This window comes from Punica granatum, chromosome 3 (genome assembly GCF_007655135.1).
Source record: "Punica granatum isolate Tunisia-2019 chromosome 3, ASM765513v2, whole genome shotgun sequence".
Taxonomy (NCBI): Eukaryota; Viridiplantae; Streptophyta; class Magnoliopsida; order Myrtales; family Lythraceae; genus Punica; species Punica granatum.
In genome coordinates this window covers 32,200,169-32,270,426 of record NC_045129.1, presented here as the reverse complement: position 1 = coordinate 32,270,426, position 70,258 = coordinate 32,200,169, and the positions used below count along the sequence as shown (strand labels likewise).

General features: G+C 37.8%; 7 protein-coding genes and 1 long non-coding RNA gene across 12 annotated transcripts; 6 read left to right on the top strand and 2 right to left on the bottom strand.

Moving 5' to 3' along the window:
• The first annotated feature begins 4,976 nt into the window (after positions 1-4,976).
• On the top strand, positions 4,977-6,083 carry LOC116200538 (F-box/LRR-repeat protein At1g67190-like). Its single transcript, XM_031531381.1, has one exon. The coding sequence runs from the start codon at positions 4,977-4,979 to the stop codon at positions 6,081-6,083; it is 1,107 nt and encodes a 368-aa protein (XP_031387241.1).
• Positions 6,084-9,625: 3,542 nt separating this feature from the next.
• LOC116198648 (F-box/LRR-repeat protein At1g67190-like) lies at positions 9,626-12,960 on the top strand. Its single transcript, XM_031528846.1, has 3 exons — positions 9,626-9,753; positions 9,846-11,052; positions 11,210-12,960. The coding sequence occupies exon 3, from the start codon at positions 11,679-11,681 to the stop codon at positions 12,324-12,326; it is 648 nt and encodes a 215-aa protein (XP_031384706.1). The 5' UTR covers positions 9,626-9,753; positions 9,846-11,052; positions 11,210-11,678; the 3' UTR covers positions 12,327-12,960.
• Positions 12,961-17,407: 4,447 nt separating this feature from the next.
• On the top strand, positions 17,408-19,537 carry LOC116198564. The gene is made up of 2 exons (XR_004155344.1): positions 17,408-17,786; positions 17,923-19,537. It is a non-coding gene; the product is annotated as an uncharacterized LOC116198564 (long non-coding RNA).
• Positions 19,538-21,687: 2,150 nt separating this feature from the next.
• Positions 21,688-22,950, top strand: LOC116200537 (F-box/LRR-repeat protein At1g67190-like). Its single transcript, XM_031531380.1, has one exon. It carries the CDS (start codon positions 21,688-21,690, stop codon positions 22,948-22,950), a length of 1,263 nt encoding a protein of 420 aa, XP_031387240.1.
• A 345-nt stretch (positions 22,951-23,295) lies between these two features.
• Positions 23,296-25,718, bottom strand: LOC116200708 (ABSCISIC ACID-INSENSITIVE 5-like protein 1). 3 transcript variants are annotated; one of them, XM_031531563.1, is made up of 5 exons: positions 25,369-25,718; positions 24,234-25,220; positions 24,038-24,109; positions 23,835-23,864; positions 23,296-23,677 (listed from the first exon to the last, which is right to left on the bottom strand). In XM_031531563.1, the coding sequence occupies exons 2-5, from the start codon at positions 25,173-25,175 to the stop codon at positions 23,591-23,593; spliced, it is 1,131 nt and encodes a 376-aa protein (XP_031387423.1). In that variant the 5' UTR covers positions 25,176-25,220; positions 25,369-25,718; the 3' UTR covers positions 23,296-23,590. The 3 variants fall into 3 exon arrangements, with proteins under 3 accessions (XP_031387423.1, XP_031387424.1, XP_031387422.1); XM_031531564.1 differs by having other exon boundaries at positions 25,508-25,718; XM_031531562.1 differs by having other exon boundaries at positions 25,310-25,717.
• Positions 25,719-42,542: 16,824 nt separating this feature from the next.
• On the top strand, positions 42,543-45,298 carry LOC116201570. 3 transcript variants are annotated; one of them, XM_031532844.1, is made up of 5 exons: positions 42,543-42,709; positions 43,735-43,994; positions 44,100-44,311; positions 44,401-44,668; positions 44,795-45,298. In XM_031532844.1, the coding sequence occupies exons 2-5, from the start codon at positions 43,743-43,745 to the stop codon at positions 44,801-44,803; spliced, it is 741 nt and encodes a 246-aa protein (XP_031388704.1). In that variant the 5' UTR covers positions 42,543-42,709; positions 43,735-43,742; the 3' UTR covers positions 44,804-45,298. The 3 variants fall into 3 exon arrangements, with proteins under 3 accessions (XP_031388704.1, XP_031388703.1, XP_031388702.1); XM_031532843.1 differs by having other exon boundaries at positions 42,544-42,709; positions 44,828-45,298; XM_031532842.1 differs by having other exon boundaries at positions 42,590-42,788; positions 44,828-45,259.
• A 1,416-nt stretch (positions 45,299-46,714) lies between these two features.
• LOC116199210 (CEN-like protein 2) lies at positions 46,715-48,386 on the top strand. The gene is made up of 4 exons (XM_031529495.1): positions 46,715-47,304; positions 47,418-47,479; positions 47,756-47,796; positions 47,871-48,386. The coding sequence occupies exons 1-4, from the start codon at positions 47,110-47,112 to the stop codon at positions 48,089-48,091; spliced, it is 519 nt and encodes a 172-aa protein (XP_031385355.1). The 5' UTR covers positions 46,715-47,109; the 3' UTR covers positions 48,092-48,386.
• Positions 48,387-49,909: 1,523 nt separating this feature from the next.
• Positions 49,910-53,309, bottom strand: LOC116202089 (probable sodium/metabolite cotransporter BASS4, chloroplastic). Its single transcript, XM_031533611.1, has 14 exons — positions 53,013-53,309; positions 52,750-52,855; positions 52,520-52,627; positions 52,355-52,422; positions 52,070-52,148; positions 51,903-51,961; positions 51,749-51,817; positions 51,528-51,641; positions 51,307-51,328; positions 51,102-51,169; positions 50,929-51,014; positions 50,670-50,799; positions 50,420-50,521; positions 49,910-50,322 (listed from the first exon to the last, which is right to left on the bottom strand). The coding sequence occupies exons 1-14, from the start codon at positions 53,193-53,195 to the stop codon at positions 50,236-50,238; spliced, it is 1,281 nt and encodes a 426-aa protein (XP_031389471.1). The 5' UTR covers positions 53,196-53,309; the 3' UTR covers positions 49,910-50,235.
• Positions 53,310-70,258: the final 16,949 nt, after the last annotated feature.

Genomic DNA, 70,258 nt, shown 5'->3' with positions numbered 1-70,258 from the left:
ACACCCTTATTTATTTATTTATTTATTTATTTTCAGTATTTCTCCTAAAAGTACACTAATAAGTGGACCAAATCGAACGAGAAATGTTTTGGACCATCTAAGCGAATTCTGTAAATAATTACTTCCTTCTTATTTAATATTCAGGCTTATCGATTGAAATTTGAATCGAGCAAAACATATCATTTTGATAAAAAAAAATTGTCGTCAATTTTAATGAATTTACTGAATAGCAATTATCATGATTTTATTTTTTCAATATTTAGGTAAGTTTCTTTGGAGCTTGAGTTTTTCGAGCTAGACAGATTTTATGGTATTTAGCTGTGTTTTTACCATATGAACCCAATTGATGGGAATTTGCAAATGTAATGAGTATCATATGCCATGTTATGAGGGTCAATTTTGTAACAGTCGGTCTTCAGTGGTCAATGAAGGAAAGAAAAAGGTATTAAGCATTTAAAGAATGATTTCGATTTTAATTTGATGCAGATAATCTGATTAAGCGACAATGTAGACGAAGTCTGACGCTCACAATTCTAATATTTCATAACAAATTTCTGAAAAGAATAACATATTAGCACCCTCTGCAACTTTGAAGTTTCTTAAGGGGGACATTTGTTTTGATTTATAATTTGGATTTTGTATGGGATGAGCTTTGCGTCATATTTTACTACGTTTGATAGCAAATTAACAACGGTAATAACTTTCTCAAGTTAAAATTTGATCCTTCAGGGGCATTTGGTTCTAGTGTTGTTAGATTGCATGAAAAGTGAAGATTGAAGAGAAAATTTAATTATAAAATATTTTTCCTGGATTGTTGGCCGAAATATGTGATTATTGTGTTTGTTAAATTATATTGAATTACGAGAAATATGAGCTAGTGATAATATATGATTTATTTTTACAGAGGTAAATGCGGGCTTTACGATTGTAATCTTTGTTGTAATATAACAATTTCACATGTTTCGAATGCAGAACCTTTACCAACCATGGTAGTAAATTTCTAACTCGTGAAAGTAATTATAATGATTAACTTTTGTAATTTTTATAACAAAATGTTATAAAATACGATGTAAATTCGAACATTATACTCAACCAAATGCCCTCTCAATAGTGATCGGTAAAGATTTTGCATCCGAAAACACGTGCAATTTTTAGACTATAATGAGATTACAATTGTAAGCCTACCTCTATAAAAATAAATCATAATATATTATCACCTACATTTAAGTAATCAAATATATTTGACAAACACAAAATTCTTAAATTTCGGTCTACAATCAAGGAAAAATAATTCCATGGTGAATTTTTTCTGTAATCTTTATATTTCCTGTACTGTAACAATAATCGAACCAAATGTCTCCTAAGTACAATCTAAGTACAATCTGGAGTCATTTGAGCTAAAAAAATTTAAAACTATCATTTCATTTCATGGAAGAAAAATTTTAAATATCTAACGATATAGTATTTATTTTAAAATAGCTGGCTGAAATTTTTTTAACATCGATTATGATATATAAAAGCAGGGTAATGTAAGGAGGATGCGCAATGGAACACAAATTACGAAAATCTCAACTCCAGGTCGAGATCATGTTTGAAATCATATATTTGACCAGTTAAATTGTGAGTGGATATTATGTAGGAGTTACAGCATTGGAAAAACAAAGACGATATATTAAAAGAAATTTTATTTTATTTTATACTTATAGGGGTTATTGAACCTGCACAAATTTTATAAAAAAAAATTTATTGAAAGAGTCTAAATATGAAGACACTGATTACTCTCATTCTATAATTTATATTAGTGTATAGGAATTTTGTTCTTTATACTATATAAAATTCAATAGGATAAATTTCAAATTCACTCAAAATAATATTAATGGAAGAGTTTGAGCAAATAATTCATGTAAAGTACTTCATGTAGAAATAATTTTAAAATCTAAAAATTTAAAATTCTTAGCTTTAATTAATGAAAGAATAATAATCATAAAATCTATAAAATTTTAAAGTTAGTATTGAGCTGATTTTGAATCAAATCACATTTCATGCATTAAGTTTCATGAGTTTTAATAATTTTTCATAAAATGGGTTCGATGGGAGATTTCTTAATTGAACTTTCATAAAACTAAAAATGATTTTTAATTTTAATTATTTCTCAATCTCCTTAGAATTGTGAATAATTATTTACTAATGAAATCCTTAAAATTATGAGTATTTATTTACTTAAGAAATAACAATATGTTTATCTACTAATGAAATCCTTAAAATTATGAATATTCATTTTACCCTTATTTATTGGGGTGGATACAATTATATAATATATTGAGAGAGACTAGCCTTCTACCCGTGCGATGCATGTGATTTTCACATATTAATTATATTCATATATGTGCTAATATATTTTTTAGAGACGAGTATTACAATTGAGGCGTTTGATTTTGATAAGTTTGTAGTCTAGTATCTTTAACAAAAAATAAACATATATATATATATATATATATGCATAAGTTGAGGTTATAAAAATTAACATATGAAAACACTATTATGATTAAATTACGTTTAGTCCTTTTACCAAGTAATGCATCCAATGAATAGGCAGTATTTTCAAATTATAATCAAACATTTTTGTTCTTTTTTTAAATAAATCACAATAAATAAATAGATACACGAAATAAACTCTTCTAAAATGAACCTCTTTAAATCAATGTTAAAAGACAATAATATTTATTACAAAATTAGATATACCTACCAAATATTATAATAAAAAATTACAGTTTCATATTGCAATAACATCTTATATGTAAATATTAAAAAAATAATAATATTGTAATTTTTATATAATAACAATTACAAAATAAAACAAATTACAATGACTATGAATTTCTTAATAATTAAAACATAGATGAAAATATTACATATGTATACATGTATATCATAAATGTTATATATAATTATTATTTTATAGTTGCTAAGATATAAAGAGCAGAAAACCCAAATGCTTTTTCAACTACTTTTGAAATTATTCTAGAGTGTAACTTCTATTACAAAAATTTATGTTTATACAGTGGAGAAAATTATCAAATTTTTTAATACGAATCATTTTATAAGATAATAAATTAGAATTGATTAACTTATATATATGAATATGCATTTAATTACTTGTTTATTGAAAATTGATTATTATCTAGAAAATGATCTATATTGAAATTAAATTATTTTATAGAAAACAGAATTAATAATTTATATTGATGAACTTAATGCACAGTTAATGTACAAATTCTCCTTTACATTATTTATTATAGATTTGGGACTTCGAACTTGAATTGTATCATATATTTTGAGGTGTTTTTTAACTATTGAAAAAGTTTTAAATTTTTGAAAAAGATTAAAGTTAGCGATATATTATTATTATAAACAAATAATATAGACAAATCATCCATCAGTAAATCTAACTAGCCTCCATTAGTAAATCTGACTAGCCTACCACCCCTGTTTGTGATGTAATCAATCTATTCAAATTTGTACTAAAATATTTTATAAGAAGAATACTATAATCGATGCATTGCTTTTTGATAGGGTTTTAGGGTTATAGTATCAGTAATTTCAATAAAATTAACGTATGGAAAACAAAATTTGAAAAAAATGACTTTTAATTTTTTTTACAAATTAATTTTTTAATAGAACACCTAATATTTTCAATGGGAAATAAAAAAATGTTGGCATAACTAAATCGATTATCATACAAAATATTTTAATTCAATTTTTTTAAATAAGTATCACAAATAAATAAATAAAATATACAAGATAAAATATTATGAAATTAACCTCTTTCGATCAATATTTACATTTTAATGATATTTATAGATAGGTAAGTCTTATAAATTCATACATACCTACAAGAAATTATAATATAAATTATTATTGATGCTCAAATAATCTTTCATACGTAAATTTTATGCTAAAATTATTAATTTTAAAATTTTCTATGACGAAAATAAAGCAAAATTAAATAAATCATAACAGAAATAAATTTCTTCATTTATTCATTAGTGATGTAAATACTATACATCTATATATATATATATATGTATGCACTAAAATTGATGTAATATTAATAAGAGCATAAAACTATATATACCGTCTCTCTAAAACACTTAGGATGTTAAACTCTATCGCAAAAATTTATACATATTCGGTGAATAAAAATTTAAAATTTTTTTATGACGAATCATTTTGTAAATGATAAAATTTAAATAAGCATTCTATAGAAAATAAATTTAATTATTTATATATTTTTTATTACATTTAATGCATAATTAATTAATGTGCCAATTCTATTTTAGATTAGGTATATTACAGATTTGCATTATTTACCCCCAAAAAATTTAATTTCCCAAAAAAATATATCATTTGCGTTAAATAATAATAGCGCCCTGGATCAGTTCCTCTGCTTCGATGGAATTGGAAACCTCACGACTATGCCATTCTTCCTCACTCCGTCGCTCGGCCGGTGCCTGAGTTCTTGCCAACGAGCAAGCTGGATCTTATCACAAGCCGCCCGCCCATTGCTTTGCCGTAGATGCCACTGGCACTCATCATTTCCGGTGTTTCACCGCAGAGCTGTCGGAGAAATTCCAGGTGACAAGTTACCTGCATTCATGAGCTGTAGTGTTGTTCAAGCTCTTTCATGTTCTTGATTTCGAGGTTGTTGGGTTTATGTTCGTCGCCTTGTCTGGGTCAGTGGAAGAAAAGGATAGAAATCTTTGGGTTTTTCTTAAGAGGGAGTGAAGGGTTTAGTTACGAATTGCTGCAAAATTTCGGGAGCTAAGCGGGTCAGATTTGGTGGTCTTCGATATTCTTGAGATATTTGGTTGCTTGTTGACGGTGGTTGGTTGATTATCATGGAGCACTTACCCGTGGAGGTTATCGGCCACATCTTGTCGCACATTTCGTCTGCGCGGGAAGTTGTTCTTGCTTCAATGACGTGCCGGAAATGGCGCGAGGCTTTCTGCAAGCATCTCCGCGTACTCTCATTTGATTCGCTTGACTGGGAAGGGTATGAGAACTTTACCACTAGTCAGATAGAGATTCTGATAAGTCGGATAATTTTCCAGACAACAGGACTGCAGTCTCTGCTTATTAGGTTGTATGATGACTATTGGTGCTCGGCCTCGGTGGTGGTGAGTTGGCTCCTTTATACAAGGACCAGCTTGAGGGAGCTGGACTATGATTGCTCCACGAACCCAGACTTGAACATTGTAGACTTTTGTAGGACCCAAAAGCTTGAGAAGCTGACTCTAGCTCATGCTCTCATTGAACACATCGATCCAAATCGCCATAGATTCACTACTTTGAGGTCGCTCTCCTTAGGTTACCTCCAAATCTCGGAGGTGGACTTGAGTCTTTTACTCACTGCATGCCCGGAGCTTGAGTCTTTGGAGCTTATTGGACTCGACTTTTCTGGTCCTCCAGTAGAAGTTAGTGCTCCTAATCTAAGTAGATTCTATATGGAATTCATAGTCTTGGACAAGCTTATCTTGAAGGCTAGCTTGGCGGAGATCACAATGCACAACGTTGGCATGCAACATCTTGAATTCTGCGGTTTGGCTGAGAATCTGGTGACTATCAACTTTAACAACTTCAGGATTCCGCAGGCAGAGTTCTACCGATTGATCTCGAAATCCTTGAAATTGAGGACGCTCAGGCTTTGGGATGTGGTGTTCGATGCGGGGACCAAGGCTGTTGACTTGGGCACGATTGCCATGTGCTGCCCGCAGCTCAGCCTTCTGTCTCTAAGCTGCGACGGATTAGATGGTCAGCTGCTTCCGTATTGTCTCCTAGCATCTGGTCGCTTTGACAATGTGGTTTGCTTGAAGGTTGGGTGGTCGAACACTCTGAAGGACGAATTCGTGGACTTGGTCGAGAGGTTGCTAGGACGCTGCCCGCGCATTATGAAGCTGACTGTGGATGGGAGAATTTCAGGTGTGGACTACAAGGATTGTCAGGTGCTCGCTCGTTTCAACAATGCCATATTCCGCACTGTGAAGAAGTATATTCATGTAGATGTGCAGTTTGAGTATCGTTAGTAATTCAAGATATGGCGTTTGCTTAGAAAGTTGAACCTCAAATCGTAGTGTCATCCATGCCGTGGAATGCGTATTTCTTATCCTCAAGCTATGGAAGCAGTTGATCTCATCTGAGGATAATTTTCCACATTTTGCTTTTCTTCCTGAATACTGCGAACAGGACCAATTTGTTGGATGTATGTATGCGTGTTGAAAACTTCTTTTATTGTACTAGACTCGAGCTCAAGATCGATTCTCAATGAATGATTCATATTTCCATTTAGTTTCATGATTTCGGTGTTGCTAAACAGTCCGTCCTTTTTTTTTTCATTTCGACAAACCCCTTATGTTTTTCAGTATTCCCAAATTTTCCTTGTATTGCGCGATATCCCTAATGGCTGAAAGATAACTGAGATGGACCCAACCATCACTTCATAAGACTTCGTTTTCGGCAGCTATAGATGCAAAAGAAGCTATTAAAGTTAGGCGCATAGGTTGGAGTATATTCTCTGTTACATTGTATAAAGGCCATTTATCAAAGAAAAAAAAAATAAAGTTGGTGTTTAAAGAATAATATGAGGTCAAAGCTAGGTGCAGGCGACCTCGTATAAGCCTAGCATGGCGGTGATCAGTAACCTCGCCTGAGCGGTGGTGGCCGAGATCGGGGCCACTGTCGTCAACCACAAAGGGTTGGACCCCCCTTAGAATCGAAGAGGGAGAGGGGGTCGAACCACGATTTTCAAGCGTTGGTCCGATCTCGGCCACCATTGCCTAGGCGAGGTCGTTGTCAATCCCTGATGTTACCGGCAACCTCGATTATGGTGGTAGTGGCCAGAATCAACAGCCACCACAGCCCCCTTCCACCTGCAGATCACGATAAGCTCTTTTTAAAAAAAAATTAATTAATTTTTTTTTAATTTTAAAAAATGATCAAAAAATATAATATTATAAGTTGGGTCAAAGTTAAAAGAAAGAAAATAATGGACTAGCATGCACGTATTACACCAATAACTGTAATTTTTCCACATTAACTTTTGGGTGATTATAGGATCGAACACTAATTTGTATTCCATGGAACACAAATCTCAACCATTAAATCTCATCAACTTTTAATCTCATCAATTCATTATTTTTATTTTGTCCCTAGTATTTGTAGTCTTTTATACTTTCTTTTACAATTTTTGCCCACAATACTATACCTATATTCTTGAATCTACCTTCCACTTGTACCAATCACAGTCCGCCACGTTCCTTTATCGCCACGTCACCAACTCGGTCACATCACATGAACCGCCACGTCAGCAACAACAATATGAAAATCTGTTCAAACCAGTTTACTAATATTATTCGCTTTAAAAACATATATGGTTTACAATTCTGATTAGTCTTAAAACCCAAATCAGTTTCTGATCAGTTAGAAGCAGCTGACGATGGCTTCCAATGATGAGGCTTTGAACGATGATATCTAACTTGGGGAACACGTCAATGTTTGATTGATGATTTTTTTTGACGATTTGGTTTTAAATAATCATGTCCAACTCAATTTTCTTTTCATTTTTCTGCAGGCCGTTTAAAAGTAGCCAACAATGGCTTCCGACGACGAGGCTTGGACGATGATATCCAACTCGAGCAACATGTCAATGTTTGATCGGGTCTTGTTTCTGACGATTAGGTTTTGAACAATCATGTCCATCTTGATAATTTTTTCTTTATCTTCTCCATTAATTTCCAAGGTGGCAGCCAAATACTGTCGACGGTGGTCGGCCGAGACCACTTACGGTCGCCGGAAGCCTTTTTTTTTAATTCCGATCACACTTCCATCGTTATTTTTCCTAGAATATGCTTTCCCGATTTTTCTCCCTACAATCAAGGAAACATGCAAATTACGCGGATTCCATAATTATCACACCGTTAATAAGTAAATAAACATAAATACTAATTTGTTTGAAAATTAGCTCCACTTTTGTAATTTCTCCAAGATTTATTTACCAACATTGTTATCTATAATAATGGCCATCTCGCAACAACTTCCCATGCCACGTTTGAAACTGGGCTGGATTTGATTTATAATTTGCTTCGACTAATTACCATACCGATATATATGTTTTCCTCGGAAATTCTCTACGATTTATTTACTAATATTTGTTTCTTAAAAGCATGGCCATTTCAAAACAACTTTCCCTCCCACGTTTCGAAACTATAAATTTTTATGATTTATATACTTTCCTGTTTTGAGATCCAAGCATACCGTCCGTTTCTAGTGTTTCAGGGTTTGGTTCTTTTGCAGGCGCTCTCGTTTTTTTGTTTCTGGAGGTTAAGGCCACTGTAGGTATGTTTTGGCTTCATTTATGGTTTATTATCTCCATTTCATAGTTGTTTTGAGTAGCCTTCACTCGATTCCTTCGTCAGACTTTGAACTGTTGTTAGTCTTTACAGTTTTAATGTTCATTTGTACTTGCAAACAGTATCGTTTCTTCGTTCACGGTTGACTGTTATACGCATATGATTAGGATCTTTTGGTGATGTGTGTAATTTTATTGATATTGCTTGCTTCTGGTGCATGGATTGGTTCGACGGGTCTTACTTGTTGAGTCGAACTGAAAACACTAGATCCATTTATTCCTTCTTGTGCATGTTTTGGTCTGGGCTATCTCGTTTGTTGGTTCGAGCATACATAAATAGATATCCATTGCTTGCTTCCTGTGCTTTGATTTGTCTATTGTAGAAAGAGATATCCATTGCTGGCCTTATATTTGTTTTACCTATTACTGTACCGACCTCACCTTTGCACTGTTTATCTCCAAGTCACAGCAGCAATGGCTAAAAAGAGATTGAGAAAGCCTAGCTCTCCTCATCCGACGGGAAATAGGGGTTTCATCATTCGACCTCCGCCGAGTACATCGGCTTCCTGGGTGAGAGGAAATTTATTTTCGGTCAATTGATCATTTGTTTTCCTTCCCTCCACTTTCTTGTTATGTAATAACGCAATCATTTATCTTGCAAACAAGTCTCTGAATTCTAATAACTTGGATGCAACCATCCTAAGCCGTTTGACGGCTCTGGAGATGTCATTGGCTTTGATGCTGACTTTGCTCAGTTAGTTGTTCACTTAAATGAGCCTGCTAGTGCCATCGATCACAAGTCTCCTGCTAGCATGGCTCATGGCAGGTCTTCCACTTTGTCTCTAGATGGCAACTCTGAAGAAATCATCGATTCAAATGATCATGCGGAGGGTTTGGTTCCAAAATTTGCCATAAGGGTAAAAGAATAGGCAGGAGAACAGACACCAGTAAGTCCAGCATTGCAGTTTCCAATGAATCTTAAAGATTACGCCTCGTTTGGATTCAAAGTGGGATTTTAAAATCTTACTTTAACTTAATTTTACCCACAACAAAATAAAATAACTTATACAAAGTCAAAGAGTGAGCCTCATTTATGTAACTCTTTTTCAAAATCAAAATCACATAACTCATACAAAGGATAAGCCCCATACATAACCATTTATACCACTCTTTTTCAAAATCTAATTTTAAAATGTTACTTACAAACCAAACGCATCATACAATTTCCAGATGTCTTAATCGGTGGTGGCCTTGAGACTTTGCAGGATAACCAATCTTCTGAGGAACCCCATTATGGGAAGGCGAGTGGCGGGATGTCGAGGAAAGCTGCCGATATTATGACGAGCAAGGTAGAAGATAGTCCATTTACAATCGAGATTTTATTTATTTTTTTTCACCCGTGCTTACACAATTGTTTTTAATAATGAACGTCTTTGTTCAGGATAAGTTCAGGGTTGAGAAGGCTTATGAACAGTAAGAATTTCGACTATGTGGCAATTTAACGGTGATGATTGGGCAAATGGGTCTGAGGTGGGGACTTTTCAGGGTCCCGCAGCTCCCTCTCTCTATTATCTTTTCTCCTCTCATCTCTCTCTCTTCCTCCCTTCTTCTCCTTCGTCACGCCCACCCTCAACGAATAGAGAGGACACCTTCAGGAGGAGAGAGGAGTCGCCGGCAAAGGCGGGTGTCAGCGGCCACGGAAGAAATAGGAATAGAGTAGAGAAGAAAGAGGAAGATGAATAGAGGGAGAAAGGCCATGGAGGGAAGGTAAGAGGCCGCGGTATGGTGATGGTGATGATGAAGGGGCTGGTGATGATGATGGATGTCAAAGAAAGGCCAAGAGAGAGGGAGTGGGAGCTTGAGGATGGTGATTGGGGAAGGCTCTGCTCTGTGTGAGAGAGAGGGGCAAGAAAGAGAAACAATAATGTCTTTCCAATAACTAAAGAGAAAGGCAAAGAGAGATGAGAATGGTAGTTCTTGGTTCGAGTTCAGGAACGCTATTGGAGCCTCCACCTCAAGACAGTACAACCAGCCATAGCAAACCCAGAAAGAGAGAGAGAGAGAGAGAGTTTGGAGTAATAATGGCTGAAGAGGATGATGATGGTTATGAGTTCTTGTTAGAGAGAGAGAGAGAGAGAGAGAGAGAGAGAGAGAGAGAGAGAGAGAGATCTTTTGATGAAGGGTGTGTGTGGTTGGTTGATGGGATGGTGATTCCACTCTTCCACTTGGGCTCACTACTCTGCTCCTCGGCAGAGGCAGAGGGGCAGAGTGCTGCTGGAGAAGACTGAAGCAGGTATTGGGATAGAAAGAGGGAGAGAGAGAAATAGTTATGAGCTGTTGTTAGAGAGAGAGATCTTTTGATGAAGGATGTGGTGTGCCGTGGGTGGATGGGGCGGTGATTCCACTGTTCCACGAGGGCTCACTGCTCTGTTCCTCGGCAGAGGCAGAGAGGATTGACTGAAGAGAGAGAGAGGGAGACGAAACAAAGTAGGGGAAAGAGAGACGAAACAAATTGATGGTGGCTGTTGGCAATGACAAAGGAGGAAGGGGAAGGTGACGGAGATGGTGTTGATAGTGATGGAGTGTGGAGATGGCATTGGTGGCGATGGCAATGGCAGGATTGGGTCCATCTTGAGATCGTAATTATGGTAACAAATTTTGTCTAGAAAATCTCTTGATGAATATCTTTGATATTATTTGTCATTATCTCTATATTATCTCGTAAATATTGCGTTAATATCTGAAATATATTTCTATGGGATATTATGTTATCTCTAGTAACATATGTTGCAATTAAATATACAGACATAATGTGGCCCCAGAAAACAAAAGATATAGATATCCTGTTCACCCAAAAAAGAAGAAGATATTCTGGTAGAGATTTCTCACATATATATATTCGCTAAATAAGTTTAAATTCCCTGTTCAATTCTCTCTACTCATTCTCCCTTCCGATATCCCTTTTGCGGATCGTTCATGCCCAAGAACAAATCACTGCAAGATATCGGGAGCTGAAGATTGAGGGACGAAGTTGGTGGGCTCTGCTCGTTTGGTGGTTGACGGTTGATTGTTTTGTTATGGAGCACTTGCCAAAGAGATTATCCGCGACATCCTGTCGCGCATTTCGGCTGTGCGGCATGTTGTTCGGGCTTCAGCGACATGCCGGAAATGGCGTGAGGCTTTCCCCAAGAACCTCCGCGCCCTCTCGTTCAAGTCGCATGAGGATGGGTTTCAAAGCCTTACCACTGGTCAGATTGAGTTTCTGATAACTAGGATGATCTTCCTGCGGACGATGGGACTGCAGTCTTTGGTTATTCAAGATTTTGGCAATCACGAGTTCTCCGCCTTCGGGGTGATGAGTTGGCTTCTCCATGCGAAAGACAGCTTGAGAGAGTTGCACTATGAGGTTCGCACGAACCCAGCCATGAACTTTGTGGACATTATTAGCAGGATGCAGACGCTTGAGAAGCTACATCTAGGCCAGGTTTGCATTGAACGGGTAAATCCGAATCACCATCAGTTCACTTCTTTGAGGTCGCTGTCCTTATGCCATGTCAAAATCTTGGACGTGGATTTGAGTCTTCTACTCTCCGCAATATGCCCGAAGCTTGAGTCTGTGGAGCTTGCTGGATTCTACCCTTCAGAATCTCTAGTTGAAGATAGTGCTCCTAGATTCCGTATGTTCGACGCAACCTTGGACAAGCTTATCTTGGAGGCGGATAGGATTGAAGATTTTTACTGGGGACCTTCTTCTCGTCTCAGGTTCTTCAAGTTCATCGGGAAAGGCAGCTTGAGGGGAATATCTATCAACAACATTGGCATGCTGCCCATGCCACATATTGAAATCTGCGACTCGGCTGAGAATCTGGAGATTATCAAATTCGCCCTCTTCGGGATTTCGGGGCAGAGTTCTACCGATTGATCTCGAAATCCTCAAAATTGAGGGAGCTCAGGCTTTCGGATATGGCGTTCGATGATGGGACTAAGGCAGTTGACTTGGGCATGATTGCAGGGTGGTGCCCGCAGCTCAGCTTTCTATCTTTGAGATGTGAATGCGGAGATGCTGAGTTGTTTCCGTATTGTCTCCCAGCATCTGCTTGCTTCGAGAATGTGGTCCACTTGAAGGTTGGGTGGTCGATTTATATTCCCATGGACGATTTCTTGGGCTCGTTGGAGGGTTTGCTGGGACGCTGTCCGAGCCTTAAGAATGTGACCGTAAACGGAAGGATTTCAGGTTATAGGAGCTACGACTACAACCACTGTCAGAAGATGACTTGTTTCAACAATGCCATGGTTCGGATCCTGAGGAACTATGCTAATGTAGAAGTGAATTTTAATTTTTGTTAGTATTTCAAGAAAGGCCTTGCTTAGAAGTTGGAACTTTCAACTTGTCTTCCCGTTATTCACATTTTTTTGCTTCTCTTCCTGTGAGGACGGCAAACATGGGCATTTTGTTCAAAGCTTCTTATATGCCCTTATTTTCAGGTTTCATTGCACGAGCCCCAAGCTCAAGATTGATTGTCGACTCAATGAATTTTTATTTTCATATGTATTTCTATCGAGTTTTTCTTGTTGGATCCTCGTTGCTCAACATTCTGTCAAATGAAAGCAAACTTTCGTACATTAGTCTGTTCTCAAAGTTCGAACAGAAACTTGATGAAGAGAAAAGCTGGATCAATGAAAAGGATACATCCCATTACTGACTAAAAGTATCATATCAATTGTGATGAACTAGCTATAAACTAGTTAACATATTTTTCGAATATTTATGCAAATTAATTACTTTGACCCTTGTTCTTTTTTCCGAATATGTAGATGGATTATATGGTCTTCAATATTAATCCTATTTTACTATCCGAGGAAAGTGTCTATTTTCAAGCATTATATTATGTACAAAGGTATTCAGATTTAGCGTTTATAAAATAATGTCAGGCCTAATGTGGCCGAGGTTGGTAGCTCGAAATTCTAATATTTCAGGTCTAACTTTTTACGGGTAACATATTTGGACCATGTCGAAATTTTGATAATCAATCAATATCTATAATAACGAATTATATATATTTGCCATTGCCAGTCTCTCACACAACAACATCACAAAAATAAAATCTCGTGAAGCCATGTAATCTTTTGCTAGTCCTCTTGCGACGACATCACATCGTCAATTTAATTATATAAGTAATATACCAGTAAAATATATCAATCTCTAGACTTAATCATATGAAATTATTATACTTGTTATATCTTTTAATAATTTTAAATCGCAAATACAAATGGTAAAAGAATTACAATAAAATATATAGTAGTATAAGCATATAATTCTATTTTAATATGTTTTTTATATTATTATAGAATTTTAAATATTATATTTCTCCAGCTCGTTAAAAATATGTATTTTATACCGAGTACTTCAACAAGCAACAACCCATTGATTCTCGAATTAGAACAATTTCTTCACTATTCCAAATTCTGCTTTAGATTCAAGTGGCGGAAGATTATGGATCTACTCCCTAGATGATACGTAAAATGAGATAACTGCTTATGCAAGAGTGGATCCATTTTTTTTTTCCTTATATATTTCGTTAGAAATTTTGAGACACTTCAATTTTTTGTTACGGATTTTCTTAGGATACTGATAACGGGTTTTATTAAGATATCGATAACCATATTTTTTCCGGTGAATGATATCGATAACTATATTAAAATGAGAAAATATAGAGCAAATATTAGATGCTTATTACTTTTTATATTTTGAACAAGACAATCACTATTCTATAAAATTGTTGAATCGTTATTATTTATAACGCAGGTTTGATCTGGTTTATAATTAGATAACAAACTATAGTCAATGACCCAAAGTTCATACAAGCTGCTATCATTTCAGGGAAGATCTAATTAATTAAGGTGCAGTAAACTTTTTGGTAAACTAAAGTGCAATAAATTTTTAAAGTGATAAGTAAATTACTTAAAATCATAGTAAAGTAACTTAATTTTAAAATAAATTGCACATCTTTTGAGTAAATTACACACATATTATTAAAATAGTTTGGATAGATTACTTAAATTCTAAAATTATATATGTTCAAAGGAATTAGTATATATAATTCCTAAAAATCGCTTTGCCCGAGCATAAATCTTGGCCCGAAAGATGTTGACATTGCAGCAATTTATGACTTCCTGCCCATTTTTATTTGGATGCTGAATCAGTTAATTCGTGGAAGTCTATAAATTAGGCCATTAATCGGCCAACATTTGAGGGTCGATTTGCTCCTATTCGATTCAAGAATTGATTGGGGCTAAAATATGAAGAACTGGGAATTGTATGGACTTCGAGAAAGAGGTAAACTTGGGGTGCAAAGAAGAATATGAAATGGCGCGAAAAAATTAACCACATTCCTGTACGGAATGGCGTAATAAAATGCAAAGATAATATCTAAAAAACCTATATATCCGGTTCTTCCTTTGGCGCGCTGCCCGGGAGAGCTTGCTCAAGAACGAGGCGCGTTACCGAAGGAGCTTGTGCGACACCCCTAGCTACCCCCATTGCGAGAGTGGGGTTGAATCTACCTTGCATGTCCTGTGGGATTGTGTTCTGGCGAAGCAAATTTGGTTGAGGCTTGTTCTGATCGATGCTCAACCAGAATTCTTCACTCTGGACCTATTGGATTGGGTTTGGCAAAATTTGTCCTACCCCGTATCATCAACAATGGTCGACTACCTTTGCTACAAGTTGCTGGCTGCTGTGGTCATGGAGGAACAAGGAGTTATTCGAGTCGGATTTCAGCCGTCCTACCTTGGCATGTCAGACCATCTTACAGACCGCTCGGTCTTTCCGGGAAGGCTAGGCTTTGGTGGAAAAGGCGATAGGTACCACCTCCAAACGCTGGGTCGGCATCAATTGGATTTGATCCCCTGATGACTTCTTCAAACTTAACACGGACGGTTCTTCAAGAGGCAATCCCGAGGCAGCCGAAGCTGGTGGCCTCCTCCGTGATGCAAATGGCAAGTGGATCGTGGGATTTGCCCAAAACATTGGCATCGCTACGGTCACCATGGCGGAGCTTTGGGGGTACTCACGGGGATGGAGATAGATTGGAACATGGGATGCCGAAGGTTAATTTTCAAAATGGACTCATTAGCAATCCTACGAATCATTTCAGGGGATGGCCCTACTACTCCTTGGCTACAGACTCTCCGAGGTCGAATTCTTGACCTTTGTAGTCGAGATTGGGAGGTCCGGATGCAACACACTTATCAGGAGGGCAACTCTTGTGCAGACAAGCTTGCAAATATGGCTGTGGAGTACCCACCCGACACGCATATTATTCACTCAGTTCCTAATGGGGTGTTTCGGCTGCTGTTAGGCGACATTGTATGGGCCACCATGCCCCACTTTATTCCTGTTTCATTGTAATTTGGGCCATGCCCCAGGCTTTACCGAAAAAAAAAGAAGAAGAAAACCTATATAACTTAAGTTTTTGAGCCATCTTGAGGAGAGTATGCTAACTATTCATACTCTTGAATTGTTCCCCCCACAGAACCAACACCCCCCACAACAAGAAAGAGTCACTCAGTGAATCGGTGGATCACACACTTGTTCATCAACTAGTTTTTTGAGCAAGAGATCTCTGAAGGCTAGCTTTGCTATGCTATGTCTCAGGCGAGCTGAGGTGATTTTCTCTTCTCTGATACGTGTCTATGCTTCCTTTCCTTTCATCAAGTAGGTAAAGTAGGCATACGAACCACTTAAAAAAATAATGGTTTATTGACTAGTTTCCACGGACTTTCGATAACTCCGCTTCAGTCTGCGTTTTTCGGATAGTCAGGAAGGCTAGCATAGAAGTCTCTCGCATGCAAGGAGAGAAACTATTAGATAGAGTTGGAGTAGGTAAGTGAGTCCATCCGAAAAACGTGTGTATCTCAACTACACACCGAAATGCCTTTTTTGTGTTGGTAGGGCAGAAAGCCATAGGGCTTATGGTTTATATAAAGAAGACCCTTTACGCAAGGGAAGGCAGTAAACACCTTGCCTTCGGATCCTGATCCCTCTCTCTCTATCGCCTTTACTGCGGCTTGCTTGATCGGCAGGGAGGAGCATCTCAAAGTACTCGAGATCGAAAGAAGGGAAGGTTAGTGGCACTTTTGATCCGAAAGTGACGATGCCACAAAGGCTATTCGGTGTGAAGGACTGACCTCTGCCCCTAACCCTCGACTGCCGTCCCATTCTTGAGTGAGCTGGAGCGCCCCCCATTTTAACAATTAATTTTATTATATTATATATTCATTCATTAATGACTAAAAAAATTCCACTATTCTTTTTTTATTTTATAAGGCATAGCATTCATATAATCAGATCCTTCAACCCCTTTTTTCTTCTTTATTTTAATAATTTATTATATTATATATTCATTAATAAATAAAAAATCACTATTCCTTTTTTTTGTTTATATTAGATATAGTTTGATTGACTATATAGTCAAATTATTTACAAAGTACAACATATAACCTATATAATAATAATAATTAGAGAATAAAACTCTTTCAATCATGATTTTTTTTTCAAATTTTATGACTCGCATTTGAGACCTTAATTAATCAAAATAAGCGTCGAATTACATAAAACTAACGCATATTGTTGAAAGGCTATTTCAATTTATCAACAGTTTAAATTGTTTCTTCTTTAACATTTCTTCTTATTTTAACGTTTGGTGAAACGCAAAGTTACAACAGCCTATTAACTAAAATTAATATTTAATTGGATATACTTTGTTGTTATGTGATCATATGATACTTTTAATGAATTGGAAAGTCCAACTGTGAGTAAAGTTTGTCTACTTAAAATTAGAGGGTGACTTAAGATATTATATCGTGATCATAATTTTTTAATTAGAAATATTAAAAATCTGAATTAAGATTAGCTTGGAAAAATATTTCATCTTATAACGTATGAAAATTAATTAGTACTATCTTTCAAAAAAAATTGAATTATTTATTATCAATCGACGATTCATAATTATTTATATAAATAAGTAATTTTATTATTTGTTTTAGTTATACTCTATATTTGATATTGTACAGTTTCCTATGTTAAACTAAAAAATTAAAAAATTAAAGAATTTTTAAACTAAATTTCTTAACTATGATCCGATGAATCCCCTTTTTTTCAACTCGCTCTCTATACACTTAGCATACTTAACTGAAATTCCATTTTTGGGAGACTATTGCTAACGGGCGGTCTCGAGCCAAAGGGCCTCTGCTTCAACGAAAACTTCGCGGCCGCTTGCCTCTCCTCCTCCCTCATTCGCTCTGCTGGCGCCTGAGTTCTTGCCGGCGATCAAGCTCCGTCTCGTCCCATCTTTGGCAAACCACCCGACTTTTCTTCAAGGTACATGCCACTGACATTCACATTTCCAGTGCCGGCGATCAAGCTCGGTGTCGGCGCCTGAGTTCTTGCGGCCATCTTGTTGCGTTTATCTTCGTTGCCTTGCCTGAAGTCTAGATTTTTTTTAATGGTTTCTTAGGAGGGAGTGACGGGTTTGGTCACGAGTTTCTGCAAAATTTCAGGTGCTGAGGCTAAGGGAGACAAATTTAGTGGATTTTGATATTCTTGAAGTACTTGACTGCTTGTTTGTTGGTTGATCGATTGTCATGGAGCGCTTGCCCATAGAGGTTATCGGCAAAATCATGTCGCACATTTCGGCTGCACGGACGTCGTTAGGGCTTCAGGGACTTGCCGGAATTGGTGCGAGGCTTTCCACGAGCACCTCCGTGTCCTCTTGTTCGACTTGTGTGAGTGGAATAGGTTTCGCCAATTTACGGTGAGTGAGATCGTGAGATCGAGATTCTGATAACTCGAACTATTTTCCAGACAAGGGGCGCGCTCTCTGCGAATCGTACTTGATCCTTACATTGAGTACTTGGCCTCGACTGTACTGAGTTGGCTTCACCACACAAGGAACAGCTTGAGGGAGTTGGACTATCTTGTCCACACAAACCCGGCCTTGGATGTTTTAGAAATTTTAGGGAGGCAGAAGCTTGAGGAGCTAGATCTAGAAGATATTGCCATTGAGCAGGTGGACCGATTTTAGCATAGGTTCACTTCTTTGAGGTATCTCTGCTTAAGCTTTGTCCGAATCTCGGTGCTGGGCTTGACTCTTTTACTTGATGCATGCCCGGAGCTTCAGTCTTTGGTACTTATTGGAGTGGAGCCTTCAGGAGAAGTTAAAAGTTAGTTCTCCTAATCTAAGGAGCTTCTGTATGTATTCGTTAGCCTTGGACCAGCTTATCTTGGAGGCGGATGAAATTAAATATTTGCACCTGAGAGATATAACTGTCAGGTTACTCAGGTCATCAGAATCAGTAACTTGAAGACGATAATGATCAACTCTCTTTTTGTGCAAAATATTGAAATCTGTGATTCGAGTGAGAATCTGGAGTCTATCGACTTCGAGACGTTCACAGTTCTGCAAGCAGTGTTCTACCGATTAATCCCGAAATCCTCGAAATTGAGGAAACTCAGTCTTTGAGGTGTGGCGTTCAGAGAGGGGCACATGTTCATTGACTTGGATGAAATTGACTCACGCTGCCTGCAGCTAAGCCATCTCTCTCGGGCTGCGACCTAGAAGATGATGAGCATGAGCTGCTTCTGTATCGTCTTGGAGGTTATGCGTGCTTTGCCAATGTGGTTCAGTTGAAGGTTGCGTGGTCCCTCAAGGGTGAATTCATGGACTTAATTGAGGGTTTGCTAGGATGCTGTCCATGCCTTCAGAAACTGACTGTGAATGCGGAAGTTACAGGCGTGGAGGACGAGGATCGTCAGGTGCTGCTTCGTTTCACCACTGCTATGATTAAGGTCATGAGGAGGAAAATTGATATGGATGTAGTGCTTAATTTTCATTCCCTAGTGCAAGAAGAGGGCCTAGCTTAGGAGTTGAACTTCATATTGTAGTGTCATATGTGTTGTGGAACGAGTCTTGTCAAAGATTTACGGAAGCTGTTGATCTCAAGAATAAACAGGAACGATTTGTTAGATCTATATACATTGAAAGATTCTTAGACACCTTTATTTTCAGGTCTATACTAGCCTCATGCTGGGCCTCGATGCTCGCTGAATGCATTCATTACAGTGATTGATGCCGGGTGATTGTTTCATATTCAGTTTAGTTTCATGAATTCGTCGTTGCTGGGTATTCTGTGCATGCAATTGTGGGAGAAACATAAACTTTCTCCACCAGTACTTATGCCTAGTTGTATATCACCGGGGGAAGAATTGTGGCTGATTTCAGTTAATTAGAGTGTGTTTGAATTGAGGGTTGAGTTGAGTTGAGTTTTGATTTTAATTAACCTCCCATATTTTGCTTTTTTTTATTTTACATGCCCTGTCTGGGCGATGACCGAACAATATACTATGATGAAGAGGGGCAACTGAGGATTATTGAAATTAATTATATCTCTCGTTCAACACGAGTAACTGGCACGAGTTTAACACTTTTTCCAGTAGTCAGATAGAGATTACAATAACTCGGACAATCTTCCAGGCAGTCGGACTGCGGTCTCTCCTTGTTGTAGTTGATGATCCTCATGAGTTTGCACGGTGCTAGTGGCAATGAGTTGGCTCCTCTCCACAAGGGAGGGACAGCTTGAGGGAGTAGCACTATGATGTCCAAATGGAGTCAACCTTGCCGTCTTGGAAGGTCTAACGTGCAATTACTTTGAAAGTTTATATTAATTTCAAAGTTGATATCAATTCAGCAAATTTGAGAAAAATATATATAATTTAAAAATCAAAGAAAATTTTAGAAATAAGATAAATATTGAAATAAAACATCAAAAAATAAACCATAGGAAAAAGTTAAAATGCTAAAAAATTGCAAATTCAAGAAAAATACGAAACTAAAGGAAAACTGCAGAAAAAAATATAAAACTTACAAAAATCCGAGGAAATTAAGAAAAATTTTCAAATTTCGTATAAAGTTATAAAATATGAGGAAAAATAAAAAAATTAAAATAAAAGGAAAATTTTAGAAAAATTCAAAATTCAAAAAACTAAAAAAAGTTTCAAAATTCATATAAATTCAGAAAATCTGAAAAAAAAAAGATTGAACCCAAAAAAATATTGAAAATATATTTTAAAAATGGTATCGAATAAGGAGGGTGGATGTCCACGTCGGCCAATAATCCCTAACGAGCTCAGCCCAAGCCGGCACCTAAATCCTAGGGTGGATGGCCTAAGGGAAGCCCAAGCCCCCAAAATGAAATCTCTTGAATTGGGGGGTGCGAGGGTCCCCGTCCCCGCTGACCACACACTCCCTGATTTAGGTCACCAACGATCTTAGACCATGTGCAACAACCTCAATATTGGGTTGGATGGCTAGTAAGGACGCTCTCACTCTCTAATTCGACAAATCCACCGACTAGGGGATCTCTCACATTGGATTGGAGGTAGTGTCCCGGCCGACCACCCAGCCATCGATTGATAAATTTTGAAATTTTTGTAATTTTCTAAATCTTTTTTAATAAAGGCCCTTTTATTCATAAATTTTGAAAATTTTCTCAATTTTTTTTAATATGGACTTTGAAACTCATTTACAATTTGAATTTTTGTATTTTTTTTGAAAATTTCCTTTTACTTTATAATTTTTAAAAACAATATAACGATATTCCTATATATATATATTATATTTTATATAGTCTTTAAAAAAATTCATTATTTCAAGAGAGCTGCGATTTCTTCTAATATTATGATGATATATCGTATATAAATTATAATCTTTAAAAATATATAATATTCTTTAACCAATATTTAATTCTTCTAATATTTAGCAAAAAATAGCGACCCGAAAAAATTATTAATAAGCATTTGATTTTCGTAATTGTTTGCGGCCCGCATCCTTTACTTCGATGAAAACCTCAAGCCTCTGCCTCTGTTCGTCCCTCCTTCGCTCGGCCGGCGCCTGAGTTCTCGCCGGCGATCAAGCTCAGTGTCAATATTTCCGTTGTTTAACCGCCGAGATGTCGGAGAATTTCGAGGTTGTGAGTTCTCTGTACTTCTGAGCTGCTCTGTAATTCAAGCTTTATCCTTCTCTTGATTTGAAGGTGGTTGGGGTTGAGGTTCGTTGCCTTGTCTGGATCTGTGGAAGAAAAGGACAGAAATTTAGGGGTTCTTGAGGAGGGAGTGAAGGGTTTTGTCATGAATTTTTGCTGAATTTGCGGGAGCTGAGAGGGACGAGATTGGTGGGGATTTGGTATTCTTTGACTGCTTGTTTGGCGGTTGTTGGTCGATTGTCATGGAGCACTTGCCCGTAGAGGTTATTGGCAATATCCTGTCGCACATTTCGGCTGCACGAGACGTTGTTCTCGCTTCAGCGACATGCCGGAAATGGCGTGAGGCTTTCCGCAAGCACCTTCGTGTCCTCTCGTTCAACTCAGGCGACTGGCATGGGTTTCACGACCTTTCGACTAGTCAGATCGAGATTCTGATAACTCGGACGATTTTCCAGACATCTGGACTGCGCTCTCTGCTTATCATTGTTGATGATCTCGATGAGTTCTCGGCCTCGGTGGTCATGAGTTGGCTCCTCTACACAAGGGACAGCTTGCAGGAGTTGCACTATGACGTTCGCACGGAGCCGGGCTTGAATGTTGTAGAGATTTGCGGGAGGCAGAAGCTTGAGAAGCTGACTTTGGCCCATGATGCCATCGAACAGGTGGACCCAAATTACCATAAGTTCACTTCTTTGAGGTCGCTCTCCTTAAGCTATGTCCACATCTCGGAGCAGGATTTGAGTCTTTTACTCGCCGCATGCCGGAAGCTTGAGTCTTTGGAGCTTATTGAACTTGACCTTTCAGGTCCTCTAGAGAAAGTCGAAGTTAGTGCTCCTTATCTGAGGAGATTTTATATGGAAGAAATATGCTTGGACAAGCTTGTCTTGGAGGCGAGTAATATTGAATATTTGCACCTGAGAGATAGTAATATCGAGTTTTTCAAGGTCATCGGAAATGGTAGCTTGAAGAAGATCATGATTGACCATTCTACCATGCCGCATATTGAAATCTGTGATTCAGCTGAGAATCTGGAGACTATCGACTTCAACAACTTCACAATTCTGCCGGCGGTGTTCTACCAATTGATCTCAAAATCCTTGAAATTAAGGACGCTGAGGCTTTGGGATGTGGCGTTCGGTGAGGGCAACAAGGTCGTTGACTTGGAGACAATCGCCTTGTGCTGCCCCCTGCTAAGCCATCTCTCTCTAGGCTGTGACTTGAGAGATGATGAGTTGCTTCCATATTGCCTTGGAGGATCTGCTCACTTGGTGAATATGGTTTACTTGAAGGTTGGGTGGTCGAACACTCTCAAGGATGAATTTGTGGACTTGGTTGAAGAATTGCTGGGACGCTGTCCGCGCATTAGGAAGCTGTCTGTTGATGGGGTGATTTCAGGCATCAAGGACCATGAGGATTGTCTGGTACTGGCTCGTTTCACCACTGCCATAGTTCGGATCATGAGGAAGTATATTGATGTAGATGTGCAGTTTGATTTTGATAACTAATAACTCTTGAAAAAGGCCTTGCTTAGAAGTTGAACCTCATGTCATCGTGCCATCTGTGCTGTGGTAAGGAACGCTTACTTCTTATCTTCGGGTCATGGAAGCTGTAGATCTCGGGATAAATTTCTACATTTTGCTTCTCTTCCTGAGGACTGCAATAAGAACATTTTAGATCTATGCATGCGAAAAGCATATTGTTTGCCTGATTTTCCGGTTTGTACTTGCCTCAAGCTCGAGTTCAATGCTCTGCAACTGTTTCCTGTTCAGTTTAGTTTCTTGTTCCCATGAGTCGAGGTGACTTGAAAGTGTTAAGTTCTTACTCATTATAGAAGAAATCAATCGCTGTGATGGTCTGAAAAGTACAGAGATTTCTCATATACCATTCCATATAGAACAAGGAGAGAAGATCCAGCAGTACCATTCCTACATTTGACGATGTCTGGACAGATTATGCATGTATACCCTACAAATATCATAGATCTATTCATATCTATTTTCTATACATGTTAATTTGCCTCAAATTACTCTTATTTATGCACATTCCAATATTTCACCACATACATACATCTTGAAATATTCACATGATGTTCCTAAAACCAGAGGAACTTCCATAGTTGCTCTTCTTCCAAGCTATCCCTGTCCTTCACCAAGCCATACTCACTGTCCTCCTTATGGCCCTGAGCTGGTCAGCTGCGTTCACTGCTCTAATAGGTTGCCTCCTCCTCATCACCTGCAATACATACACGGATGATAGGATGGAGAAGCTTAAGAGAGTCATAGTTTCTCAGAATGGACCAGCGTCCGTTTCGGTTGCTTTCCGTGATTATAGACGGGGACGTGTTTTGGCTTATAAGAGCTTAACGGATTAATGTTTCGCGCCCGGTTACCTCTTTTTGTCGTTTCCCATCTGTCTCCGCCTGTTTGGGAGGAAGATCAAGAAGGGAATTCAGTTAGTCACAAAGAACATGCCATTACAACGGAATTACGAAACAGATGACGTGCCGACGTAACAGACTAACGGATAAACTACTAATTCGTTAATTCAATGTAGAACTTCGCGAGGACATAAGCAAAGAGCATTATTAATTACCACGATCCTTTTGAGCCTCTCATTTTCTTCCCTAAGCTGATTAAGCTCTACTTCCAGCTCGACCGTGTATGCCTGCATTCAAGAAGATGACAACCGTAAGTCGTTGGCACGAAGATTGCGATGATGATCTTACTACTGATGGCACGAACCAAGTCCTGAACGAAAGGGAAGGAAAAACCCTTTCACTTATTCGAACCTGTTTTCTGGCTCGAGATCGAGCTGCTGACTCTCGGTTCTTAATCATCCTACGCTGCCTTCGCTCGACCACCACTTCTGGTGGCCCTTCGATAATCCTCCTTTTTAATCCCATCGCTTCCGCAAGACCATGGCAGTTCTCGTTCAAGACATTGCAAGAGGATTCTCCAGCACACCTGTTACCATTGTTTCCAAATATCAGAGGGTAATTACCCGTGATCCCGTTGCCGGAAAGATTGTTACCGGACCCATGGCTATTGGAGATCAATCCGAAACCAGCCAGATTTCTCGTTCCATAGCTGGGATTAAATGATGGAGCAGAATCCATGAACCCCGGCGGAGGCTTAAGAAATGCCAAAGCCGTTAAATTCTTAGACTGAGAAGGCAGAGTTGCTGGCTCCTGCACGACCCCGGCCTTCACGAGGAAATCCTCAAGGGTCATTTCCCCCAATGTCGGCTGGCGCCTCGGCGGGGCACGATTGCTGAGGTTGCTGGGTCCAGGGCCAGGCAGCTGCTTGTCTTGTTGGTCCTTGTGTATCTCGAACCAGACCTCATCCACGGTCTTGTTGCACAGCAGGGTCGGGATCGAGAATGAGGCCTGTCGCAGCAGGGAACCGGGACCAGTGGCAGCAGCAGGTTTATGACTATCCTCCGGGGGATCATTCCGGGGGAAGGAGAGGGATGCCGACGCCGATGTGCCCTCGTCGACGCTCCAAATACTCGCCAGGAACTCGTCCATGCTCATCGAGCCAAAGCTCTTCCCGCTCTTGCACTGGATCTCATTGAGGGTGAGCGAGAGGATGGAGCTCTGCTGCTGGCCCGGCGAAGGAACAGTCTGGTCCTTGGGCTGCAGCGGCTCTGCCGAGTCCGACGGGGGCGGCATCGGGACCAGCGCCAGCTTGAGGTTGCCCAGGGAAACGCTGTTTTCCGACTCAGAAGTCATCGTTGTTCGAGCTCAGACCCCCGAAACAGCTCGATCGGGCATCAACTGCAAGGAAGAAGAACAAGAACAAAGTTGAGCCTTCACAATGAAATGAATCAAGCGATCAAAACAGCCGAAAAAACCCGAAACCAGACATGAATCTCTTCAGCTGAGCTAAGTTTGCAGCGGCTGTCTGTGGTCTGTCGGGATTTACCCTTCACACGAGCATTGCAAGAGCAAGAGCTGATGGGGAAAGGTGCGATTAAGGGCAGAGGATTGAGTAGAGGAGAAGACTGTGACGTGAGAAATCAGCAGAGACGAGGAAAGGGAGGGGGAGAAGAAAAGACTGTAACTGCCATGGCCATGCAGAGTGGGCCCACTGCCTACTTGTCTCTTGACACGTTTGTGACACCCGCCAGATTTCTTCTGCCCCAGAAAGAAGAAGAAAAAGCAGCTTAAACGCATACAGATGGAAAGAGAGGAAGAAAAGGAAGGGAGATGCTCTGTTCTTCCTCTTCGTTCTGTCCTGTCCTGTTCTGTTCTGTTTAGTTTTTCCATGTTCAGTGAACTCTGCAACTCCACATTACACAGTTCTTTTGTCCTCTATAAACCACCTCTGCCCAGTTTTCGAAAACGAATGTGATAATTGCTGTGGTTCGGTTTTAACCACGAGCCGTGGTGCAATCAGCAAAGAGCATCATCACTGCACATATCCAAATCCACTGGAAGTGCTCCTTTGACAGGGCAAGCTGATAGTCGAATGAGAATTGATTTCGGTTTATTGATTAGGATACCTTGTGGTCCCATCTACAAACGAAAATAATGAGAGTTTTGAGAAGAGTAGATTGAAGAAAGAGTGAAAATTATTGACCTAGAAATAGGAAGTAGGAGAGCAGGCAGACTGGGCATGGAATTGAAGGGATTGGGCCCACCACAGCCGAAGAGGCAAGGAGGCCCCGTCCGGGATCCATCGAAGAATAGGGACATATCAACACACGTGATTAATTCTTGTCGAAAGATAAAATAATGACCTTGATTTCATAAAATAAATTTGTGGCCCAAAAGAAAGTAATAAATTGTATTTAAGATATTGGGTACAATGTATTGCTTATATTAATATTAGAAAGTTCTACTTTTAATAAATAAATAAAAACCATATAGTTTTCTAATTGTATATTAAAAATTCTTAAAAAAGAGCTATAAAATATAAGACGTTAATGGGGTAACTGAAAAGAGACAGCATGAGGGAAAATGATTTCAATTTTGATGAGGTGGCAACATGAAATGTCAATATCCCAATTATAATTATGAAAACTAATAACTATATACCATTGTTACATTCAATACCTATATGTATATTTACTATTATAAAATGAGAAATGATCATCGGGTCTAACTTTCATCTTGCATTTTTATCTATGTCGTTTATGTTATATTGTTTAATCACCATCAGATTGAAAAAAATCATTATTACTATACAAAATAACCACCCATTACCTCATTTTTTTCCTTCCTCTTTTTACTCTCTCTCTCCCTTTGATCAAAACAACTGTGCATTTTGAGAAAGGAGTCTAATTAGCATAGTGGCGCAACACGTTGACTCGAAACAAGAAGTCTTGGGTTCAATTCTCATCAGTGGGACTTATATATCATTTTAATTTCACTTATTTTTTTATATTTGTATTGGGTTTTGGGAATCTCTTATAACCGAAAAAAAAGCTTGTGCATTTTCTCTTCAATTTATCAAATATTTAACTATTTTATCGGTTTTTTATTAAAAGAAAGAGAATATGATGTAAACGAGTCCAATAAACCGTGATGATGAAATAAATACTAGGGCCAAAAATGCGATTTGATTGGTCAAATGACCAAATTAACCCGACATGGTTGAAGTGTGCTTATTTATTATGTCTTTCATAGTTAAACTAACTTTATCCGTGTTGCTATCTTAACTAGGCTTCGTTTGCTTATCCTATTTTTATGGCTCTTTTCTCTTTCACTTCAATGCTTGGTGTACGCACTCGAATTTCATCTCGTCGGGCACGCGTGCGCGCGCCTATGTAACGCGGCTTGGGAGTGTCCACCTTCCCGAGGACGCACGACGGACGCACGTGAGAAGGAGTCGCCACTTGCCATTTTACGACCCGAAGGTCGAGGGCCAGCAAATTACCCGGGTCTAGGGGTACGGGGTACACCTAATTGCTAAGGCATATGGTCTGCGAAACCCGAAGTTCCGAATTCGGGGGTTCTGTTACATGCGAGCCTATATCTCGCATGCCCTATCGGTACTCTAGCTTGTCTAGGCTTGCCATTTTAATTTAATTACCGCTTAATTAGGTTCCGCTCATCTTACGCGTTTTGACACCGTAAATTCGAAGGAACACTCCGACCGTCCACTCTCCGACCGGGATTCTTACATGAATAAATGTACAACATAAATCCTTACATTGTCCTCTCAAATAAATAAAATACAAATTACAGCAACTGAATCCCGGTCGAATCGCGTTCGGTTATTATTCCACTCGTGCTCACCGTGTGGTTTGAAAAGACCGGAATTGAAATTAAGATGCGCTCAGTGTTAGGGGGGGTAGACCCCGTGATCTACGGTGGGGCGTTGGACCCCCTATGGGTCGCATCCGAAGGGATCGAGCTCGATCCGCATAACAAAACAAGTGCAAGAATGTAACAAAACGGGCATAAATAAGCAAACAACGAGATTTTGTTATTGCCGAATTTACGTGAATTAACCGATTATTAATCGGGGTATCTTGGCATGCAAATCCTACCTTAAAACAGACAAAATGGGTACAAGGTGTGAACCGATCAAGGATCGCCTCGGGAAGGTATTTCGCATTTGGCATTATTTTCCGCGGGCTTGACGTGCGTGACGTCTGTTGTCAAGTCTTGTGTTTGTGGGTTGTTTTTAGGATTGTTCTATGTTGTGACACTACGGTTGTTACAGGTTATTACCGAACATTGATTCCGCCTGTACATCCCAGAACTTAGTGCCTATCCCGCTATTGCCCGCTTTCGTCTTAACCAAGTACACAATTAATCCGGTGTTTGTATTTTGAGCCAATCCACCCGAACTAACTACCCGAAACTATGCTAGAATAACAAAAAAGTCATCGGTCGGATAGAGCGGGCTATGCAGATAAACCTGCGCCTAGATAGGTAGCTCATCCTTATCCTGATACCGTGTGTTTCTCTTATTCTAACCCTAGGGGGTGTCGCTAGGTTGCAAATAGACGATTTTGCCCTTGAGGTAAAAATTGTTTTCGAGAAAGAGAGATTACGCGGTGCGGGCCACCTCGGCCTGTGACCGGCGCTAACCGATCCCTTGGACCTTCCAGGGTTGTCAAGAACCCTAAAAGAGCCAAAAGATCGGTTAATCTATCCTGAAGTGATCTAAGAAAAACTTCCACGTCCCGACCTGAGTTTCCTGAAATCAGGTGATGCCACGAGTCAAGACGCGCAAGTCCTCCCTAGACATCCATGTCACATCGAGCCACGTGTCTCAATTTTGATAAAATTTGCAAGTTTTGAAAAGGGCACCAACGCATGTTTGCAATCTATCGACGCGTGTTACCGATTTATTACCAATTCGTACAAAATCATTAGGGCCAAGTGAATTAATTAATCGCATGAACGTCCAATTAACCCGTTAGTGAAATTATTGATTAAACTAATTAATGTTTTGCCAAATGCTCTAAATATTCGGGTTTCAGACTGTCGAGCCGATTATTGATGGACCGTCCGATGCGAATCCTAATTCCCGACCACCTTAGGATTTAAAAATTAATTTTAGGTCGAGTTTGCATGATTAATCCGATTCATGTGAAATTTCGATTAAAACGAGAATAAAGTATTTAAGCACGGATCAGGAATACATTATCACGTCAAGCACAATGAACATGCAAATTTACACAATCGGTGCCACCATGGTCATGATGAACACATACAAGCATACGCAAACATAATGTTGATAAAATTGATAAAACGGCACCGACTCATGGGGAGCGAAACATCATGCAAAACACACACGTCATGCCGTATGCATATAATTACAGGAATAAAATATTTAAACATGGCACATATGTTGTCGGTCGGTGATCCAAGTAGGAAAGGGCTGGATGTCTTTGGAAAATGTTCAGGACTGATTTGAAAATTCCAAAAAGTTCAGGGACTAATGTGAAAATTCCGAAAAATTCAGGGATTGATTTGAAAATTGAAAAACGTTTAGGGACTAATGTGAAATTTTCGGAAAGTTCAGGACTGATTTGAAAATTGCAAAAGTTCAGGGACTGATGTGAAAATTCCGAAAAATTCAGGGACTGATTTAAAATTTCCGAAAAGTTCAGGACTGATCTGGAGATATTAAAATGACCGGGACTTGACTGGAAACCATTTTAAAATTCGGGGCAAATCTGAAAAAATAAAAATACGGGACTGAAATAAGACAAAATGAAAAGTTCGTAAAATCGAGTTCGGGACGAATCCGATCACCCACACGACTCAATAACGCTCATTTCACATCATATTCATCAAGCAAACATTAATATTCAGAAATGGAGCCCTAATCATGCCACTAAATCAAGGATTTACCTAATTCGGAAAGTTGAGGGGTGGTTCTGTAAAATAAAAAATTAGAAAAAAATCAGAAAATTTCGTTGGGGAGCTGGGCCGCTGGGTTGATGGGCCGAATTGGGCCGAATGGGCCGGACTGGGCCGAATGGACCGCTGGGCTTCTCGACGAGGCTGGGCCGGGCCAAACGCTAACGGGCTGCCGCTGCTGGATTGGGCCGAACTGGGCCGAGCTGGGCCGACTGAGCCACTGGACACGGGCTGAGCCGGCGTGTGTCCGTTCCGCGTTACTTGTGCGACCCGGTTAGTGCCGAAAATGGAAATCGAAGAGAAGGGATGCAATTGGGGTGGCGGTGGGCCGTGCGTGAGGACCGTCCAGAGGGGGTGTCGGTCGAGCTAAGGGATCGGTGAGCCGAGGGAGCCGAGGTGAGGGAAGGCCGGGAGAGCGAGCTGTGGGGTGGCGAGCTGCGGGACGAGCTCGGAGGTCACGAGCCGAGGGTCTCCCGTCCGGAGAAAGTGGGCGAGCTACGGGCTGAGCGTGAGGGCGAAATGGGAGCCGTGAGGACGAGACGAGTAAGAGAGAGCCGGGGAGTCTAGCTGTCCGAGGAATTACGGGTTCGACCCGGGAGTTAATCGCGAGCTGGAGAAAAAAGGAGCTGGGGGGCCTTCGGGTCTGAGAGATTTTTCGAGAAAATCGTCGAGCTGTGGATTTCTCGGCCGTAGGCGAGCTGGAGGTTTCCGGCCGTGGGTGAGCTGTGGGGGAAAAATCCGGGTGAGCTGAGGGATTTTTTTCGTGAACTCCCGGCCGAACTGTGAGCTGCCGAGAGAGAGGGAGGATCCGAGCTGAGGGGTCCGAGTCCGGGAGCTGAGGGCGGATCGTCCGAATGAGCTGAGGGAGAGAATCGGTGAGCTGAGAGTTTCCGGGTGTTGTTCGTCTGTGAGCTCTCCCAAATTTTTCGTGTGAGCTTCGGTTTTGTCCCGAAAAAACCGAGAGAGAGAGAGAGAGAGAGAGAGCGAGAGAGAGTCGGCGTTCGCGTGTCGGAAATCGTTGGCGTGTGCAGAGAAGTCGCGTGCGCAGAGGAGTTGGCAGGCTCGGGTTCAATCGGCACAGAGGTCACGGGTCGGGAGACGTCCTTGCAAGGAAGAAGAAGAAGAAGAAAAGAAAAGAAAAAGAAAATGAAGAAAAGAGGAAGAAGAAGAACAGGAAAAGAAATGATGAAGGAGAAGCAGCGGTCAGAAGTCACTGACTTCTGACCGTGACCTTCTTTTTTTTTTTTTTCGAAATTGATGCGCGTACAAATTGAAAATTCCGTCTTCTCGATCGAACGTCGAAAAAATAATTCGAGACCGCCATCACGTTCAGAAAAATTCAATGATCGATATCATGCGATGAAATTATTTTCAATCTCGAATTTTGTCCCGAATTTTGAAAATTGACGTCAACGTACGCGAAATTCGAAAACGTCCCAAATAGCATTATTTTTGAAAAAATCATAAAATTGGGGTTAAAATAAGAAAATTTGCAATTTCCAAAAGGTGGTGAATACTCGAGTAATTAATCGAAAATACTTCCCTCACGGGTGGTAAAATGACGAATTTGCCCCTCTGGAGCCGGTGGACTAAAATTGGGTGCTGACACTTGGCATTGATGAATTAGTAAGCAAAATTTGCTCGAGAGACTAATATTAATCGTATCTTAAATATAACTACAGCTCTTGTTCTTTGGGGACACTTGTCAAGCTATAATTTTTTTGCATTTTTTTATTGTGTCAAACAATATATTATAACCAATGGTGTCAAACAACACATTCCCCTTCTTTCCATTTCCAACTTTTCTTTTTTCACCACCAAGATGGTAGCCTAGCTAGTAACGGATTTCGTCTTCCAAATGGGAGATCAAGAGGTCGAAACTCGACTTAAACACGAAAGCGCTTCCTGTATTGCATGATATCAATTGTTTTCTTCTTCCTTATATCTTTTTTCTCTTTCATCTCGATATCTGACATGAATGATTTTTTTATTATCTAAATTAATTAACCCATCCTCAAAATACGGATATCAAATATGATATCTGAAAATTTCATTCTTCATTATTTTGAAAGCATTGACTTACACTTCGACAGCTGTAATTTCTTTTATTTGCTATTGGTTTCTTGACGTATTGCATGATATCAGTTATTTTCTTGTTCTTTGTTTCTTTTTCTCTTTCACCATTATGTTCGACATTAATGATTTTACTATCTAAATTAATTAATTCATCCCCAATGCGGATATTAAATATGACTAGGCACAACTCCCACGTTTTGCTGCAGGGCAAAAGAGTCAATCAAACAATAATTATAATGAAAATTTGAACTTTATTTCATTAACTAGTGAAAACGAGGACCAACACTTTGTTGCGGGTCCATTTTGTGCATTTTATTATTTTTTTAAAATAAAATATCTATAATCAAATTATGAATAAAATTTGAAAAATAAAATTTATATATCATTGGATAAGATACTGTATATTTTACTTCTTTTAATTCATGAAGCAATATGATGCTAAATTATTAAATTGAACATCTAATTAGCTAATATTTAACATGATTGATATCTAATCTTTGAATTACATATAAAATTCTTTTTAAAAAAAATTACTTAGATATGTTGAATATCACGTAAAATTTAAAACTTTATGACTACCTTATTGTCGAACAATAATAATACAATCGGTTGCTCATGCTTTATCAGTTAACATAAATAATACGGTTTTACTCCTTTGTAACCCACCATCCATACAAACTCTAAAAATATCGTTATTAGCTAATTGCATTAATTCTTAAAAATTTTTAAAAAAGAAATAAAAAAGAAAGACTGAATAATTTGAATTTCAATGCAAGGAAACGAACCTAGGACCACATATTGAAGGGAGGGGCAGCTTTGCACCAAGCTAAACTCGATACCATTGTCTTTTGCACAAAAAACCTTCTCAAATAATTAATAGATTGAACATTTTAGGGGAAATAACTTCCGACACCCTGAACTTTTCACTTTCTATCAATTCTATCCCAAAGAAAAAAAATTTGCAGCACCTCCTGAACTTTGGTTTCCCTATCAAATCTATCTTGCCATCACCCTTTCCGTCAGATGTTAACGGAGATGTTGATGAGTCTCCGCTAAGGGGTAACGACACCCAAGTCACACCAATAAAATGACGACACGTGTTCCATGAAAAACTCACTATTTAAAAAGACCCATATATTTTTATATTTTTAAATTTGACCCCAAAAGCTTTATTTCTCTCTTCTTCTTCCTCCTTCATCCCCTCTCTCTCTCTCTCTCTCTACCTCTGTTCAGCTCCCCCTCCATCTCCCTCCGCCGCGCCACCTCCGGCGACCCCGTCCCCTGAACATGTCACGCGATCGGAGCCAACCTGGACGACCAAAGAATATCAGAAACCCAACCGGACCCTCCCTCTCTCCCCAACTCTGGGGTTTCCTTTTGCCCGTTCCTTTCGCTTCTGCCTGCAAATCAATGGACGCGACGATCCTTCACGGAAACCCAATCCCAACTTCTCCCAAAGTCGTGGCCCCAACCGCTCTCGTCGGATACACGAGAGACCCGCCAATTGAGGTCACTTTCATCGCCGCGATCGATCCTCCGCTAGTTTACGGCAGGACAAGGTCTACATCAAGTCGCTACCCGCGAGTTCGGTACCAATGCCGTGTTTTCCGCAGAAAGCTGAGACAACGAGCAGCGAGTTGCGGCAGTTGCTGAGGCTCAACGCGGCATAAGATGGCTTCGATTTCATGACGTGTTCAGGGGATAAGGTTATCGAGGCGGCGCGGTGGAGGGAGATGGAGGGGGAGTTGAATAGAGGTAGAGAGAGAGTAGGGATGGAGTAGGAAGAAGAAAGAGAGAAATAGAGTTTTGGGGTCAAATTTAAATATACAAAAATCTATAGGTCTTTTTAAATAGCGAGTGGGCCATAGGAGCACGCGTCGTCATTTTATTGTTGTGACTTGGCGCCGTTACTCCTCAACGGACACACGTTAGCATCTCTGTTAATATTTGACGGAAAGGGTGACAACATGATAGATTTGATAAGGGAAACAGAGTTCAGGATGTGCCACAAATATTTTTTTTCTTTGGGATAGAATTGATAGAAAGTAAAAAGTTCAGGGTGCCTGAAGTTATTTCCCTGAACATTTTGTACTGAAGGGGGAAAAAAACATATATGCGCATATGGAAAAGGAAGCACTTGCCATGTGGTACCAACAGACTCATTTTGATTGTTTATATAATTTTGAAGAAAAATACATATATCATAATTTGTATATCTAATACTTTAAATAATAATTTCTTCTAATTTTTCTAAATAAATATTGAGGAAAAAGTTTTTTCCGAAAATAAGTGGTCCAACTACAACGATGGGATTGTTTGGCCTAACATGTCGACTTGATTACATAGTACCGGATTGTGTGGTACTTTAGTCAGATCAGATTTGAAAATACTTAAAAAAAAGAGAAATTAAAAAAAATGAAAAGGGATTGTTGGAAAGTATTTTTTTATTAAATTTATTTTTGGAAGTAAGTGGTCTAACTATAACAAAGGGATTGTTTGGCGTAACACATTGATCGGATTATGTGGTAACTTAGTCTGGTCGGATTTGGAAATATTAAAAATGGAGAAAATTTTTAAAAAATTATAAATTGTAAAAATGTAAAAAGTAAAAAAAAATGAAGAGGAGGCAGGTGGTGAAAGGGGTCCCACTTACCCCCTTGGTCCGAAGAACTAGTATTATATTATAATAATTTTAAAAAAATAAATATACCGTAATTTGTATATCTAATATTTATAATACATAATTTCTTCTAATTTTTCTGAATAAAAGTTGAGGAACAAGTATTTTTTGGAAATAAGTGGTCAAAATATAATGATGAGATTGTTTGGTGTAACATGTAGATTGGATTATATGGTACCATAGTGAGGTTTGATTTGAAAATACAAAAAAAGGATAAATTTAAAAAATATGGAAATTGTAAAAATGTAAAATATTTTTGAAAAGTATTTTTTGGAAATAAGTGGCCTAACTATAACAATGGGATTGCTTAGCGTAACAGATTGATCTAATTGCATAGTACCTTAATCGGGTTGGATTTGGAAAATATTTAAAATGGAGGGAAATTTTTAAAAAATTAAAAATTAAAAATTAAAGATTTAAAAAAAAAGAGGTGGCGAGTGGGGAAAAGCACCCCACTCTCCTAGCAATCCCAACGGACCAGCTTTAATTTTTTTTATGGGGCAAATTACAAAAAAAAACCTAAATTTTGTAAAAAGTTTCAGTTTTGTCATAAATTTTACTTTGTAATAAAAAATCACATGTTTTAATAATAATCTCAGATTTATTTTCCATTACTATGCTATTAAGATTTTCATCTATTTGCCTACGTGAACTTTATGAGACCCACCAAATTTGCACATCATTTGATCATCTTCTCTTTTCTTTTTACAAAAATAACATAAGTTTTTCATAAAAGTCTCAGTTTTGTTCTAAATTTTGATTTGTAATTTTTAAAAAATACATGTCAGCACCTCGTTTTAGTCCATCGGCTCCAAGAGAGAACATCAACAGCATTCATGACTACAATCCGGTAACTATTATAGAAGAAGACCCAGCAAATACGGGTTACAATTCACAACTGGGTCAGCCATGTCAACCGGACGATCTCGGGAGCGATGCACGGAGGATCGCAACACGAGGAAAATTCAAAATTGACAACCTAGCATGAGGGGCAAAATCGTCATTTATGTCATCCATCAGTGAAAAGTAACCTGACTGACCTAGCTGTGAATAGTAACTCGTGATTTGCTCGGTCTTTTTCTGTAATAGTTTTTGGGTTGTAGTCAAGAATGTTGTTGATGTTCTCTCCTAGAGCCGATGGACTAAAACGGGGTGCTGACATGTATTTTTTAAAATTACAAATCAAAATCTAGAACAAACTAAGACTTTTATAAAAACATAGGTTATTTTTGTAAGGAAAAAAAATGATCAAATGATGTGCAAATTTGGTGGGTCTTATAAAGTCCACGTAGACAAATAGACGGAAATCTTAACAGATAGTAACGGAGGCCAAATTTGAGACGATTATTAAAACATGTGGGTTTTTTTGTTACAAAGTAAAATTTATGGCAAAACTGAGACATTTTACAAGATTTAGGTCTTTTTTTTGTAATTTACCCCTTTTTATGTAATGTAATTTAAGTGTTTGTAAATTTTAGAATTATTCAAAGAATAGATTAAATTCTAAAGCATGATCATCAATTTATTAAATATATACAGATAATCTATACTTAAAATTTTGGTATCCATTAGATCAATCTAATACATTGAATTAGATTTCTAACTTAATTGATATCATTATTGTTTTAACACTAATTTTCTTACCCCGTGCGTTGTAGGGGTTTTCTTTTGTAAATAATGCTAAAATTTCAATTTATATATAGATAATTAATTATTAATTTCTAATTTTTTTAATTATAAATATCTTCAAATCATATGTGGATATAATAACTCCATTGCATGTACTCAAGTTAATTTGCCGTCTTTACATATTGATAATTCTTCTCTTTCCAATACCAAGTATTCATTTTATTTTTGTAAATTCATCTATCAATACCAGTTGTTTTATCTGCATTGTTTATATGCAGACAAAATGTGTATATATATATATATATGATATATCATCTTGATCTAAAAGAATTTATATGCTAGAATATATTTGTTAAGCAATAAAGCACATATGAATAACATATAATATCGAGTAATAGATATATTAGATTCCTTTTTTAACAATATGTAGCCAAGGCCCAAAGAAATACAAAGATAAAAGAAAGATATTAGAATTTTTTATTTCTTTAAGATTTTTTTAGAATATTTAATGCATTTGTTGGGTACATTAATTTGAGACGTAGTTTGTTACTATATACTAGTTTTCTTACCCTGCGTTGCACGAATTTTCTTTCGTTAGTAATTTTTAAAAAAATTTAATTATAAACATTTTTAATTACCTTCAAATTATATGTGGATATAGTAACTCTATTGCATGTACTCAAGTTAATTTACCATCTCTACATATTTGATAATTCTTCTCTTTCCAATACCAAGTATTCATTTTGTTTTCGCAAATTTATTTATTAATACTAGTTGTTTTATCTGCATTGCTTATATATATATATATATATATATATGATACATCATCTTGGTCTAAAAGAATTTATAAGCTAGAATACAAGGATACATTATCTTTGTTATGCAATAAAGCACTTATAAATAACATATAACTTCAAGTAGTAGATATACTGGAATTTTTTTAAACAATACGGACCAAGGCCCAAAGAAATACAAAGAAAAAAGAAAGATATTATAATCTATATTTTTTTAAGGAGCTTATCAGGATATTTAATGCATTTGTTGGGTGCAATAATTGAAGGCGTAGTTTGTTTTATTATATATATTTAGATATAGATTTCAAGTGTCCTTTTGTATGATAAAAAATTGAGAATAGTTTCTTTATATTGAGAATACTAAATTATTATATCAAATATAATTTTTTCCGGTTATATATATCACATAGAATTTTTACTATCTTCATTATTAGCTGACATATCATTTATCTTATTTGTCTTTTGGTGGACTTCATATGATGGTTACACACATTATATAAGGTTCAGTCAATAGACAAATAAAAAATGATTATAGAAATGTATGGGTTTTCTTTTTAGGATATAAAAAGAAATACAAGCTTTAAGAGTTAATTTAGATAATAATTCATGGTGAACATATCATTTATAACGTGTCTTTTTTTTTTTGTTCATGTCTAGCGATTATATCTTTTTTTTTTCGGTAGGCTCTACCGATTATGCCTTTATTCCTCCATGATATATTCACAAATTTAAGACGATTTTGAAATCTTCAAAGTGGAATAACGGAAACAAGAAAAGTTATTATATCTATGAAAATATGGCGCTCAAGATCCAGCGTGTTTTGAAAATTTGGGGGTTATTTGGAACATATCCAAAGCTCGAAGGCGAGAGTGATATTTCCTAAACTGAATCATTAAGAAACCCAAAAGATAAAAGCAGAAGGTAAATTTCATAGGAATGCCTATAGTTTCAAAGTTTTCGCTAATATATCCCCACTCCTTGTTTGTGACAAAAAAAGAAAAAGAAAAAGAAAAGACCAGATTCCCTTCTTTGTTCCAAATGTATCCATCCTTTATTATCATTATTTTAATTTCCTCGTAATGTCTTATTTAAATAAGTCTTTCCAAATTTTCATCAAATAAAAAATAGAAAATAGAAAAAAGTACTTGTTAGCTGGTGGTGACTAGAGGAAGGCGGCCTACACCTACGACGCCCTCTCCTTATTTTGCTTATCGGTGGATGGGAGCACCTTCAGCGGCCAAATCTCACAAGTTGAAGTCATTGGGAGGCCTCAAAGCCCAACAACAATCTCAGTTGGTAGGGTTGTAGTAACCAGGCGCCCTCAACGTAGAATTAAAAAATTAATAATATAAAACTTAAAAAAGAAAAAAAAAGATTTAGCTAGTAGGGAGAGGTTGAGGGCCGTACTCACACTGATTAGATAATAATTTAGGGGGGAAAAAAAGAAAAAGAAAATCAAAACACGAGAGAGAGTTTAAAACAGTGAGAGGGCGATGTGATGTGAGGGTGTGCAATTTCCTTCGGCAACCATATCTCAGTAGTTGAAGTCACCAACGGCCTTTGATGCCCCTATCGATCTCAGTCGTTAAGGAATAACCAATCCCAATCCTTTGTTCATAACTCCGATGCTTTCCTTATTTTTTTCTATTATTTATGTTTTCTATTTTCACTATTTTATTGTCTAAATATAAAGTAATTAAATATATAATTGGCTGAAAAATTAATCGAGTGGTAAGACCATCTCCATCGCATTGTGGAGAGGTCATGGCCAAGGCCAAGGGAAAAGCGCGTCCAGAAATGAACTAGAGGCTACCGTGTGGCAACCGTAGGGCTCACGTGACAACAACTATATCTTTTTTTAAATAAATTATATTGAAAACATTTTAAAGGCTACAAAATGCAAAAGATAGAGAATAGCTTGGTGGAAAGCATCCTTTCTCTTCACCTTGTGGTCTTTGGTTGGAATCTTCACATCTTCTTTTTATTTCTTCCCTTATCTTTTACTTTTCCTTTTTTATCTTTTTAAATTTTTTAAAAAATTTAAAGAATTAGAAAACATTTTAAAAAAATTATTTGAATAATTTTAATTAATTTTTATATAATTTTTATTTTAAATTATGATTAATTAATTTAATTAATTAAAACTATTATTACAATGTATTAATTATATATAATATTAGTTATATTCATTTAATTAATATAAAATGTATGTGGACCCTTGTAAGAGATTTGGGAAGAGAGGCTTGCATTGGAGTGTGGTGTCTCTCTTTTTTTTTAGTGTCTCTGTTTGACGTTGCACCTATGTAGCAATCGTATAGCCCACTTCGGAGACTTGAAGGAGGAACATGCATTAGAGATTGATATATGACACTTGAATGAAATATTGGAGATTCTACGGTGGTTAGTCAAAAAAACAACCATGGTAGTTGGGTAAATCTCAATCGTTGGATTTCAATAGAGAAATCTCGTCCATACACTTGACGTTATTTTTATAAAATTAAGATTCACTACCCATTCTATTATTTTTATATTTTCATCCACAAGTATTTTCAACAACGTTCGGTCACAACCGAGTATGGGTTGATCCCGGTTCGAAATTATACCCTGCCCGAACTGGCCAATGTCAATAAAAAAAGTTAAATTTTTGGTTTTCAAAAATTGGAATAAACTAGTTAAACATTTGAAAGGAAAAAACCTTAATTCACTATGACGTCGTCCCCCAAATCAACATCAAACATATTACAAAAAGAAAAGGGAAAACCTAATTCCCTATTCCTTCAATCAATCCATCTCCGATTCTATGCTAGTCTAAGTCGCTTTCTCGTCATCTTGGGCCCCGCCTAATTCACTATGATATTTTTTTGTTGATTTTGATTCTGAGAGTCTGATTAATTTCCATGGGGAGGGAACATAGGTCTGTTTTCAATGAACCCCATGAGAACAAGAAGAGAAAGAATAAAAACTAACAAGCTTGATCGCACTCCTCGTCCGAAAAGAATCTCCTATACAGAATAGCCTTGCAGAAAGAATCCAACCACATTTCACTGAATACATCGTCAAGCAGGCAAGGAATTAACCTCCATCAAGCATGACCATTTTCATGGACAGACAACGGAGGAACTGCGCCTTAGATTAAAAACGAGAACACATACTAGTTCTTGGGTGCAGATTCCTTGTCAAGCCCCCAGTTTTTTTTTTTATACATAAAATGGGTGACTCGAAGATGGATTGATTGAAGAACAAACAAGGATCGGTTGGGGAGGGAACTGTCATTCAGTTTGTGTTTTTTTCTTCTCTTAATCTTTATTAGTTTTTTCTTTTAGTATTCTTTTGTTATTTTGAAAAGTACGAAATTATTATTTTTATTTATTGGACTAGTTGGTTCACTTTGATTTAATTTCAAACCGTATTCGACTCATTCTGGAGGGGTCCGCGTTGTTGGAAAGATCCCTGATCGAAGCCATAAACAGGAAAATTATGAGCAAGGAATCTTCGTATTATAGAAATACAGATAGGTGTATGATCCAGATTATAATTTACCGGTTGAAATAAAAACGATCATCGAGGTTGTAGTTTCAGTCAACTATGGTAGCACCACCTAATGAAATATAATATTGTGTTTTTTAAATATTATAATCAATTGTTCACTACTCAGACAAGTGAACAATTGATTATAATATCTTTTAAAAAATGGCACTTTTATACTTCGTTTGTTTTTTAAAATTAAAATTTTACTACACTCATCTCTATTATATATATTTTTAATTTAATAATATAATCATAATTTTTTTTATTTTTTCTCTAATTTAATAATAAATTCTTTCACATACTTTTTCTCAATCATTATTACAATTAATTTTTTAATACTAAATTCTCTTACCTATTCATTACTTTTTATTTTTTATCTAATTTTATAAAAAAATTCTTTCAAATACTTTTTCTTGACAATTATTACAATCAAATTTTTAATGATAAATTTCTCGACCTATTTTGTCTTCATCTTTTTAAAGTGAAGTAGAGTTAAGTAGAATAACAACTTTACTCCCAAATAAAACTCAGTCTTCAACTTTTGACTCTTTTGTCATTTTAGTCTTAACTCCTTTTCTACCATTCTCATTCTCAAACTTTTGATTTTTTACCACTTTAGTCTGACCATCCAATTTTCAATAAAAAAAAAGATTTTCCATCCAATTTCTTTTTAAATAATATATAATTTTAAAAAATAACAAAAAAAGAAAGGGATCACACGGTGAAAGAGAAGGGGGAAGGGAGCAGTGGGAGCCTCACAAGTAGTCACCACCCCCCAATCAGGTCTAAATAGATCCCTAAAACCTTGAAATTGGGATCCATTGAGATCCCGATTGGGAATGATGATTATAGCATCACTGGCGGCCACCACCCCCTAATAGGAGTCAGCCATCACCACCGCCCTATTGGGATCATTGTCGGCCGGGGAGGTCGCCAGTGACCCTAATTGGGGGTTGGCCGCCACTTATGTCTTCCCCCTTCTCTATATTGTCCGAACCATTTCCTTTTTTTTTGTAATATTTTAATTTTGAAAATTATTTTATTTTTAAAAAAATTTTTGGTCGCAAAATGAATTTTTTGACGAAAAATTGGATGGTGATTAAAGTGGCCGCAAAGTGAAAGATTGATGATGAGAATGGCAAAAAAAAAGGACTAATGACCAAAATGACAAGAGAGACAAAGCTTGATGACCAAAAGTGTCTTTTTCCTAAAAAAATAAGTAAATGACATAAAAAAATCCCAAACTTTATATTTTTTTTTATATTTTATCACAAACTTTTTCTTTTTTGCAAAATAAAAATAAAAATACTATCGATTAGTTGTCAGTTTTACCACGCTGTTAGCTACCCCGTCAACTTTAACCGGATGTGCTGACATGCCACTTACAGTGCCATGTGGCGCACATAGATTAACTGAGTGGGACTCACATAAATTTTTAATTAAAAATCAATTAGAAAATTTAAAAAAATTGAAAAAAAAGGGGAGCAAATCGATTGGTGAGGCCTCGTCATCAGCCATCGCCCCCCTAATTGAGGTCGCTGGAGGCAGGCCCCACCGATCGGAATTGAGGAAACCTCCAAATTCCCCAGTCGGGGTCACCGGTCATCTTTGTGGTGGCTGGCGATCTCGACTGGGGATGGTAGTCGACGTATGGCCCCACTGATGGGCCTATTCCCCCTCTACCGCCACCTATTTTTTCATTTTGTCTTTTTCTTAATTTTTTCAAAATAATTTTGAGTAAAAAATTTATGTTGTGCTCATTAACCAATTTGTGTGCGACACATGAACATGTTTAATTAAAGTCGATGGGGAAACTAATGGTGTAGTAAAACTGATAACGAATTGATAGTTTGTGTAATTTTTGGCAAAAAAGAAAATTTCGCGATCAAATTAAAAAAAAGGTAAAGTTTTTTTATATCATTTACCCCAAAAAAAAAATTGAAATCATAAAATTTTTTTTCTATTTTTTCTTACATATATAATTTACCTTAAAAAAGAAAAAGAAAAAAACTACAAAGGAATGTCCGAGTCTCAGACGAAATAGCTTCAGCTGCTCCTAAAATCTCCGTCGCTTTCGACCTGACTGCTCATGTCGGCATTACATTGTCCGCGTGTGTCTTTGTATAGGAATGATTTCATTCCTTTACTTGCCATTCCAATTGGAACTGTTAACTAGCAGCCATACCCAGATAGAATCAATCACCCTCTCAGTCCCAGCAGTTTCACTTCCACAGGTGCTACTCTCTTGCTTCTCTACTGTCGTTTCTGCTCCGATGTTGGTTCTTGATTGAAGCTTCTCCCTCTTTCTCCGAGGTTGGGACTTGTCTGAAGTTCAATTTTGTGCCTTTCTCGGGTAGAAAATGGATGCTGAAATACCCATTACGTCTTGGCAGTCAATTTTGATTTTTTTTTTATCGCTTTCTGAATCGATGATATTTTATGGGATGAAGAAGATGGCCTGATTCCGGATCTCTTGTTTTACGAGGAGTGATGAGTAGAACTTAATTGGTCATGTGATCATGTTCCCTGGTTGACGTTTCATGTCTTGAGTCCATAAACAGATTGAGTAAGCTCCGATTGAAATTCCATAGCTCTATACCGGCTAATTGATCACCAAAGACCACGTTTTCATCACTAGGTATTTGACAAAGTTGTTAAATTTAGCTATACTGACTGACTAGTTGATGATGTGCTCTTCATCACTTGCTCTGCTGGAATCTGATCTTTGATTTACTTGGAAACCCGATTCCTGACATTTGCCGATCCTGTCTTAGAGATCAGCCAAGCATCAGGCGCTTAGCATCATGTTCAGAAAAACTTCTGCGTTCGGTCTGAACTATAAGTCATGTTAGTTTGGTGGGCATCATTCTGAGCTTCATCTTCACCTTTTGCATTTTGGTTGTTGGGCATCTATCATGTAGAGCTTCTTAGCATCATAATCAGAGAATTGAGCAATCATTCTGTCACATGTTCGAGACAGTTAAGTCACTTCTTGTCAACGACTAGTGAGATCATCGGGAACAACTGGGAGAGTTTGTATACAAAAATCTCAAGAACTCCGAACAGTGCTTAACTGCTGTCCACATAGAATTTTTGGGTTATCGATTGTCCATAGCTTATAGAAATGAATGTGAGTCATTCTTCAGATAACTTGCATTTCCAAGTCAAGTGTGCATGAAAGTTGTTTGTCGTATTGCGGGTTACTCATATGGATTGGAATACAGAATTAATTGGTTGTTTTAATTCATTTTTGTTTCAGTTTTAGCAATGCTAGCACCTATAGCAATTGCAGTGACAGTCGGTTTTATCGGATGGGCCTATCACTCGTTGAAGCCCCCACCTCCAAAGATATGCGGGTCCCGCAATGGCCCTCAAATCACTTCCCCGAGGATCAAACTGAGTGATGGAAGGCATTTGTCTTATAGGGAAATGGGAGTTCCAAAGGAAGAGGCCAAGTACAAGATTATAGTAATTCATGGGTTTGACATCTCCAAAGATATTACTTTACCCGTTTCTCAGGTAGGCACTGCTTGTGTTTCCCCGAACCTCCTTGTCGAAAAAAACTGTTTCTCCATCGAGACAGTTGAACCATATCATTTACTGATGACCCATTTACACTTTTAGGAACTTATCGAGGAGCTAAGGATATACTTTCTTTTCTTCGATAGAGCCGGATACGGAGAGAGTGACCCGAACCCGTCACGAACTGTGAAAAGTGAAGCATTTGATATTCAAGAACTAGCCGACCAGTTGCAGATTGGGCCTCGATTTTACATAATTGGGATCTCCATGGGAGCTTACCCTGCTTGGAGTTGCCTTAAATACATTCCTCATAGGCATGGCCACATGATACTTGACTTACTCATTACTTTCCTTCTGGCGAAATATTTCTGATTTTCAGGCTCATTTGAATTCATGTTAGCAGATTATCGGGGGCTGCTTTGGTGGTCCCATTTGTACACTATTGGTGGCCTTCTTTCCCCACTCAGCTGTCGAGAGAGGCGCTCCGGAAGCTTCCCGTGCCAGATCAGTGGACGTTTCGGGTCGCTCATTTCGCTCCATGGTTGCTTCACTGGTGGATGACTCAGAAATGGTTCACTTCATTGAGTATTATGGCAGGAAATATGGAACTCTTCAGCCCCTCTGATCACGAGATTCTCAAGAAGTGGATGGAAAATCCGGATCCCAATCAGGTGATTATTTTCTAACATTCAACATACTGTATGTGATTAAGAACTTAGACTTTCTTAGACACTGTTAGTGCACCATCCGACGAGCTTTTAAGGTTTCCCTACTTCCTACAATTGGTCTCTGAACAGGTTTGCTGAATGTTCACCAATTACTTTGTGCAGCAAAAGGTACGACAACAAGGCCTCCATGAATGTCTTGTTCGGGACCTCATAGCTAGTTACGGGAAATGGGAGTTCAGTCCACTGGACGTGGAAAACCCTTTCCCGGACGGTCAAGTATCAGTTCACATATGGCAGAGCTGTGAAGATCGAATCATTCCACTCAAAATAAACCGCTATATTTCTGAGAAGCTCCCTTGGATTCGGTATCACGAGATTCCAGATAGAGGACACTTGCTGATCTTTGAGAACCATTTCTGTGAGGCCATACTGAGGGCACTTTTGTTGGAGTAACATATAAGCTGCCTTGATCTGTGGTAAGCCAGTCTTATGATGGTACTATGTATGGCGACGTCTCAATGTTTAAGAGTTGTGCAACTGCTTGTAGCATATGATGTATCTTAGAATATAATATGAACAGTAACTTCAAAAACAGATGCCAATAACACGGGAATGATTTCCCATTATTTGATACTTCCTGTGCTAGAAATTTCAAGATCCATGTGATCGGATGCTACGTAGAAGTGGCTCTATTGTGCTATCCCAAGACCTGCTATCGTTCTGGGTGACTATTGCTAGTCACTGGATCAAGTGGATCTTGCATATCTTCCGATAACTGCACTACGAATAGTCTTTTCTAGTGATTGTGAAACTCGAATCAGTTTCGGACCAAGATATGACAGGTGATTTTGCACCAGGACACTGTTTTGTCTACTAAATTAGGCTAATAGAAAATTCCTCCTCAAGGCAGAAGAAAGAGGAAGATGCAAGATCTCTTTGCCAAAATGCATGAACTCAATGCCAATAATTGGTGCCGAAATTCCTGTAGTCCATATAGTCACGACATCTGTAAACCTCACAAGCTCGGATATGTGATGACCCGGAAACCCAACATATGATCTGACGGCTATGAACTTTCGATATAAAATTTATTCAAAAACTGGAAACTAGTGCTCAAAAGAGAGGGAAAAAGATGAAATTAAAGGGCAGCATGAACAAAATAGTTTAGATTATCATCTGCAGTTCAAAGTGGAAGATTGATGAGAAAAGGAGGTCTGAGATTGCCAAAATTTTCCATAAATGACAAGTGACAGCCCACTAACTCTCTCCCCAATTTACCAATTTTGGGAAGAGAACTGAATCTCTCTCTCTCTCTCTCTCTCTTGAAGTTCTCAAACATTGTTTACCCAACGGAGAAAAAGTTCTTTAAACATACATTGTGGGCTTGTGGTGGTAGAGAGATCATCAGTGATAACACCTCAACAGTCAACTAATTCTCTGATTAATATTGCTAAACTCGGTTAGTGAATTGATCAGGAAGGTTCTAATGACACTATTAACTAAGAATCTTGTCCTTTGCCACTTTTATGAAAGCCCCCTGCTCAAATCCCAGCCAGGGAATAATGCCCTTAGTTTATTGCAGCAATGAGCATTAAACTATGATTTTTTTGCCTTTTATAAAATCAGCACATATGACCTGAAGGAAGACCTTCTAGTGGACAAGACACGAATAATTGTTAATTAATAATGTTGTCAGAGAGACACAGTGAAAATAGAGAGAGGGGGAGTGAGAGATTCCTCTTTTGCAAAGTACTTTTTAAGTTACTGATTATGGAATGGATGGCTGAGACCAGTTGTGTTGTGGGCATATACAGAAATGGCAAGGAGGAATTTCAAGTACTTTTGCCTCTTCCCTCCATTGTACCCAACTGGCTCCTCCTAGAAGGACACATGCACGGTCTCTGTTGGAGCGCCGGCCATGCCGTCCGCACCGAGCCTCTCACTTCTGGATACCACCTTAACACGAAAAACCTGCAAGACTCATTTATATACCGTGAACAACTCATGTAATTGTCAGTGTGTTGTGGACAACAGTTTTTCTATTATTCGGTACTTATTACTACGGATATATAACATATAATTATCATCGGCGAGACGCATTACGGGGAATATAACACTTTAACCATTTGTTTCATTTGTACGTTAATCTTCCTTCTCCTAATTTATGGGTTTTTCCTCTGTTTTTTGTTTTTGTGCGCTTGATCTTTAGGCTGCCCCAACAAGGCACGTGCTTCAAAGGAGTTTCTGCATGCCATATGGCTTGCTTTCTCCACACTATAAATAAGAAGAGTGGGAAGCCTTTTCAAGCACAACTAAGTACAACTCAGATTTCATATATCCACTTCCTTCTTCTTTTTCCTTTTGTGCCTTCAATCTTCACATAAAGCTCCTTACAATTCCTGTACTGCCGTATCTCTCATTGTCCCGTGTGGATCTAGCTAAGTATGTCGACAGATCCGCTTGTGGTTGGGAGAGTCGTCGGGGATGTTGTCGACCACTTCTCCCCGAGTGTTAGGATGAGTGTCACCTACAACTCCAACAAGCACGTCTACAATGGACATGAACTTTTCCCTTGCGCTGTCACCACAAAGCCTAGGGTTGAGGTCCATGGTGGTGACATGAGATCCTTCTTCACACTGGTATAATCCTAATTAATATTTATGCGTGTATATTGTCGCTTTATCGTGTCTAGAAGGCTATCTCGATCCTTATAATTTGAGATAATGAAGCCTACTTTTTCCTCGTGTTGCAGGTGATGACTGATCCGGATGTTCCCGGTCCCAGTGATCCATATCTGAGGGAGCACTTGCACTGGTATAGTTATCCGTAATCAAGCATGCGGACTTTCTTCGTTTTCTTATTATAAGTTAAGTTCAAATTAAGCAGATGGGGAGTAAGATTATGATTTGTATAGTCGAGAAGTTACAAGTTTTCCTTTTCCAAGCAAAACTCTAGAGGTGCCGCAGCTAATACAATTACTTGCCGGGACTTTCTGTTGATAAAGTGATGTTTCATTCGGCTACATAAGATAAATTTGTACATATGTCAATATCATGCTTTGATGTTGCTCCTGGCTTTGTTTCGATTTAGGTTGGTGACAGACATTCCGGGCACAACCGACGCCACTTTTGGTAATTTTTTCGGTCTATAAATAATGATATCATTTTATTGAATGATATGGACTGAAATAGTTATCAATTATCAGGGAAGGAAATTGTCGGCTATGAAATGCCAAGGCCGAACATCGGGATCCACAGGTTCGTGTTCCTCCTCTTCAAGCAGAAACGCAGGCAAACTGTTATGAAAGGTCCTCTCTCAAGGGACAACTTCAACACACGTATGTTCGCCCAGGAAAATGATCTAGGCCTTCCCGTGGCTGCTCTCTTCTTCAATGCCCAAAGAGAAACTGCTGCAAGAAGACGTTGATCGCTAAGTGGAGCCCCGGCTTTAACATTATTGTACTGTATGGTATTGAACTGATGAACTCTATTAGTATACTGCGTGATGTGCTAAATAAGTAGAAATTACATGTGTGCTGGTCCGTATCTAATGGAGAGAAGTAATAAGTAGTTTAACCAATGCACGCAGTCGTCGCTTATAAATTGTATGGGATAGGAGTCATTTTATAAGCTTTATTTTACTTTGTAAGAGAGGATGGGGATTCTCTAACTGTCTCGAGGAATAAAGATTTCTAATGCAAGATTAATGGTTGTACTTAGCATATGAATCTCCAAGCAATCAATATGATATAGGAATACCATTATGAGCTTACTTGGATATCGGTCATTCTTTCAAATGATTGGCTAGGACTGAGTTTGATCAACTGAATAAGCTTGCGTTTGGTTTTCGAGTTGGATCATAATCCAATTTAGCTTGATTTTGTGTAATGAATGCAAGTATTGACAAATATATGGATGGGTGAGAATATATATATGTATGTATATATAAATGTGAAAGTAGATGAAAAATTGATTATAAAAAAATTGATTATAAAAATGGTTAGGAAAAAGTATAAGTGGAAAGTTATTATTAAATGGAGAAAAAGGCAAAACAATAGTTACTGTAGTGTTGAATTTGGGGAAGATTGGAGTTGAGTTGGTAGAATAAATTTTTTTACTTCAAAACCAAACAAAGCCTCCGACTTGAGGTTTGTGCATCCTATGCGCGCCTTCATCTACTCATCTTGTGAAACAACTTTCAGGAGTTGTAGATGGCTATCAATTATTAATTATCCACAACTTCCTGATTTTCGGGATATGGCATATGGAATTGGGAAGGAACCTCAATGATATGTGTGAGATTAAATCTGAGACGGGCATTGTCCAGATCCGGTCCTCGCCAAGCTGCATTACACGCACCCTGGACCCCCGTTCCTCCACCTTCACATTACACCATTTCCGATCGGATTATGAGTTGCCCTCATCCTTTCATGCCTTCCAACTGCAGATGTTAGTACATGTAAAAATGATTCGGGCAAAGAAATGTTACAACAAGTGGACAAGTCCCACAACTAGCAGACATGCTGTCTCTCTCTTCTTCTGTTAACAGCAGCTTTGCCAATACTCGCTTTTTGACTTTGATATCAATTTCCAAAAGAAGAATATTAGCGCGCGGAGGCATATTTTGAGCTTATAAATGCCTAATATGCTCTTCGTCTCGGATTGAGACTCAGATAACAAGCAGCGAATGAATAGCAAGTGTATAAATCCTCAGCGGATTGAGACTCCTTCCATATTCGGCTTCATTCTGCTCTGCTTCCCTTCCTTCCTGCCATACACTGCCTTAGTCCTCCCTACTATTCGGAAAGATAGCATCATTTACACGGAATAGAGTATAAATTTCCTGTTAACAGCAAGTGTTCTGCTGCGCCATGTTTTGAAGTTTTTGTACGAGAAAAACTCAGACTGGTCTAGTTAAAGAGTGCCCCAATGATCTGTACTAGGAGGAAACAGCTTGGCCTATCCAATCAACTTGAGTAACATGATGATGATGTCTGGTGAAAATCTTTTGTAACTTTCCTGTACAGATACTGAACTGCTTCCCCACACCAATAAGGGTCAAAAAGTTTTTTTGTACGACAAATAAATAATCAAATGCTAGATTAAATAATCTAAATGTGAAAATGGTCGCTCAGCTGTTTGCGCTTGATTAGATATGTTTAAACTTGTTCGTATTTGGATTCGGGTTCTATTTCAGATAGTTTGGTAATGATTTCCCGGATCTGAACATGAAACTGATCAAAAGTTGGAGAAATCATCTCTATAAGATCATCCAGATTTAAGGTGTGTTAGAGGACATCGGAAAGCATGAAATGTAAATATCAGCTTCTCAGATACTTTATCTTCAATGGTTAGACACCACACGATGTTCGGTACAGCTGATCTGAATTCTTAGTTTCCATTTAGCAGCTTATTGCTATCCTTTTTCCTTCTGCTGCTTTATGAATGATTATGTGAGCATTGCCCATCATCCCTCCTGATTTGCTTGAACAAGGCAAGCGCTTCTTAGAGCAGATCATACTCGAAGTAATTCCACAAGGTGCATAGCTTTCAAGCACGGATCGAAGAAGCTCATTGCATGCTGTGGGACATGATCGATGCTTTCTTCAACTGATCCTTTTGAATCCAATAGTTCACCAGCAGCGAGTCGATAATGATCTGCAGCACACTTTTAATGGAATATTAGGAAACAGAGATGACGAAACGAATTGTCACTTAAAGTTTAATAAGAGAACAAGGGAATCTAAAGGCGGACCTGGTTAATATGCGCTGCAATGCAAGGGAGTACTAATAACCCCGACTCACCAAGCGCACCGCTTAGCTGATCCACTACAGCTACTACGATCAGCAAGGCTTTCTGAAAAAGGAAATCGAGAACATTACAAATTCACTCCATGAGGAAAATGCTGTCTGTACTTGCGAAATACCAGTACAATAACTAGTTTTCCAACAAACAAGATGGCATTCTCTCTAACAAAGAGAGAAACTAAGAATTCGTGACAAACCTGGCTGCAAACAAGCAAGAGAGCGCGGATGTTCTCTTTCTTTACCATGGCAGATTTCCAAACAACCAGACCACTCGACAAGTACTTAAGTGCGACGGCATTGAAACATAGAAAGGTGAGATGCACCGATCTGCAACCAATTCGATATAGCAGTGAAATAAGGCCATCGAATAATAAAAGGCCATTGGTTTTTAGCATATTGTTTGTCGATTTTTGCGAAATGAATAAAAGTAGAGAACTGGAAGGCATAGAAACGTACATTCCCATGGCAATTGCTTTTAGGAAGACTTCCGGCTTCACCATTAAGAGCAAGGATCTTGATTTACTTACCTGCATCCATGGTGTCTGAAAGAACCCGAAGGAAAGAAAAGTTAGTTGCAAGACAGACAGAGGGAGAGTCGCGATTTACCAGCGAAGTGTAGAGCTACCCACGAGACTGAGGAGGAGGGTCGAAATGAATGACAGCTTCCTTCTGTTCTGATCAACGGACGTTGCAAGACCTGCAAGCTAGTAATAAGTGGAATTTTCCGGAACGAAAGACTCGAGAACTGCACAGATTAACTTCCTTTCCCTTCTTCCAATACAAGCATATTATATCACAGTGATTGTCTGTCAGCATTGATAGTGGAGAGGTTACCTTTGGAAGAAGAGCGCAGCACCTGTGTGTTAAAAGTACGGTCAAAATCTCGTACAACAAAGGCAAACAGCGAACAAGTACAACAATGAAGGAGGAGAAGGTCGGTATCGTATATTTAAGAGGGCAAAGTTACCAAAGAGAAGATTAAAGCTTGAGGACGAGCACATTAAACAAAAACAAGACGTCAAAAATAAGGTTGTTCTTGAGCAAGATAAGAGGACCTTTGCCAGAATCAAAGGTACGAGAATCGTGCATATGAGATTCCAGAACAGCTGCCCTGTAGGGATGGAAACTCCTAAGCCCTCAGCAAAAGAATTCGATATCCAGAATGGCACCTAAAATTTCAATACCCCTGAAATAAGCTGTTGAAGAACTGGAGAGTAGACAGTCCAAACGGGACTTCTAATCATTAAACCACAGGCTTGAGTGTGATTCATCTTACCGCAATAGTGCTCAACAGATTAGATAGAACAGTCAATGCAAGAGCCAAGGCCGAATTTCCACCGACAAGCTGCCATTAACCAACAGGTTCCTGATCAGAATTGCCTTGTTATTTCGGGCAACATCGAAGACAAAACACTTGAAAGAGTGCATACTTGTGTAAGCGCAACTCCGCTGGACAATGTTGTTGGCATACAGCAAAAAATAGCCAACCCTGTCAACAAAACAACTTGCCGAAGTAAATAGGTAGCTGAGAAATTGATGTTACTTGAAACTCAGACAGTTTGGCAAAGGAAGAGAGTACGAGGAAATGAACACGAGCCTTTAATGAATTCCTGGGGTGCTAGACGGAATTGCAGAAGTAGATTGGAGAAGCAAGGACTGATCAACAGTATAGAAGCCTGAATTGGTAAGCACACAAGTTAGATATCAAAAGCATAATACATTCTCTTCTTGTGAGAGGTACGTACTTCCTATCCTTACACTTCGATTTATCAAATATTTTAAGGAACAACTATCCGGTTGACTAGCCTAGTGATGATTCAAATTTCGTAAGCGAAGAGGAAACAAGAAAAAGGAACGCACAAAAAAGAATCGAAGGTCATACTAGCCCAAATAATCCAACTGGCCATGCGTCTATAACAGATCCTATTTCCCCTCCCCGCAATTTAAGCCCTGAAAACGTTTGCACATGTATGCTGGTAAACATAAAAATGTTCCTGAACGGCCTAGTTAGACATGGAGAATGTGTATAATGATCCGAAAGTATTACCAGAGATGAAGAATATCCCAAACGTGGCAAACTTTGTTAGTGGATATCTGCTAGCTATACAACCGGGTGTAGGATTCACAAGTCCAAAGGTTACTCCACTTATAAGAGCTGAAACATTCAATTTTATAGGTGAGGACTAGACACGAAAGAGAACCAAATGTTGCTCGTTATGCAACTTTGATGCAACTTTCTTGTTTAGGATTGATAAAGAAGACGATCTATGGATCAACCTATAGGAAGAAAATTAGTTAGTGCAAACTTCGATATGGATCTCATCAATTCAGATACGTCATTTGAATCAGATAAGCTCTTTGGTCTCCTCTGTTCATATTCCCCCTGCAAAGACGATGCAAGATAGAGTCGATAAATCAATTCACGAATTGCAGAAAGTCATGGTTATTGCTAAATATGCCCATCCAAACCAGCCAGAACTGAACTTGCAGATTTCAGATTCAGTCAGCAAACTGCGAAACATGTGAGCATGTTCTAGTACCTGGTGATGTGATCTTTCCATGGAATGAACAGTCAGTGGAAAATATCTCGAATGAAGGGCAGAAACCAAAGATGTCCCAGAAAACAGGGCAGTTCTGGAAGGGAAGAACTGTCTTAACGGACCCGAGAATCCACCATTAAAAGCCAGTCTAGTAGCCGAGCATCCCACGGTTCTTGCCCCCATTACTGACCAAGCTCAGTAAACCAGTGCAGCTGAAACAAGAAAGAATATTCGCAGGTGGGTATCTATCTTCTTGTTCAGCTGCACGGACAGCAACACGAGACACTGAGAGATAGATTAATTCATCCATTTGTTCTTGAAACGACAGGTGAGTTAATCGGAGCCAAACTTTTTGAAAGATAACGACATTTTTGTTGCTGTCCGCTTGAGAGGACTTGTTTGGTGACTGGTTCGTCCCCTTCAGGGAGAAATCCTGGAGGCTACTGTTCCATCAGACAATGCCTCCAAGTTTTTGTAGGGCCATTCCATGGGCAACATGCACCATTCAAATTATTCTCCCACGTCACACTCACTGGTCTTAGATTACTTGCGGCATTCTACGAAGATAATCTCGTGGTCTCAACTCAAGATTGATATTTTAATGGGTATTGATGAGATTACGACCCGATCCACTACTCTACTATGCGGAGTGACAGGTGAGTGAAATACAGAAACATGTTGTTAAGTAGTAGGTCTAATTATCATACTTGTCTACATCCTCTCTGTAGCGAAGGACTTGGACTTACTCGTGACAGAAGGGAATTGTCCAACTGGCCCTTAAACTATTGAGGCAACGGCGATTAAACCCCCGACTTTCGTTATGCTTTAATTTAAGCTTCTCATATTTTTCAAACTTACCCTTCATCTTGAACTATGCCTCCTAACTCAGGTCACACTTTTGTGAGGAAGGACTGCCACCCATTTCGATCGGGTTTAGATTTCCTGAGGTCAAATTAAGTCTTGATAATGCCCTTGCCGAGCAGCCGAGCCTTGGTGGGCAAAGCCAATCAAGTCCTATACCATACTCTGCCTCAACCGAATCAAATCCAGCTCATGTGGCGAGGTTGAGAGTAAGGGATCCTCGAAAACCTCAGGACGACGGGCTCTACCCTGCATTTCGGAAATTTGGGCACGTTTTGGAAGTAAGTAATAAGATTCAGGAGCATTTCTGCGACGATAAACATCGATTTTCTGGAATATCGGATGCCACGACATCGGCCTTGTGGTCCAACGGGACAATTTGGGTAATGTTGATTATCCTCTATGGAAATCCAGTTATGTCGATCGGCCCAATTTAGGAGTAGACAAAATCTATACCGGACTAAAGGGCCCAAATGCTGTTGGGCACGAACCAGTAAGGTGGTGAGACAGTGAGGGGAATGTCATCATTCATGGGGGAAACATAAGGCTCGGTTGTCCGTAATTGTCGGGGAATTCACCAATTTAAAGGTTATTAGTACCCAGCAATTATTATTATTAGTTTGAAAAAAAGTAAAATTAAAACAGTACACCAAAGTAGTACGATTATTCTCCATTTGGCGACAATTAGTAGTTGGTATTCTCTCATTAAAATTTGACCGATATGCGAAAAAACGGAGCAGTATTAAGTCATTAGTGTGTGTTTGTCACGCGTTAACCATGACTGTACAGAGAAATCGCCCGATAAATTTATTGGTTCTAGCGCACTTTGATTCTGAATGTCGGGTCAACAATCCCGCTTATCGTGGAGTAGTTTGTTTGTTTAAAACTTACGTATTATGATGCACATTATTACAACCTAGTGACATAAATTTTCCGATTTCAAAGCATAAACAGTAGGAAAAAGAAAACAGCCTTTTAAAGTGACTCCAATTATTTACAAACAATTGACCCCGCAAACAAAAGAAAAAGAATACTAAAAAAGAAAAAAAGAGAATAACTTTTCGACTTCTATGTAAAGCCCCTTTTGAGGGGTTAGGACTAAATGCAAGGGGTTGGGTGGCATTCCATTATTACCTGCTATGGAATTTAACTGCTCAAACTGAAACTGCCATTTGTGCGTGTAATGTAATGTAATGCAAAAAAATATAAATAAATAAATAAATAAATAAAAATAATAATAAAAGACGGATAAAGGAGGAGACTCATGTCAATGTCAACGGGAGTAGCAACAGGTCATTTTAATGGAATTATTACCGACCAAATTGACCACAAAGAGTTATAGTTGGTTTGCTTTCTGAGTTAGAATTTTACTCCACTTCATCTCAGCTTAATAAGAAAAAAAGTACATATTATATATATATATAATAAATAATATATGAGAAATTTATTATTAAAAAATTAATTGTAATAATGGTTAAAAAAATATATAAGAGAAATTATTATTTAATGAGAGAAAAAGATAAATGTATATATATATATAAGGATGTAAAAGTATATGTGAAATTTATTATTAAAAATATTTGTACTAATAATTAGAAAAAGTAAGAGTTAGAATTTGTTATTAAATATGATAAAAAGATAAAAAAAAGTAATGATTATATTGTTGAATTAAGGGAAGAATGAAGTGGAGTAGAATAATGATTTCAAAACTAAACGCAACCTTAATTTTTATATAAATTCCAACACTTTTGCCATTAATTTCATATATATGATTTGTCCTACACTTTTTTTTTATGTATACCCTAATATGTAGAAGTCCACTAGCTCACAATCAAAGAAAATAAGTGTCAAAATACTTAAACCAATTGTTGTCGGTTGATTTGTCCTATGCTTAGTTATCCATATATTACTTTTGAGCTTTTTAATTATTTGACTTCAATTACTGCATATGTGTATACATATTTGATCATGATGAGGTTATGATATGATCAGCATGACTTAAATTACTTCATTACAGAATTAAACATTTTATATCCTTTCTAATAAAAAGAATTCAGCCTCTTATATATATATATATATGTATGTATGTATTGCCCAAATAAACTCATTCGCATAAGCATGTATATATGTGCTTGTTTTGTACAATCGATCACTTTTACTCTTTTATTTTGGAAAAGAGGACACTATTATGATTTAATTTCTCGTACTTTATCCGTAATTGATAAGTTAATCCACCTCTTTTATGAGATTTAAACTTCCAAATCTTTAATCAATACATGTATATGAATTTAGAGATGTGGATTGCATACACTGCGATCAAATCCAAGCTTATCCCATGGGTCTAATAAGGAAAAATAGAAAAAAATTAAGTAAAGGACCATTGAAGTTTCATTGACGAGAATCATACCTAAATGTACTACTTATATTAGAAAGAAAGATTAAGTATTAGTCCCTTGTAAACAAAAAATTAAGTATTAATATTTATATTAAGATATAAATTTCACATGCACCCGTTGTAATTTCATATAATGTTGGCAACACCCTCTCCTTTGAAATTGGATACTTACCAACCCTCATTTTCTTGATGTGGCAGCTGACTCAACATATTGCAAGCCCTTTAGCTGACTAGGCACATATAATATTATTATTGATTTTGAAAAATAAAAATAATTGTAAAACTTAAAAAAAAAAAAGGATTTGAAGGTGGATGGAGGAAAGGCAGTGGGGTTTCTACCGTTTGCCAGCCACCAGAACCGCCCCTTCCTTCACGATGAGGTCATTGAAGATCTCTCGAGCCTCCAGTGACCTCGTCTGGGGGGTGATGGTTGAAGGGATGCTCCTAAATCGGACCAGCTTCCCCATTCACTCTCTCTCCAGGGAAATATTCAGCTGGGGGCCTCCTCTTTGGTTATTGCGGCCCCACGGACAAGGTCGCCAGAGAAGGGAGATGGTTGACAGTCAGCGGGAACCCCAGTACCTTTCCTCCATCCACCATCAATTTTTTTTAAAAGTTTTACAATATTTTTATTTGCTAAAATAAACAATAATATTATACGTGCCTGGCCAGCTTAAGGCTTACAATATGCTGAGTCAGCTGCCACATCAAGAAAAGGAGAGGTGTTAAATATCCAATTTCAAGATGAAGGAGTGTCGCTGACATTTTGTGAAACTATAAGGAATGTGCATGGAATTTGCACTTATCTTAGAATATTATAAATCTTCCTTTTGATGTTTATTGGTATCAGAATTATAGGATAATCATATTAAACCAATACAGAGGAATGATTAGATCAATGGACTGGTCGACCTAACAAGCTTCAACTAAAACCCAGAAAAACCCCAGAAGATGAGGAACACGTGCTTGTGGAAAATAATAATATATATGTGAAAAAAATTGTATCCTAATTGATGTAGACACGTTTATGAATCGAATTTGACAGGTAATTAATTTTCTCTATTTTCTTGATTCATCATCAGTTGATTTATGAGTATAATTTTTGACCGATTGGAAAAATGCAACCATTCAGGCAGCCTCGATTCTTTCTGGGTCTACCAGTGATGTCGATGCAAGACTTGGCAATACAGGAAGGAATTTCTTGCACTCTTACCAAATCAAAAGAGGGAAATTTTTTTTCAGATAATTGAAAATTATAAAAAGAAAAAGAAAAGTTCTGTCTCTTTTTATTGCATATAAAATATGGAGTATCATAAAGTTTTTGTTCATTATTTTATGGCTTAAATTAGCAAAAAATGAATTGGAATGAGTAATCTAAAATGTACCAAAAAAATCAACGTGAGTTTATTTAGATAGTCATGTGCTCATTTTTCTTAAATAAAGTTTTAAGTTTAAATCTTGTAAATAAAAAATATTTACGATTGGAAGAGTTTTACACCTTAATTGGCTGACCACGCTCGAACTTGGATTAGTCAGTCTTCGGTTATCATATGGTGAACATGGAAAAAAATGTCCCAGAAAAGGGAAAAAAAGAAAAAGAAAAAAGAAGATATTGCACCCATGTAGAAAAGAGGGAATCCATTAAATAAACTCAATTAATTAAGGGGAAAAAAAAGATTTCCAAAGGGTAAATGGGAGAATTAAAGAAAAAAACGAAGACAGTTAGTTCGAATGCGTTGACTTCTTTTCTCCTTATTGCACGGAGGAGACGAAGATTGTGACGAAGATGGTGAATATATGGTTTCTCCCTTCCTACCACCATCAATGGTAAATCGAGTAATCATTGTTCTCCTTTTTGCTTCTTCCTCCTGGTTTCCTATGGCTTAAATTTAACTAACCTTGCTCCCATATTGTTCTTAATAATAGCCTGAAGTAGCGGGAATCAGATCTTATATCATTCTGTAATTGTATAAAATAACATTAGGGTAATGAATGAGAATATCGCAATATTTAAAAGAGAGAGACGCTTATAAGATTAATATGACATTTAATTTTTTATTAATTTCTTAAAAATTGCCTATCCGCATAATATATATATATATATATAGAGAGAGAGAGGATATGGGTCAGTGAAAAATGCCAATATGGAGTTTTATCAACAATTTTCTTGTGTAGACTACTCGAACCTAGGACGACTACGGTCGCATGGGAGACGACTCGAACCTGGGACGTTATGAGAACTTCCCCAGGCATTTTCTAAATCCTATTTTACTTAGATTAGTCCGAGCTCAATTGAACTTTTGAATATCATGGTTCATACCGAAAAAAAATAAATATTTTTAGAAAGGGGTCCACCATAAAGGGGCGAGTCAATTGGGTAGGCGTGCCAATTGAATTTGTTGATTTTAACAAAGTTTTTAACTTAAATGAGTCTACAGCAAACCCAGACCAGCCAAGACAACAGGTCGTAATCCAACCGGTCAAACCGGCTAGGTCAGGTAGGATTAAAAACGTGAGTGACTCAGGATCGAGACGCCAAATAATGTCCCATGGTGAGATAAATATTAGATATTTTAACACTAAATCTTGATCATCTATAATTTACATATTTTGCCCATCATATTATAATCTTTTAACTATTCATTTAACAATTTTTACCCACTATAATTTTTACTCATTCCTTACACATATGGCACGTGCACCAATCACATAGTGACACGTGTCCACTCGCGGTCCAACCTGTAATCAAGTAATGGGCGTAACCCGATCCTAATCAATCGGGTTAATACTGAACCCAATAAAATCGATTTTCCAACTTTTTTGCAAACCCGATTTCGTCTTGTTTTTCCAACCGGATTATTTAGTTTTTCATTAGTTTATTCTATCTTTTTTTAACTGATTTGTTTAATTTTTCATTGGTTCATTCTATCGTTTTCAAATCCAATCACCATGTTCGTCCGTCATCTAGCCAGCCCCCTATTGGGCGTCCCGCCATTGCGACGGGAAACTGGTTTCGATGATGGACAATTCCTATCGATATGTTTTGTTTCACACCTTTAAACTCCCGTCGACTAAAGCTTCCCAATGGTGCTGAGCATTAGAGTTTATTGGAGGGATGGCCAATTGTTGACAATGTGAAATCGCTAGCACCAGATTGTTCTGAAGAACATATAAGCAAATTTCAATGGTCGTTAGCGGTAGTATTCTCCGAGAGTTCGCTGGTGGCTAGCCATGTTGATCTTTTTTTTTTCCAGCCTCTTTTTTTTTTTGCAATAATGATTTCCTTATTTTATTCCTTGAAATTAAGGGATTTGTTCCAACCTCAAACGAATGTATCATTATCACCATATCTTGGTGGTTTAATTGATCGGGTCGAGCCAATATTGTATATCTATACCACGCTAAGGCCTTCAATTAATTTTTTTTCCCTTTCCCATGATGTAACGTCCCGATTTTATTCCCTAAGATAAAAGGATATCTTCAAGAAATAGCTTGCATGATTTTTTTGGTTCCTCTCACGATAATTTCTTGTTATTTCTTTTGGCAATGATGATATCATTATTTTCTTCGCTAATATTAAGGATATCTTCCAACATTATTTCATTCCAAAGTTAGATTTGCTTTCTACAACTGATTTGACTTATTCGCTCAGGCTTTATGTGCATAATGTACCCAAACTAAAACTAGATGACGATTAGATTAATATGCACGCCCAGTTCATCAAGAATCTCAAGCAAAAAGAGGCTATCTCCATTGGTTTTCTCAGTTCAATGACATATAATGGATATAATAGTTCAAGAGCTTATTCATGTCTTAGTTGACATAGTTTCTTCTTGTTCTGTAGTGCTTATTCTTCATGAAAGCAGCAGTAAGAAAACCCAGATGAAAATTGAATATATTGCAATTAATATGAATTATTAAAAAAATATTTGTGTCAGTTTATTAATATGCTCAATCTAATATTAATGTTTGCCAATGCGTTTTAAGTGGGAACAGGTTTATGGAACTAAATTTCTTTAGGCAGGAGAATAAAATTTAATCTTAAAAATTTCGAACAATATTGATTTTGGTCAATTGATTGATTGCCCAAGACCGGTCTTCATATTGTATTCCTATCTATAGTCCCAACTGTTCATAAACGCAGCAATGATGACAACCAACTGACGAAAACAAATATTTGGAATAAATATGAACTTTTATTTTGTGCATTTATACTGGCTCAAGCTAAATGAAATGTTTGGTAGAGCTAGTTTGTGTTATAAATAGGCTTAGGAGTATAATTTTTTTTAGAGGGGAACAGTTTTAAAAAAGCATCGATGAAGAGGACCATGATGAAAAATTGATATTTGGAATAAATATGAATTATTAAAAATGATATATTTGTGTAGTTATATATTGGCCTAAGCGAATGTCATTATCCGCCTGAGCTAGTCTCACTATAAGGAGAACAACCAATAATTATTAAATGGCGATCTTTACGAAAACTATGACTCTATCTACTTTCATTAGCTCTTGTAAGATCATATGCAGTCTCCAACTAATTTTCTACTGCGCCGGTGCTCTTTTAGCTTCATTTTCTTTAATTTTTCAAGGTGAAAAATATATTCCTTTATTAAAAGATTCGTGTTTCCAAATTTTTATCCTTTTTTTCTTAAGTTAATTTACTTTTTTTCCTTAATTTTAGGGATAGTATCCCAATAAAAAAACTAATATTTCATTATTTTAGGAAGTTAAATTAGGAAAGTTATTTCATTACTGGAAATATATATATATATATATATATATATTTTGCGTACAACTGAGAAAAGTGGCAGTCTTTCATCGACAACCTCCATTGACGATGGCGTTCATCATTTGTAAAATGGGTAGAGCTTAATTAACAATTTTGTTGCCGTCTAATAAATTTAAATCGCCTAATAAATTTGTGTCCCACCACTAGATCTGTTCGTCCAATTCTGATCTACATCTAACTGCACAATAAGACAATTGATAATGGCCTTCATTAGCACGTCCAAGAATTGGCTGGACGTGAACCGTTGATGAAATTCTGCATAAGATGACTAAATTCATTAGTTTGATTCATTGGATTATCTATTGTTTGATTCATTTGAAATTTGTTGGAAATTATGGCTAATGGGTGAATGAGAAAATTGCTCACGAGCTAATGACTCTTGATTTTCTTGGTGGTTACAAGAAATGAATGAATTGTATTCATGAATAATCAAATACAATTAACACATATATTGAATATATGTGAGTTATTCCCCATAAAAGGAGAATAGGAAGAGTCATATAACGGATGGAACCCGTAGTCTATAAAAGGAGCACACGGCAAAAAGGAAAAGGACAAGAGAGCCTCATGCCATTTGCTTCCTGTATCCGTTTTCTGAAAAAAGGAAAAGAAAAGAGAAGAAAAGTCTTCCCTTGATTGCAATTGCTTAGAGAAGAAGAGCTTCCTTTTACTGAGACTAAAAGGAAATTGCACAAGTGATTGACTACAATTTTTCTACGAAGGATTCGACCTCAAAAGTGTTCACGCTTCTCTTCGAGTTCGCTGAAGCGTTGCTGTTCGTGCTGCTGTTCGTGCTGCTGCTTCGCTTGTTGCCGTTTTACCCTGGGAAACGATTGTCCACGTGACCTCAAGCATCCAGGAGGGGACAATTCTGTTTCAAGGGGTTTGTGTCTAACACAGGACTCGGCTCTCTCGTATCTTTCGGTTTCGCCTTTGTTTCGGTTTGAATTTCCAAGTTCTTACACTAGTGAAATTCATTTAATTTTATAGCATTTTATTTGTCCGAATCGCTATTTGAATTATCGTTCAATTTTGTGACTTATTAAGGCTAATTTAAGTTTTTTATTACAATCTTGAAACAGATTTTGTTATTTGAACGATTCGAATGGCGTCGGGGAACGATGGAGATACGACCAACGGAAGCCAGACTACTGGCTCCGGCCCTGCTCCTATCTTGCCTAACCATTTGGTTAGCCAAAACGTGGCTGCTCCCTCGATGGTCCCTGTGAACCATGTCGAGAAGCCCGAGAAGTTCAATGGGTTGAACTTCAAGAGGTGGCAGCAAAAGATGCTATTTTACCTCACAACACTGAACCTTGCAAGATTCTTGACTGAAAATGCTCCAACCCTATCTGTGGGGGAGTCAGATGTGCAGGCTCTCAGTGCGCTTGACGCTTGGAAGCACTCCGACTATTTTTGCCGGAATTATATCATGAATAATCTTCATGATTCCCTGTATAGTGTCTATCAGGGGTTTAAGACGGCAAAAGAACTATGGGAATCCTTGGACCGTAAATATAAATCAGAGGATGCCGGTGCGAAGAAATTTCTCGTGGGACGATTCCTCGATTTTAAAATGGTGGATTCAAGGACCGTAATGAGTCAAGTGCAAGAATTGCAAGTGCTCTTACATGAGATTCAGGTTGAGGGGATGGCTCTAAGTGAATCCTTCCAAGTGGCTGTTGTCATTGAGAAGCTGCCTTCTGGTTGGAAGGATTTCAAGAATTATCTGAAGCATAAGCGAAAGGAGATGACAATGGAAGATCTTGTTGTCAAGCTTCGAATTGAAGAAAACAATAAAAACTCCGGAAAGGATCTCATCCTCCTTGCTGCTAAGGTAAATGTCATGGAGTAAGGGCAAAGCTCTAAGAACAAAAAAGGCAAGAAGAAGCTGGGTACGAATGGAGGAGTCTTCAAGCCCAAGTTTCAGGGGAAATGCTTCAACTGTGATAAGAAAGGTCACAGATCTGCTGACTGCAGGCTCCCAAAAAGGAAAAAGGACCATGAAGCAAACGTGGTTAATGAAATGGCTCGAGATGTGGCAGATATCAACCTATCTGCTGTGGTTTCAAAGGTGAACCTCATTGGGTCCAACCCAAAGGAATGGTGGCTTGATACCGGTGCCACCAGACATGTGTGCTCAAACAGAGACCTATTCACTATGCTCGAACCAGTCACTGGGGAGAGGATCTATATGGGAAACTCTGCCCATTCTGCTGTTGAAGGTCAAGGCAAGGTAGTCTTAAAGATGACTTCGGGAAAGGAGTTGACTATGAACAATGTATTGTACATACCTGAGATTCGGAAGAATTTAGTCTCCGGGTCATTGCTGAACAAACATGAGTTCAGGATGGTTTTTGAGTCGGACAAAGTTATTTTGTCCAAGTCTGGAATGTACGTAGGAAAGGGATATGTGTGTGACGGGCTTTTTAAGCTCAATGTAATGACCATAATCAATAAGAATTCTGGTTCTTCTGCGTATTTGATTGAGTCTCCTGATTTGTGGCATGGAAGACTAGGTCATGTTAATTATAATACTTTGCGTAGATTAATTAACTTGAATCACATACCTACATTCCAAATTGATTCACAGCACAAATGTGAAATTTGTGTTGAGGCAAAATTGACAAAGTCACCCTTTCAAACGATTGAAAGGAACACCGAGCCACTTGATCTAATTCATAGTGATGTATGCGATTTAAAGTTCGCAACAACAAGAGGAGGTAATAATTATTTTATTACCTTTATCGATGATAGTACAAAATACTGTTATGTATATTTGTTGAAAAGCAAAGATGAGGCCATAGAGAAATTTGTTCTCTATAAAAATGAAGTTGAGAATCAACTCAACAAGAAAATCAAGAGATTGAGGAGTGACAGAGAAGGCGAATATGTAACGCCTTTCGAGGAATTCTGTGCACAATACGGAATTATACACGAAGTGACTGCACCCTATTCACCTCAATCGAATGGTGTTGCTGAACGGAAAAATCGCACATTGAAAGACATGATGAATGCGATGATATTAAGTTCAGGATTACCTCAAAATATGTGGGGTGAAGCAATATTGTCAAGCAATTACCTATTAAATAAGGTGCCTCGAAAGAAAAGGGAAAAGACACCTTATGAATTATTCAGAGGTAGGAGATCATCCTATGATCACTTGCGAGTGTGGGGGTGTTTGGCAAAAGTAGTCGTTCCGGCACCAAAGAAAGTAAAGATCGGTCCCAAGACGGTGGACTGCATCTTTATTGGCTATGCACATAACAGTAGTGCTTATCGATTTCTTGTGCATGAATCTAAGATTCCCGATATACACAAGAACACGATAATGGAATCAAGGAATGCATCGTTCTTTGAAGATGTATTTCCATATAAATTGAATGAGGCATCGAGTTCATCGAAACGAACCTCGCGCACTATGAATGATGGACTTCATGACGTAGATCATGAAAGGCAGGGTTCGGATGAAGAGATTGAACCTAGACGCAGCAAAAGAGCTAGAATTGAAAAATCATTCGGGAATGATTTTCTGACATATTTGTTAGAAAATGAACCACAAAGCTATGCTGAAGCAGTGAATTCCTCTGAGGGACCTCTCTGGAAGGAGGCAATCAAAAGTGAAATTGATTCGATTCTGCGAAATCACACTTGGGAATTAGTGGATCTCCCCACTAGTTGTAAACCCTTAGGATCCAAATGGATCTTTAAAAGGAAAATGAAAGCAGATGGATCCATTGATAAGTACAAGGCCAGGCTTGTAATTAAGGGATACAAGCAAAAGGAAGGCTTGGACTATTTTGATACTTATTCTCCTGTGACAAGAATAAATTCCATTAGGATGATACTTGCAGTTGCAGCATTGCGTAATTTGGAAGTTCATCAAATGAATGTGAAAACAGCTTTCCTAAATGGAGATTTAGATGAAGAAATCTATATGGAACAACCCGAGGGGTTCGTGGCTCCAGGAAAAGAAAGGAAAGTCTATAAATTGGTCAAATCATTATATGGGTTAAAACAAGCGCCAAAACAGTGGCACGAAAAATTCGATAATGTAATGATTTCCAAAGGATTTAAGATCAATGAGTGTGATAAATGTGTGTACATTAAAGAAACAGAAAATGGTTACGTCATTTTATGTCTCTACGTGGATGACATACTCATTGTTGGTAGTAATGACAGAATGATCAAATCTACGAAAAATATGTTGAATTCAAGATTTGATATGAAAGATATGGGACTCGCTGATGTGATTTTAGAAATTAAAATCATGAGAACATCAGATGGACTAATTTTGAGTCAGTCACACTACATAGATAAAATTCTGGAAAAATTTACCAAAAATGATTCTGGAATTTCAAAGACTCCAATAGACAATAATCTTCATCTATCAAAGAATAGAAAAGAGAGTATTTCTCAGCTAGAATACTCGCGGGTCATTGGAAGTCTGATGTATCTGATGAGTTGTACTAGGCCTGATATTGCATACTCGGTTAGTAGACTCAGTAGATATACGAGTAATCCGAGTGGAGACCATTGGAAGGCAATTGTCAGGGTACTCAAATACCTTAGATACACTCGAGATTACGGGCTGCACTATACCAGATATCTAGTTGTCCTAGAGGGATACAGTGATGCGAATTGGATATCTGATATAACGGATTCAAAATCCACTAGTGGATATGTGTTCACACTAGCAGGTGCAGTAATTTCATGGAAGTCCTCGAAACAAACTGTTATCGCTAGGTCCACAATGGAATCTGAGTTTATTGCTCTGGATAAATGTGGAGAAGAAGCTGAATGGCTACGCCATTTTCTAGAGGACATTCCTCAATGGGAAAAACCTGTGCCATCAATTTGTATCCACTGTGACAGTCAAACGGCAATTGGAAGGGCACAAAGTAATATGTATAATGGTAAGTCTAGACATATACGTCGTAGACACAACACCATTAGACAACTGATCTCAACTGGAATTATCTCTATTGACTACGTGCGGTCAAAGGATAATATAGCGGATCCGCTAACCAAAAGGTTAAGTAAAGAGCAGTTTGAGAAGTTGTCAAAGGGAATGGGTCTAAAGTCCATTAGAGGAAAGGTTTTATAGCGGACACCCAACCTAGCTGACTGGAGATCCCAAGATCTAGGTTCAATGGGACAACCAAGTTATAGAACCGAATCAAATCACTGTAGGGGAGAAAATCCCTGGACCATTCCTTGATGAAACAGTGATAAACGGATAAGGCTAGCAATCTAAATTGCTTTAATGATATGTGAAATCACCTATGTGAGAGAGAAGTGGGGCCGCTTTAGAGGAGAATTTTTATGGACTTAATTCTTCAGAAACTCTCGCAGAACCAGAACGGTGTTCCATGGCAAAAATGGACACAACTATGAGAACCAAAGGAAGTCAGTTGAATCTTGTGTGAGGTGTGTAATATCTTTACACAAAACAGCGGAACAATTCAAGGACATCTTGTCTATTGGACTGCTAGTAAAGTACATGCATTTTCACAAGGGAAGGTTCAAGGGTGGTGACACCTACCTATCCTATACAAGTTCAACTGGTGAACACTATCTACAAGTCGAAACAAAACAATTTCCATTCATGTGGGGGATTGTTAGAAATTATGGCTAATGGGTGAATGAGAAAATTGCTCACGAGCTAATGACTCTTGATTTTCTTGGTGGTTACAAGAAATGAATAAATTGCATTCATAAATAATTAAATACAATTAACACATATATTGAATATATGTGAGTTATTCCCCATAAAAGGAGAATAGGAAGAGTCATATAACGGATGGAACCCGTAGTCTATAAAAGGAGCACACGGCAAAAAGGAAAAGGACAAGAGAGCCTCATGCCATTTGCTTCCTGTAGCCGTTTTCTGAAAAAAGGAAAAGAAAAGAGAAGAAAAGTCTTCCCTTGGTTGCAATTCCCTAGAGAAGAAGAGCTTCCTTTTACTGAGACTAAAAGGAAATTGCACAAGTGATTGACTACAATTTTTCTACGAAGGATTCGACCTCAAAAGTGTTCACGCTTCTCTTCGAGTTCGCTGAAGCGTCGCTGTTCGTGCTGCTGCTTCGCTTGTTGCCGTTTTACCCTGGGAAACGATTGTCCACGTGACCTCAAGCATCCAGGAGGGGACAATTCTGTTTCAAGGGGTTTGTGTCTAACACAGGACTCGGCTCTCTCGTATCTTTCGGTTTCGCCTTTGTTTCGGTTTGAATTTCCAAGTTCTTACACTAGTGAAATTCATTTAATTTTATAGCATTTTATTTGTCCGAATCGCTATTTGAATTATCGTTCAATTTTGTGACTTATTAAGGCTAATTTAAGTTTTTTATTACAAAATTCTCCAATGAAAATCTAAATCCGTTGTTCTATTCTCTAGCAATGACCAATGCCATGGCCGACGATGGTGTTTCAGTAGAATGGCTAGATGTTTAAATCAAGTGGTCGAACCAGAGCGATAATGTAGAGCCGATTGTTATGACCGGCCTTGTATTAAACCGGTTGATTTTAAAAAGCAGTCAATTGTTAACCCGACTAATTGTCCATCAGGTCAGGTTTTAATGGTCTGGGTAAGAAATGTTAATAGGGTCGGATTTTAATTGTGACACGTGGTAATGTTTACATGCGACACATCATCAATCCAATATATTTGATTATTTTTTAATGTGATCTGATGATCTTGTAACGCAATTACAACAACTGTGGATTAAAATGTAACTTTTAATTTGAAAGATCTATATGTCATACAAAACTATGCATCCCACCTTGGGTCATTATTTGGCATCTTACTCTAGAATTTTTCTAAAAATATATTGGAAGATACTCAAACATATCACCTAAATTAATTTTCAGTATATAGTATGTCCACAAGGATGTCAAGAGGAGGTCAATCGCAAGTTACAAAATGACCATGCAAATTTGAAGATAGGACATGTATGTTTAGCTAGATTACAAACATATGATAGCTCTTTAATTATTGTCCGGAAAAGAGTAACAAAGCACTTTATCTACCTACTTGAATGGAACGGTGACCAATATCATAAATATCGAATAGAAGTTTCACGTTGATTTAAGAAGATACAGATGATCTCGAAGTTTAACGTATTCACCACCCTCGAACTTCTTATACTATATATTTTTGTGATCTGTCGACATACGATGTATGCGATGGATGATAGTTTTTGCGGGGTACTCAAATGGTATAGTTTTCTTCCTATTCAATGAAACTGTGTATGTCCGAATTGTCATTTCCTTTTATTGTGAATGGAGAATATTTACATATTAACAAGAGAGAGGTTTAAGCGTGTGGGTCATTTTATATGTAAATCATGTCATCATAAACAACATGATAGCTCGTAAGCGTGATGGTATAAATGTGAAAAGAGATTAAGAAAGGAAAGCAATTGATGACAGTCCAACTGATAACTCGAGAAGCATGCGGTTGAAGAAAAAGAAAATGGGTCTTCCCGTAACAAAAGCGGTAAGATGGCCAGCGTCACTTCAAGCTTGAGGTTAGAGAAGTTCAGCTTTCGCGGCACGCAAATGAGTTGAATACTTTGTGTGTTCTAAAATTGTTTTGACCCCGGAATGAGTCAGATCATTGATCCCATGGACGGATTCAAGACTTGGATCGAGAGAGGGAAAGGAATAACCCTTGAAAGAGACTTATAGAAAGATGCATCTACCAAACTAGAAAGTGTGAATATATATGATTTCCAAAACAAACAAAAAAATGTATTAAGTTTTCTTAAATTATCAAAAAAAATTGTTGGGGGCGGGGTACTGCTCCCCTCGTCCCTTTCTCAGTCCATCTCGGCTAATCCCACATTTGAGGAAAGCTCTATTGTCATCACTTGAAGGTCCCTTATGGCCATAACAAATACAATAACTGGTTCAAGAGGATTTTCCCCAACGAGATGACTTGGCGATTGTCCCAACAAAAGGTTCTTTCTTATATACAATAAACGGAAAAAAAAAAAGGAAAAGGCTTTATACTTTTTTTTCCCCTCTCAGTAAGACAAGTTATTAGCATAAAGGAATCATCACTTGGGCTCAGCTTAATTGGTCCGTGTCATAATTAGGATAACTTCAGTAAATTTCGAATTCTTGCGCTGCCATTAAAGTGTATTCACAAAAATTATACACAGTTTGTCAATTGTGCAACAATAATTTTGATTTAATCTTTTTTTTGTGAGTTTTGATTTACTCCGTTTTTCTTCTCTTTCTAAAGTTTAAAAGAAAAGGACAAATTTTTAACTAGAGAAAAAATTATAATCAATATGAATTGATTTAAACAGTTCGGCATTTGTTTCCTTTCAACAAAGTCTCGAGTTCGTCGAGTATTGTGAATTTAGAAAATCTTTGATCTAGAGAGTTTCAACTCCTAGTAGACCAACACGACTCAATTTGAAAGGGTTGAGATCTTGTTGGACTTGCGAACATCAGGGTGCACATTGACAAAAGAAAAAGAGAAAAAAAAAACCCTAATTGATACTACGCGTTTTAAGTCAAGGAAGACATCTGAATCTGCACCAAATGAGACCATGACTAATGATTTTCGAGTTGAAGCAGAAACGTAAGACATGTGTCAAAGAATTCAACCCATATATATACATATTTCGGGAAAAACCAATAAGAACGTGTGAATGATTCCACTATTTCGGCCCAGTCACCCACTCACCTTAATTCCCATCGCTAACCTGAAACGTTGTTTAGTTGAATATCTTGGCCCAAACACAGTTTGACCGCAGTTTGTGTATATATCACCATAACAATCGATATCTCAGTCATGCATCACTTAAATTATAAAGACCCTTAAAAAATTGGAGTCTAAAACTCCCATAATCCATTTTTCATATTAAGGTGTACATTGACATGAGTGAATTTCTTGAAAAAGATCCGACCAAATTGCACTCAAGTTATAAATTAAATTATTAGACCCCAAATTTATACGTGAATTAAGTTAAATATCAAATGTCAGATCTTACTATTGTTCTAGGTGAGACCAACTTAACAATATATATATATATAATGCAAGAATAAATTGTCCGAGGACCAAAGCACTTTCCCTGAATTAGTTCGATAAAGCCACATCGATCGTCTGATGATGAAGCCAAATATATATGGATGTTATCTATAACATACATCCATATGGTCCCCCACTATTTCAAGTTCACGGAA

What these genes read in the sequence shown, in the direction of transcription:
- LOC116198648 (XM_031528846.1), top strand. Translation starts at nt 11,679, where the DNA reads ATGATCTTCCTGCGGACGATGGGACTGCAGTCTTTGGTTATTCAAGAT.
- LOC116201570 (XM_031532843.1), top strand. Translation starts at nt 43,743, where the DNA reads ATGCTAGCACCTATAGCAATTGCAGTGACAGTCGGTTTTATCGGATGG. An exon ending in TTACTTTACCCGTTTCTCAG is followed by an intron (nt 43,995 to 44,099) that starts GTAGGCACTGCT and finishes TTACACTTTTAG; the next exon opens with GAACTTATCGAGGAGCTAAG. An exon ending in AAAATCCGGATCCCAATCAG is followed by an intron (nt 44,669 to 44,827) that starts GTGATTATTTTC and finishes TACTTTGTGCAG; the next exon opens with CAAAAGGTACGACAACAAGG.
- LOC116200708 (XM_031531563.1), bottom strand. Translation starts at nt 25,175, where the DNA reads ATGACTTCTGAGTCGGAAAACAGCGTTTCCCTGGGCAACCTCAAGCTG. An exon ending in AGAGGCTCAAAAGGATCGTG is followed by an intron (nt 23,865 to 24,037) that starts GTAATTAATAAT and finishes CCTCCCAAACAG; the next exon opens with GCGGAGACAGATGGGAAACG. An exon ending in ATGGGAAACGACAAAAAGAG is followed by an intron (nt 23,678 to 23,834) that starts GTAACCGGGCGC and finishes TATGTATTGCAG; the next exon opens with GTGATGAGGAGGAGGCAACC.
- LOC116202089 (XM_031533611.1), bottom strand. Translation starts at nt 53,195, where the DNA reads ATGGGGGCAAGAACCGTGGGATGCTCGGCTACTAGACTGGCTTTTAAT. An exon ending in TGGAAAGATCACATCACCAG is followed by an intron (nt 52,856 to 53,012) that starts GTACTAGAACAT and finishes TCGTCTTTGCAG; the next exon opens with GGGGAATATGAACAGAGGAG. An exon ending in TCTTGCTTGTTTGCAGCCAG is followed by an intron (nt 50,522 to 50,669) that starts GTTTGTCACGAA and finishes TTCCTTTTTCAG; the next exon opens with AAAGCCTTGCTGATCGTAGT.
- LOC116199210 (XM_031529495.1), top strand. Translation starts at nt 47,110, where the DNA reads ATGTCGACAGATCCGCTTGTGGTTGGGAGAGTCGTCGGGGATGTTGTC. An exon ending in TGAGATCCTTCTTCACACTG is followed by an intron (nt 47,305 to 47,417) that starts GTATAATCCTAA and finishes CTCGTGTTGCAG; the next exon opens with GTGATGACTGATCCGGATGT. An exon ending in CTGAGGGAGCACTTGCACTG is followed by an intron (nt 47,480 to 47,755) that starts GTATAGTTATCC and finishes GTTTCGATTTAG; the next exon opens with GTTGGTGACAGACATTCCGG.
- LOC116200537 (XM_031531380.1), top strand. Translation starts at nt 21,688, where the DNA reads ATGGAGCACTTGCCCGTAGAGGTTATTGGCAATATCCTGTCGCACATT.
- LOC116200538 (XM_031531381.1), top strand. Translation starts at nt 4,977, where the DNA reads ATGACGTGCCGGAAATGGCGCGAGGCTTTCTGCAAGCATCTCCGCGTA.